At 37.1% G+C, this 72,089-nt stretch overlaps 1 protein-coding gene across 1 annotated transcript; it reads left to right on the top strand.

Annotated features, from left to right (window-relative positions):
* Positions 1-28,941: 28,941 nt before the first annotated feature.
* On the top strand, positions 28,942-55,805 carry LOC131811276 (glutamate decarboxylase 1-like; the record flags this gene model as incomplete). The annotated part of the gene is given in 14 exon segments (XM_059139634.1): positions 28,942-29,188; positions 31,710-31,800; positions 34,677-34,789; positions 35,306-35,421; positions 37,079-37,158; positions 39,733-39,787; positions 40,297-40,413; positions 41,292-41,356; positions 41,459-41,537; positions 46,319-46,468; positions 51,643-51,750; positions 53,363-53,452; positions 55,631-55,726; positions 55,728-55,805. Coding segments are annotated over 14 exon segments (1,485 nt in total), but the record flags the coding sequence as incomplete, so codon positions are not given.
* Positions 55,806-72,089: the final 16,284 nt, after the last annotated feature.

Raw genomic sequence — 72,089 nt, 5'->3', positions numbered from 1 at the left:
GCTCTTTCTCTCCCTCTCTCTGTCAAATAAATAAATAAAATCTTTTAAAAAATTATATTTATACTATACTGTAGTTTATATTTATGCCATAGTGTAGTCTATTAAGTCTGTAATAGTATTATATTAAAAAAAAACAATTAACACACCTTATTACAGAAAGCTTTATTGCTAAAAAATGCTGACCATCGTCTGTGCTTTCAGTGAGTCATAATGTTGGTGGATGGCTGCTGACTGATCACAGTGGTGGTTGTTGAAGACTGGGTTGGCTGTGGCAATGTCTTAAAATAAGGCAGCACTGAGGTTTGTTACATTGATCAACTCCTCCTTTCAAGAATGATTTCTCTGTCTCGTGTAATGTTGTTTGATAGCATTTTACCCACAGTAGAACTTCTTTCAAAATTGGAGTCAGTCCTCTCAAACCCTGCCATTGCCTTATCAACTAAGATGACCTCATATTCTAAATCCTTTGTGGTCATTTCAACAATCTTCATAGCATCTTCACCAAGAGGACATTCCACTTCAAGAAACCACTTTTTGGCCCCATCCATAAAGAGCAATTCCTCATCTGTCCAACATTTGTCATGAGATTCCAGCAATCCAGCCAGATCTTCAGGCTTCATTTCCAATTCTCGTTCTCTTGCTATTCCCACTACATTTGCGATACTTTCTTCATTTAAGTCTTGAATCTCCAATTTGTTAAAAAAAAAAAATGTGGTGTCTGTGCAGTGCAGTAAAGTGAAGTGCAATAAAATGAGATATGCCTATATTCTACTTTGAATAGTGGATCCAGACTATTTGAAAACACAAGTAGAATAGTCTAGAGTTCAAGGAGAATCACTCTTAAGGAGAAGAAAGGTATTGTATGATAAAAGAGAGATGTGTGGATTCGAAAATGGAGGAGTTTTTGAAGTTGGAAAAGCTTTTGAATTTTTTGGAGAAATTTTGAATTTCTGTAAGGTCCAGTGAAATCTGTATTAGTTTGGTAGGGCTGCCATAACAAATTACCATAGATTGAGCGGCTCTCAGGAATTTATTTTCTATCAGGTCTAGAAGATAGAAGTCTGATGTCAAGATATGAGTGAAATTGGTTTCTTCTGAGATCCCTCTCCTTGGCTTGTGTTAGGACTTTATTTCTCTGTTCTTACTTTGCTGTTTTCCTATATGTTCTTGTTTCCTGGTACTCTTCTTACAAAGACACCAGTCATACTGAATTGGGACCCATCCTAAGGATCCCTTTTAACTTAATCACCTCTTTAAATACCTTGTCTTATGGAAATAGGTCTTTAAAGAGGTGATTAAGCAAAACAAACAAACAAACAAACAAACAAAAACCCCACCTATTTCCAAATTCAGTTCTAACAGAGGTTAGGACCTCAACATGAGTTTTATGGGGACAGAATTCAACTCACAACACACTTTGTTGGAACTCTGTTTCCGGTACAAGGGAAGACATGGGAGTCATAAGAGAGGGGTTTCATGAGAGAATGAAGTCCCTGCAGGACATAGACTAGAACAGGATACAGAAAAGGATCAGCTGTAGAGGACAGACGTTGCTTTAGATAACAGAGGTTGGAAAGTGGATAGATACAGATGAATTTAAGCTTATGGAGAAATCAGAGTCTGATGGCTTTTCTCTCTGTAGGGAGAGGAAGTATGGTGATAGTTGACGTAGTAGAGTTTTAAGGAAGATTTGCTGAGAGGGAGAGGCCAGAAAACAGTAACTAGAGGTTGAGACTATTGGCAAGAAATAAAACCAGGAGCCGTAGGGCTGATGCTGGCTGGGGAGGGACGGAAGGTCAGAGACGCTAATAGGAAGGTATTGACAAGGGTGTTGAGGGCCTAGAGATCTCAGGACTTCGAATTAATTTGAAAAATAAGCTAAAGGATGATGTTATGTTTTTTCTAACTTTCATTATTAGCTAAATCTATCTGTGTTATCTTCTCCAAACATCATTAAACTTTCTTGTGTAAGAAAGTTGCCTGTTCTTTCGTAGAGGTTAATATGGTCACTAAGTACATCCTTTGATACCGAGTATAAATATAAATGAATATTAGGCATGTTTATCCTGATGTTTTGAAAGATGATGCCCTTGGGTAAAAGAATATAATAGTTATTTTGAAGGAACAGAACTGAGGGTTGAAGTGTTCATGACTAATAAAATGAGAATTGTTGCTGTAGATTGCAGAGGGCACCAACAAATGGAGGGCAGAAAAATAATTTTGAAAGAAATGTCTGGAAAAAAAAAAGAATGGTGTGTGTGGGGAGGGGGAGTCAATCTCACTTGCAAGGGCCCCAGATTAAATCAAATGAGAACTGATGAGTGATCACAATTATGTTTGAGTTATAAAGGGTCTATTTTAAGTTCACTACCTGTAGTTTAAAATGTTCAACCATTCCCTATATCATAAATTAGTACTGCACTGTTATTAAAGTCTGTTAAAATTAATATCCTTTAAAGCAAGAAAAGTAACAGGTGAATGTATTAAATATTTAAGTGTCAAAAGATGCATTCTGTTAAAAAAAAAAAGCCTTTATTTTCTAAAAGTAGGTAATGTGTCATGAGATACAAAAAAAATCACCCTGATTATTCATCACTCCTACCACCTTCCTGTATTGCTCACCACTGCCTTACACGTGATATAAATTCACAAAACTCTGTAGTGAAATATGAAACCTTTTTCAGTCTGTTGACTTCACAGCTCCACTTCTGCTTTAGCTGTTCTACAGCTAAAAAAAAGGAAATAAATTATTTTGATGATTTAAAAATGTAATAAATAAATCATACACATTCATGCTCATTCCAGAGTCTTTCTATCTCAAGGAATGTCACTTTTTTTTTTTTTAAATAGATGGTAAACTACACTATTGGCTTTTACACAGTGAAAACCAAGCAGCGTATAGCTCTGATCATTCTCAAAGAGTGTCACTCTTATGTTTTCCACCTTCTTTCAAATCTCTTTTTCCTTCTTTTCTTTGACACCCTTCTTCAGCCTTCCTTAGATGCGACAGTACCACAAATCTGCAGACATGGGCACAGGTGGAATTTGAGCCTCTGAGTTAAATAATTTGTTGGGGGGGCAATGTTTGTTTTAAAAAGTGGGTTTAGGTTTTAGGCCCAGATCAATCTGGACACAACCACATTTGCATTTCGGTGGCTGGTTTGGGCCGGGGCGAGGGTTGGGGGGGGGGCAGTTTGCCTTGGGAAAAATGGAGAAAGCCAGCCAAAACTCATCTCAGTAAAAGTAGAATGACAAAGGGATCTTCCTAACAGCTTCTTTAGAGGGAACAGATTCTTCATGTCAGAGATTCAGTTCTGAGGCCCAGATAATTTTTTATTCATTTTGAAAGAGTCTAAATGGCACACACATCATGTGCTAGGCATATGCTAGAGGCCAGAAATGCAGAAGAAAACAAGCACCATTCATAACCCTGAAAAGATCATATTCTAGTTGGAGCCATTATTAGGTTTGTACTTTACTGGTTACACAACTCAAACAGTTGTGCGATTGTTGTGGCTTAAAGGTCTCTTGGGAGACGTGGGTAAAGTGCAAGTAACTGTAGGAGAGGTTAGGGAGTTTTCACAAATATGATAAGATTATGATTTTGAAGTTTGTGCAGCTTGGTTTGATATAGAAAAGGGAAAAACTATTCCAGGCAGAGGGAATAATACAAATAAAAACATACAAGGAAACATTAAACTGCTTAAACACAATTTTACATCTGCTCTAAGTAGGTAAGATATTTTTTTTCCTATCATTTTCTCCAGAAAGGAACAACTAATCCTTATGTGGCTGTTTAGAGACATTTTAAAAATCTATAAGATGATTTGATTTTAAAGAATTAAATCTAGCAGGAAGGGAAAATTGATGGGGACACTATAGCAGACTGGTGGAAATTAATTTAGAATAAAATCAAGCTGAAGAGTCCTTTTCTAGAATAAATTGTGATTTTATCGTATAAATATATAAAATAATATCCATGTATGGAAATCTCTCCTAAATATAAGAAAAAAATAGTCATTAGTACATTTACAGCCCAATCACTTAAATCATATTTATTACAATTATTTTGTTTGTTTCGTAATTAAACTTGGCTGTCAATAAAAGCTACAATTAATCTAAAAGCAATATGGGTGGGGAAATCTAGATTCCATGATTGTGTGAGGGAGGCAATCAAAGAAAATCAGTGTAAATGTAAATTTCACTATTTCACTGATTAGAGTGTCTCTGGCTTATAGTAGCAGCAAGGAATTCTACGCATCTTATGTTATCTATTTCAAGATTTTGAAAAATCAAAGAGCAAATCACTGTTTTGCAAATCTAGAGCTTGTCAGGAGGAAAACAGCTGCTCCACTTTGCATAAACTCCAGGTTGATTTCCCATCTGAAATGCTCATTACTGCTTTCTGTGAAAGTGAGAATTTCCTCAGGAAATTTGTCACCAGGATAGTATCAGAAGAGGAGATCTTTCCAATGGCAGGATGTGGACAATGAAACAGAAGAATCATAGCAGGATGAAAAAAGTAAAACAAACAGAAATCCTGTATTGTTGGTGGCAAAGGGATAATCATAATAAGAATCATGGGAAGAGATTGGACGCAGTTTTACAGTCTGTGCTCTGAGATCCTAAGAACTCCAATATGGAATGAAACAGGAAGACAAGTTCACCTTAATTTTTTTTTTAAAGGATAATGATGCAATTCTTCAATAATTAAAGAAGAATCCACTGATTTGCATTGTAATAACAGACTATTTCCTTTAACTTGGTTTTGTTTTGTTTGAAGTTTGATTTATTATTTAAGAGGGGCAAAGGGAGAGGGAGAGAGAGAATCTCAAGCAGACTTCCCACTGAGCACAGAACCTGATGTAGGGCTCATCCCAGGACCCTGAGATTATGATCTGAGTCAAAATCAAGAGTCAGAGACTTAACCTACTGAGCCTCCTTGGACCTACTTTTGAGAGCAGAGTATTTTCCTTCTTAATTTCTCTTCATCTCGTTCTCTAATGCATCTGATAAATTGAAGATACGTTTCCATTTAATTATCGCATTGCAGCCTGCAGCTTGGTTTCATTGGGTGCCATTCACAGTAATTAGGAAAATGTTCCATCATAACTTTTAATATCATATGTATAAATTGAATCCCATCTCTCATGAATCACCTTAGTTAGGATAGAGTCTCCAGAACTCAGTAGAATAGAGAACAAGAATTATAGAATTGAATAGAGGACTGTTTGATCATTTTCCACCTCTCAGGAGTGTCCTCAGTTCATTTCCTTCTGACTCACATCCCTTAACAGTGGAGACAAGATTAGTCTCCCAAAAGCTTTAGTATTCTTGGTTTGGAGGGAAATTTGTAAGGATTACTGTTCCACTCCTAAACCAAACTGACTACGAGCCACTTTATGGTTAATAGTAATATGGAGAGTATTTTGAACTTGGTTACTTAGAGGTATTGAATTAAAACCTCCTAAAATTATTAATGCAATATGTCAATAGAAATACAGTATGAATTGTGTACGCATCACCAAAATCTAGTTTTAGAGCCTGTTTTTTCCCCCTAAAAGATCCCCTTCAGCTGTTGTGGGCAGTGCTGCAATGTACATTCACATACAAAGCTTGGGTGGACATAGCTTTCATTTCTTTAGGAAAATGCCAAGTGGTACAGTTGTTGGGTGTGATGGCTTGTGTTTCACTTTTTTGAGAAACTGCAAATTGTTTTATGAAATGACTGCACTGTGTTACATTCCCTTCAGCAACATAGGAGGGGGGTCTCATTTCTCCACATTCTCCAACATTTGTTAGGTCTGTCTTTTCAGATATAGCCATTCAAACGTTTGTGAAATAATATCTCGTTGTGGTTTTAACTGGAATTTCTCAGATGACTCATGATACTCAACATTTTTTCATGTATTTATTCACCATTCATATAGCTTTGGTGAAATGTCTATTCAAAATATTCCCCATTTAAAAAATTGGGTCATTGTCTTATCATTGAGTTGTTAGTGTTCTATGTTTTAAAATAAGTCCTTTGTAAATGATATGATTTGCAAATATTTCCTCAGAGTAGGTGGCTTTTTTTCCCATCTTAATGGTGCCTTTTGCAGACTATTGTACTTTTGATGTTATATATTCAAGAGCTCTTTGCCTAACCGAAGTTCACGCAGAAGGTCCCAGAAGGTCCTTTGTTTTCCAGTCCATCTCTTTGGCTGATGACTTTAGACCATCTGTTCTTGGCCTGTTCCTGTCAGGTTAGTGTTTACATCTGTCCTTTATCTTTTTTGTTCTTTAATGTCACCTTGTCAGCAGTGAGAGGATTCATGAGTTGGAAGGATGTTCATAATATTATAAGAGGACAATAATATAAAGGATAATACTATTATTCTCTTCCCTCTTGTTCTTTCCCAAGTGGGCAACGCTGGTTTTTCACAGGCCACATGACTGATACTGAAGGTAGAACAAGATGTGAGGGTCCATTTCTCTTCTCTTAAGTCATATTTAAAGATATTTGCAGAAATATGAAACAATGGTACCCTTAGTAGTTTTGGAAAATACATTTTTCATATCAGTGTTCATGTTAACATGGAAGAGACTTGTTTTGTTTTCCGCAGTGACTTATAACACTGCAGGGACTGAGGCCAGGGGATGGGAATTGCTACCCTGCCTCATATGAGATGCACAGTGGGCTTTACATGCTTCTTTGTTTGAGTCCTGCTCAAGACGACATCTTCTTTGGTGTGAGGGGCCAGAGCTTTCTTCCCTTTCTGGAACAACAACCATGATCTCTTCTGGCAGTGTCTTCCCCTTTGGCCTCATTTTAGTCTTCTGGCCTCTTTATTAGACATATTTAAACCCTCGCGTGCTGTCTTCTGTACCTCTTTATCTCCTCTATAGTTTTCACGTCTGGGTCTCTGTAATATATCTGGAGTGATTTCTTCATGTCTGTTTTGAAATTTGTTAACTTATCATTTGTTTTTTCATCATTTCATCATCTCTTTGTTGAGATGTAATTAAGTTAAAAAAACTTTTAAAGTGTATATTTAAGTCCTATGTGGGATGGCTTGATATACATATACCTTGTGGAAGAATTACCACAATGAAGCTAATCCATCCATCACCTCACAGTTCCCTTTTGTGTGTATGTGTGTGTGTGTGTGTGTGTGTGTGATGAGAACAATTCATCATGAGTGGGGCTGTATCAAATATGTTGTTTAATTGTTCCACTTGATTTTTAGTGACTGTGGATTCATTTGTAGGAATAATATTAGGTTCTTACAAATATCTGGTTGTTTTGGTAGTGGTCTCTTTTGCGTGTTAAAAAAAAACAAAATTTCAATGGAGTGATTTAAAAAAAAACCTTAAAAATTTAATTACTTAAATTCTCAAAATATAGTCTTTATATATGTTGTATCTATAGCTTGTCTTTTATGGTGGGCAGTTGGAAACTAGGGATCATCTTCTCTAGGACTTAATTTGGAAAGACTGCATAGCTGGAATGAGGCCTTAACTTGGGGTTACTGTGTGGCTCTGAGGGAGGCTAATTTCATCCTTAGGAGTTTTGCCTTTGCTTCTGCCCAGTCCTCTCCAGTCAAATCCTTATCCAGGGATTACTATTGTGTATATTTTTTGCATTGTTACTGCTGTCAAGTGACTTTAAAACCCAAACTCAAACATAGTCAGGACAGTGGTTCCGAATTCTCAAAGGAGACTTTCTTTCCCCCCACCCCCTTACCTCCCCCGCCAACAAGCAGCCCAGGATGCAAAGGACATTTTGTCTTCTGAACCTGATAGACAGAGAGTTTCTAGTTCATCTTTCACTGAGGGTGAAGGCTTCTAAGACTCTCAGGTGTTGACAATGGTCTTGGTTTTAACTTGCAGCCTTACAAAGACCCTATCCCTACCAGGATGTGGACATCTGAGCTCTTGGTTCCTGAGATGAGCACAGATGAGCACCACCTCCCCTAATAGACTTCCTTCTTAGTGGTAAGATGGTATCACATCATGTGCTTGTCACTATTCTTTCCAGACCTGCAAAGATTTCCCTAATTCTTTGAAAGGGCTCATGAGACTCCAAAAGGCATATATCTATGTAAGGCTTTTACTTAAAGGCAGAAGATGTGGTGTTATAAGAGAAAGATAATTCAGCAAACATCTGAAGTCCTAGACATCTCAAGGGCAAGATGTCCAAGGGTCCTATTCACTCCTACAGGGACTGTGCCGTGTCTCCAGGTTGTAGCCAGGATCAATATGAGTAATCATGGCTTTGTGAACATTCAAAAAGAAGCCTTTCAAGGAGGCTTAAGTCATGAGACCAAGCTTGTCAAAGCAGGTAGGCCATATGCAAAAGCTAGGTAAAGAAGCTGACTCTGAAAGCTACCAGGGAACCTAAACTTGGACATCCTAAATAGTATACCTTAAATTCCACTGCCCTGATCTTGGCTCAGAGTAAAAACCAGACAAGCACACTTCTCTTGAGATAAGTGCAGAGCTTTTCCATTCCAACTGAAAATCAACTTGATCTCCACAAGTTCTCTCTTTCCTGGAAGTCACTCTTACTTTCATATGAGCTCAGTTATACAATTAAAGGTATGACTGTTGTATTTTATACAGAATTTGTAGGTGATTTTTAATAGGGGACTTTCCAAGTTGTCTTAATGTTACTTAAATCAATAGTCCTCCATTATTTTTAACAATGAGAGTGACCACAGTTCATTGGATTTACTATAATCCCAGTGGGCTACAACCTTTTTCTGAACCTGCATGATTTTTTTAAAAGATTTTATTTTTAAGTAATCTCTACACCCAATATGGGGCTCGAACTCACAATCCTGAGATCAGGAGTTGCATGCTCTACTGACAGAGCCAGCCAGTCACCCCTGAATCTGCACTTTTTATTGTGTGTCTGATCTTCTCTCTAAGGTTCCTAGATCCTGTTTTCTTATCCTTTAGGCCACTGGCTGGATTGCATACAGAAATGTTTGCCATCTTATTTCATCCATTTTATTCAACTTCTGTTAGCAGAATTTGTCTCAATTATACCTGTTTCCTTTTTTTTTTTCCTGTTGGGGGAGAGGGTCCTTGTAACCGGAATAGCTCCTTTGGTGCCCCAGCAGTCTCTTGCCTTCATAGGCCACCACTGCTGATATTTGATTCATTGGGCACACTTAATAACAGGGAATTTAAAAATTAAAGTTTCACTGAAAGCAACAAGCATATTTTGATCTGTTCTTTTCCTGTATGAAACAAATGTTTTTCTTCAGTTGCTTATCTTGTTGGATTTAAAAATTCTACTAACAGAGAGATCCCTCCACATAAATATGGAAATAAAACTGATTTCTTGTTGAATAAGCATAATAGAGAACATGAATGTAGGTCGGCCATAAAGACTATAGAACCAGGATAAAATTCTACACAATTTATACGGCAAAGCAGGTAGAAAGTTCACTTGTGACTTGAGATAGCTATTTGTTTAGTTAGTCGACCTCCTCCAAAAGAATAATAAGACTTCTTTTATCTTCCCAAGAAACTGATTTTTATACCTGGCACTGTGAATTTAAAAATAAGAAGGTGGAATGAGTGGCAACATTTTTCCTAAACTTCCAGTCTTGCCTGAGACTCACAATCACCCAGTGGAGGAGGGAATCACCCCATTACACAGACCTCAGAGATCTCAAAAGATTGAAGTAACGTGTTTCAGAACCTTTGGTCAGTGGTGTAGTGTTCTAACTCCCCTTCCTCCCTTCCTCCCCGCTCCCGTCCATCTGTCTGTCCGTCTGTCCTTCCTTCCTTCCTTTCCTCTTCTCTTCCTCCTTCTCCTTTCTGCCTTCCTTCCTGCCTGCCTGCCTCCACCCCTCCCCCACCCTTTCTTTTTCTTTTCTCTTTAAATAGAAAGTTGAAGTTTATTTTTTCACATCAAAGTAGCACGCTGGGATGTAAGATTGGTAAAAGACTGCATTTGGCCACTCTTCCACTCTTTGGTTTTCTTTTATATCTTCTGTTCTCATGTATAGTCTATGCAGTTAAGTTCATTTTAATTTTCTATGCATGACTAAGCTTTAACATTACTGCAACATGCTCAAGGCTCTCTCTCCTTGGGGCAGTGGCATTTTCCCTGAGGGGAAGTTATAATTAACTTGATTACCTTTCATCCAGAAAAATAAAAGAAAATAATATTGAATTGTTTTCTAAGTCAGGTTTTTAAATAAAACTTTCCCACAATTGATTAATTTAAGTAAGATGTTAAGTGTGCTTTGAGCTCACTTTATACATACTCAAAATTATTTTTTTTATAATTTATCAGGAATTTTTTTCTGGTGCTCATTGATTCATTATCTCTTCTATGCATTGTATATTCATATATACATATAATCTGGAATATGTCCAGCAGAGATTTTGAGTGATAAGACTACAGCAACAAATAAAGGAAGGCTCAGATTTCAAAGAACTTCTACTTCTTTGAGGGGGAGAGATAATACACAATTAAAACATTTAACATTTTAGGTACAATACTCTGCAGCAGTAACAAAGAAGAGCAAGTTACAGCTCTGCAACATAATAGAAATTTAGATCAATTCTCAAGTTTTGCACAACATTACTGCAGGCGTAAGGACTTATCACTCTTAAGGGAAACTGCAATGGAATCTAGTAAGTACCCTCTCTAATAATAGCAATTATTAAGTGCTTATTACCATACACATTTGCAACTCTGAGAATTCTGAAACACAAATCTGATAACGGGACATTTCAACGATGCGCTCCCCAATGGCTTCTTGTATCCGAGAACACTCTTCTCAAGCTTTTCCACCAAAGTCCTTCAGTGAGTAAAGCATACAATGAAGGACATGATAGCCAAGGTTTGAAGGATCGTTGAAGACTGTGAACGTACTTAAATCTTCTATTTTGATATAAATATACCAACAAATTTACACTCTAGACATAATATGCATACTTTAAAATAATATTTTATTTATAATTATATAGTATAAGGAGAAAACTTAACCATCATCTCATTGATTCATGGGTACAATGTTGGCAAATCTTGCCCATTAGTTTTAGAAAATTGAATTGGAAGTTGACCCACTATTTTCATTTCAGTTTAACTTTGATTCTTAGATTTTATATTGCAATATTGTATTAATCTTTATGACCCAAGTTGAGTAACATTCATGATAAAGGAAGATATGTGTGACAAAATGCTCCTTTCAAATACCAAGATTTTATTTTATCCTCTTAGCTTTGCAGCCTTTTGAATAAAGACCTTCAAGATAATTTAAAATTCTTTATCCTAGTAGTGTTATTTGAACTAGCTTAGTAATAAAAATAAAAGGAAGGAGGGGGTATTAGAAGAATATTAAGAATATTGGAATAGTTCACAGAGGAAGCATTTTAGAAAATAGAGCCACTTTGTTGCTGGGCGAAGCAGGGAGACACTGGGGCCCTGGAGCCTGGACCCATCCAGACCCAAAGGAGTCACCAAAGGTTCTTGGTCTTGCCGTGAGAGGGAATAAAAGGACAGACATGCAGTATAGTGGATGAATAACAGAAGCGGAAATGTTTATTAAAGTGAAAATTGCACTTTTGAAATATGACAGCAGGTGAGCTCAAGAGAGCCAGGAAGCCACGTGACCTGGAAGCTGGGTTTCTATGTTTTATTGACAGCAGTTAGTAGGGAGTGGGATATTGATTACATGGAGTGGGGAAATAGTTTCTGGCTTTTTCTAACGAATTTGGTCAGGCGTTTCCTGTCATAAGGCCCACCATCCTGGGCTTTTCTGGTTTGATCTGGTTTCATGTGGAATGCTGCCAGGATAGCTTTCGGATTTTCCAGTAGCTGGCCGTGACTTCCTCATTTCTGACCTCAGAGTCTCCTGTTAGAACGTAATTGCTTCCTCTAACAACTCTAGAGTCCCTCAAGAAACTGAACCAGAAGCTGGTTAGATCCAGAATTTTCTTTTTCTGCCTCTGTTTTATTTATTTATTTTTTTAAAGATTTTATTTAGTTGTTTGACAGAGAGAGATCACAAGTAGGCAGAGAGACAGGGAGAGAGAGAGAGAAGGAAGCAGGCTCCCTGCCGAGCAGAGAGCCCGATGCGGGACTCGATCCCAGGACCCTGAGATCATGACCTGAGCCGAAGGCAGTGGCTTAACCCACTGAGCCACCCAGGCGCCCCTCTGCCTCTGTTTTTTATGTTCTCTGATAATCAGCTTCATTCACTCTGGCCGATTCATGTGGCAGAGAACACAGTTACCAGCAGTCTAGGGTCAGACACAAATATGTTAGTGAGGTAAAGAGGTCTTTAGCATCTGGTTCAATTAAAAAATTCTTGGGAAAGGGCTCCGATTGTTCTAGCTTGGGTTATATGCTCAACCCCAGATGAATGACAATGGTCATAGGTTGTGAGATTGATCAGGTTTTTGGGTGTATGATTGGCCCTTCAGGACCTATGTGTTCGACACAAAGTGGAACAAAATATCCTACCCCCAAATATGCCTCTTTGGTATACTGACGTTTTGAGGTTGATTATTTTTAAGAAAGAGCAGATCTAGGAGAAGCTCTGAAAACCAGGTAGAAGTTACTCTTTTGTAAGAGACACTTACACGTATAAAGGTTATCTCCATTTATAAAGTTGTATCCATCTCTGTGCCAGAAAAGGCAGGTGATTAAATCTTTAGAAACTCTTATCAATAAAGAAGGCAGTGATTTAATCTGCAGAACAGCCATACCTTTGTTTATTGAGCTTCACTGGCAACCCCCACACATTGTCTCTACTCCCTGTTCCCCCCAACATTGTCTTCTGATTTTAGCTAGAGATGGTATTTGAAGTAGGGGCTTGGCCATTTGGGGAAATTACTCAGACTCTCCTGGATATCTCCCACCGTATACAGGAGGTATGCATGTCATTAAACTTCTTTTCATTGTTTTCCTGTTACTCTGTCTTTTATTATAGGGGTCTCAGCCACAAACCTAGAAGGGTGGAGGGAAAATTATTATTTTTCCTCCCTGACCGACACATCAGTGCAGGTCCTTTGACGAAATCAGTGCAGGTCCTTTGACGAAATCACTGAAGGAATGTAAGTAACACTCACTTGGCTATAGTTTATAGGATTAGAAAAAAACAAGAGCATAGAGAAGAGATTCAGTTAGGAAGCTATGAGATATTGTTGGCCACTTAGAAGATGAATGAAACAAAGATGTGATTAAAAGTTGACTCCTCAAAGTGAACCTTGATGTGGCACATGCTGTAGGTGTCTCAACTCTAGGTCACATCTTTAACACTTCATCTCTCCATGTAACCTAGTATTTAATAGTTAGGACTTTGACATAATTTAGAGGCAAAAAGTAAAAGACTATATTTAGTATTTATCCCAAGATTTAAGAACATAGCTTATATGTTTTTTTTTTCTTTTGCAATAGGAAATAAGGTATTCTTTCAGTCTTATTTGGGATTAATACAAAAGATGGTACTCTTGGCACTTGACTTTCCCTGGGTCAAGTTTATTTTTTGGTCCTCACGGCAGGAGATTTGAGCTGAGCTGATAGAACTTGCTGAGGTTATTTAATTCACTTTACTTAACACAAAACAGCCATGTACTAAGTTCTTTGCAGTGCACCAGATCAAAATAGACAGAGCTGAATAAGACACAAAGATGAGTAAGACACAATGCTAATTTACTTCAAAGAACTGATAATGTAGTCAATGATGTAAAATGCATAGAAATAATTATAGCCCAAGATATTTGATAAGCACTTTAAAACAGAATAAAACTTAAAATACTCAATGTTAATACTGAGGAAACAAAATTGTTTCATCTTAAGGTATTAAGGACATCAAGGAGTTCTGTAGCAATAAATGGGACTCAAATAATAAAGGAAATTTGGGAAAGGCATATAAAACTGAGTTAGCAGTTTTAGGAGAGCTTAACCTTTAATACATGCAAGTAAACTTTTACCAGGCATGAATATATTTTGGACATATACACCAGACTCTATCATCTGGTATATATAGATCACACAGGAGGGTACGTGAATGAGTGTAAATGGGTAGAAGGAACTCTACTTCACCCCCAAAAAACCAGAGAGAGGAGAGATAAATGTACTATGCTCTGCTCTTTCCTAGTTAATCATCACCATCTCTATAAGTTTTCAAGTTTTGTAATATATAAAAGTAGACTCAAACTAATATTTCATTTTTAAATGGTGTTCAATTATGTAAATCTTTATCTTTTATCTTTGTTTTTATTAGCATAGCAGTGCCCAGTGATTATAATGAGAGAGCATTTTTTCAACTATTCAGATGTCATTTATTTAAGAAGCAAAAGTTTTGCATAATACACCTACAAAAGATCAGATAGATAAATAATTCAAAGAATATTTATGAATTTATTCATTTGTTTTGCAAGCTGTCTTTCTTGGTAGGTGAATTAATGTACAAATTAAATATTCATGAGCCAGTTTGTGTTATTGGTTTATTTTGTGATATCCAGATGTTGTTTTTTTTCCCTCTTTGTATTCAGTAATGATCACTTGAGATTCAAATGCAAACTCTAGGCATAGTTGTCAGACCTATATATCATTAAAAATGAATAATAAGACACCATAAGAAAAAGCATTTTACTTACTGCTTTCTTTTCAATAAGACAATACCATTGGGAATCTTATTTTCTACATCAGAATAGTTTTATATCTACAACATCAATGCTTATCAAGGCAGCATTTTATAAGATGGTGGTTTTAAAACTTCGGGTCTCAGAATCCCTTTATATGTTTAAGAATTATTGAAAATCCAAAGAATTTGTTTTATCTGGGAGATAACTAGTAACTTTGTATTAGAAATATTATAAATTAAAATTGGTAAACTTAAAAAAACTATCAATTTATTTTAAAATAGGTCATATATTAACAATCATATATATTAACATTAATAACATTGTTTTATAAAATTAATCTTATGTTCCAAAACCAAAATAAAAATTGTACCACCATCCACTTGTCCATCCACCAGACTGGCTTCCATTGTTAATATTTCACTTTGACTTGTTTTGGCAATGACAACCGATATTCTCTATACTTGCAAATCCAGCAAGTTTTCCTCACCCTTTCATTCTTCTATTACTGGCTTTCTCTGTTGCATCTGAGGAAAACAGTTGTGTGTGTGTGTGTGTGTGTGTGTATACCTCACATGGTTATCATTCCTCTGTATAGAGCCAAGTTTGTTTTTTTTCTTTAGAGCCAAGTTTTTTAAAAATCTTTTTATCATCTTTTTCTTTAGCCTGAAGAACATCCTTAATTTATCTTGTAGTACTGTCATCAAAGTCCCCTTTGTGATGGACAATGTGACACGAAATTCTAGTTAGTGACTGCTTGCTTTCTTTCAGTACTTTAAAAAAAGTCTTATTTTGAGTTTATCTTTGTGTATAGTGTTGAGAGAATGGTCAAGTTTCATTCTTCTACCCATAACTGTCCAATTTTCCCAGCACCATTTATTGAAGAGATTATCTTTTTCCACTGTGTATTTTTTCCTGCTATGTCGAAGATTATTTGACCATAAAGTTGAGGGTCCATATCTGGGCTCTCTACTCTGTTACACTGGTCTATGTGTCTGCTTTTGTGCCAGTACCATGCTGCCTTGGTGATCACAGCTTTGTAGTAAAGCTTGAAATCAGGCAACGTGATGCCCCCAGTTTTTTTTTTTTTTTTCAACATTTCCTTAGCAATGCAGGGTCTCTTCTGGTTCCATACAAATTTTAGGATTGTTTGTTCCAGCTCCTTGAAAAATGCCAGTGGAATTTTGATTGGGATGGCATTGAAAGTATAGATGGCTTTAGGCAGTATAAATATTTTAACAATGTTTATTCTTCCAATCCATGATCATGGAATGCTCTTCCATCTTTTTGTGTCTTTACTTTCTTTCATGAGTGTTCTGTAGTTCTTTGAGTACTGATAAAAGATCTCAATGTGAGGCAGGAATCTATCAAAATCCTAGAGGAGAACATAGGGAGTAACCTTTTTGACATCAGCCACAGCAACTTCTTTCAAGATATGTTGCCAAAGGCAAAGGAAACAAAAGTGAAAATGAACTTTTGGGACTTCATCAAGATAAAAATCTTCTGCACAGCAAAGGAAATAATCAACAAAACAAAGAGGCAACCCACGAAATGGGAGAAAATATTCCCAAATGACACTACAGACAAAGGTCTGATATCCAAGATCTATAAAGAACTCCTCAAACTCAACACACTTAAAACAAATAATCACGTCAAAAAATGGGCAGAAGACATGAACAGACACTTCTCCAAAGAAGACATACAAATGGCTAACAGACACATGAAAAAATGTTCATCATTATTAGCCATCAGGGAGATTCAAATCAAAACCACATTGAGATACCACCTTACACCAGTTAGAATGGCCAAAATTAACAAGGCAGTAAACAACAAGTGTTAGAGAGGATGTGGAGAAAGGGGAACCCTCATATACTGTCAGTGGGAATGCAAGTTTGTGCAGACACTTTGGAAAACAGTGTGGAGATTTCTTAAGAAATTAAAAATAGGGTTACCCTATGACCCTGCCATTGCACTACTGGGTATTTACCCCAAAGATACAGATGTAGTGAAAAGAAGGGTCATCTGTACCCCAATGTTCATAGCAGCAGTGGCCACAGTCGCCAAACTGTGGAAGGAACCAAGATGCCCTTCAATGGACAAATGGATAAAGAAGATATGGTCCATATATACAATGGAGTATTATGCCTCCATCAGAAAGGATGAATACCCAACTTTTGTATGTATCAACATGGGTGGGACTGGAAGAGATTATGCTCAGTGAAATAAGTCAAGTAGAGAGAGTCAATTATCATATGGTTTCACTTACTTGTGGACCATAAGGAATAACATGGAAGACACTGGGAGATGGAGAAGAGAAGTGAGTTGGGGGAGATCGGAGGGGGAGACAAACCATGAGAGACTGTGGGCTCTGAGAAATAAACTGAGGGTTTTGGAGGGTGGGATGGGGTAAGCCTGGTGGTGGGTATTATGGAGGGCACGTATTACATGGAACATTGGATATGGTGCACAAACAATGAATTTTGGAACACTGAACAAATATTAAATTTTTTAGAAAGTTTTTGAAACTTACTTACTTAATTAATTAATTTATAGCTTAAGTGAAGGGAGGGGCAGAGGGAGAGTGAGAAAATCTCAAGCAGACTCCTCTCTGAGTGCAGAGCCTAACACAGGGCTCGATCTCAAGAACCTGAGATCATGACCTAAGCTGAAACCAAGAGTACTGACTGAGCCACTCAGGCACCCCTTGCTTTCTGACTTACATTATTTCTGATGAGAAGTCTGGTCATTGTTAACATTAGTTCCCTGTACATAAGGAATCTTTATTTGGCTGTTGTAAATTTTTTTAATCAACTACTTTCAGCAATTTGATGTATGTATTCTGATATGATTTTTTTTTTCTGTTTATTCACCTTCGGATTTGTAGAGCATTCTGGGATCCGTGTGTTTATTATGTTGATCAAATTTGGAAAATTTTTTAGCCATTATTTCTTCAAATATTTTTCTGCATCTATTCTCTTTCTGGAACTTCAGTTAAGGATATGTTAGATTGATATGCTGCACGTATCACTAGATTCTTGTCATATTTTTTCAGCATTTTTTATGCCTGTGCTTCAGTTTGGATAGTTTTTATTGTCCTTTCCTGAAATTCATTAGTCTTATCTTTATTCTTCTGTTAGGCTGAGCTAGTGAATTTTTCATTTCAGTTCCTTTATTTCAGTCCTAGAAATTCTATTTTAGTTTTACTGTTTCCATTTATCTTTTCATTATATGCATGCCTTTGTTAAATCCTTGAATATATTTGTAGCAGATGTTCTTTAAAGTCCTTACCTGCTAATTTCATCATCTCTGTTGTTTCTGGTTCTGTTTCTATTAATGATATTTTTTCGTAGTTGCAAGTCACATTTTTTTTTCTCTACTTCTTTGTATATTTTGTAATTTTTATTGGATTCTGGACATTGTGAATTTTTTGTTCCAGTCTGGAAGGGACCGATTGATTCCAGGCTATATAACCTAGTAAATACTAATACCCTTAGTTCTTAAAAATACCAGAAAGTTTGTTGGTTTAGTTGCCATTTGTTCCATATACATTTCATTCAGTTAATGGATTTATTTGTCTCTGAATAACAACTATCCATAAGGAAGATGACACTGTGTAGCTGTTTTATGGTTACATAACTGGGATAAGTTGAGGTTTGCCTTGATTTTCTAAGGCTGCTGCGAGTCAACATAGATGTTATAGATCTGGCTCAGGCCAAGTTATACTAAAAACCTGTGAATTTCAACTTGGAATTATTTGTCCCTATTAGTCCATATGCTAAAATCATTCTCTGGGGCCTGTGGTTGGTTCAGTTGTCACTAAGTGTCTGAACCTGAACCTGGGTTTCAGCTCAGGTCACGATCTCAGCTTCATGGGGTTGAGCTCCATGTTGGGCTCTGCACTCAGCAAGGAGTCTGCTTCTCTCTCTCTCCCTTTGTCCCTCCCCTGCTCCCATGCTCTCTCTCTAAACTAAATAAGCAAATCTTAAAAAAAAAAAAAAAATCATTCTTCATATTGCAGGCTTTGAGAAAATGTGGGAACTTTTGAGAAGATATATAAATTACATGTGTCAACAAATAGAATGTGGAGATAAAATGGCAATTCAATTCCCTCAATGTAGAGAGCCATTTAGAAGGGCCTCAACGAACTCAGATAATTGAAAAAATTAATGTTGAAAGCAAAAAATCAGTATTGTTTTACATATTATGTTTTATTTTCAAGTAAAAATATGCATTACCTGAAAACAATTTCAAATTTTGGTAACATCACAGGGTCTATTTACTAAATCACTAGGTGGACAGGAATAGTTAGTATGTTATATTGTTTTAGCAAAACAAAGAGATTAAAGTTGGAAGATCTAGTTTTTGGTCTGGGGTCAAAACTCTGCCCTGACAACTGCTACTTGTTCTTTGTTGGGCAAACTGTCTTAGTTTTTGGTAGATTTCTCCATGGTAGGTATTTTGTTAGAATTATATATCTGTATAATGCAAATGATATACAAAAACAAAACAAAACTCTTTTTTTCAACTTTAAAGATCAAGCTAATAAAACAAAAATATCCTGTAATTATCCACAGTAACTACAAAGAACAATATATGGTTTCAAGTATATTATATAAGTGTGATCTTTTCTCCTTTCAATGGGTGTAAACAATAAATTTGCAAGTGCTCATGGGAAAATGAAGGTGAAAGGAAAGGTGAATGAGTCACATGAATGTAAAAGACCAGATAAAAGCTCGAGTGATTTGCTCTGTGCTTTGTATATTTAGAATATCATGCTTCATGATGAAAAGAAATTCTCCCAGAAGACATCAGTGACTTACAAAACCAGATGAAGTCAAACCTTACAAAGTAAACATGAATCAATATGTCTCTGGGTGTTTATCGAGTTATTATGTCTTTCCGTCCCACAGCTTTAGCTGTTTACTCTATCTTCAAATTTATCTTTCTCTTTGAACCCATATAATCAGAAGTTATGTGGAAAAAAAAGGCTAATGAATACGACCTAGGTGAAAGGAATGGTGTAACTCTCCTTTGGATATTACACTGTGACTACACATCATAGAAACGTTTAAAACATTACATGGTATTAAGCACTGTGAAAGTGTAGAAGGAATTGAATTATACTTTTTCTCATCTTCAAAGTTTATATAATCTGAAGTATCTGGAGTATCAACATAGGTAAGTTAAGAAATAAGAAAATTTTAGGTAACAATGGTTACAATCTTACATGTTAAACATGTTGAAATTCCAAACATTTTTTATATCATGGTCCAAATGTAACTTTTTCAACTTTAGTAGCTAATAATTGCACAAATGTGGGCAAGGCACATAATCTTTTTGTGCTTCCCTTTCCTTATCTGAAAGTTAGTGCCCCAGTGTCTGCACATGGCGTAGATTGTTAATGCCTACCAATATCCATCTCATCTTTGTATTAGTAACGGCAAATCTCTTTTCAGCTCACTTCTTTCCTCCCTTATATACAAAGTGTTAGCAGGGAAGATGTCCATCTAGCAGGAGACTAATTTGTATCCTAACCTCCTAGCAACTCTGTGTTGCTGTCAGCTCTCTGGTCATGTGACTAGGTTCTGGCCAATAAGACGTGCCTACGTTCTAGATCACACCTCAGGTGATGGTCTGATTTCTCCTACCTCCCGTTCCCCCATTCCTTGGTTTAGAATTCAGATACAGTGCTAACGAGCTAGTTTTGTGGTTGAAAAGTGTTTGAAAACAACAGATTTGATCTGCGCTGGCCAGTTCAGTGGTTTTCAGCCTCATGCAGCTGTTCAGCATTTAAAATGTGGTTAGTGTGACTGAAGAAATGCATTTTTTATTTTATTGGCTTTAATGAATTTTAAAAATTGATAACTCTAGTTATCAAAGAACTTTTTAAAAATTAATTATTTATTTATTTACTTGAAAGAGGGAGAGAGAACAAGCTGGGGGAGGAGCAAAAAGGAGAGGGACTCCCCACTGAGGAGGCAGCCCAACCTGGGGCTTGATTCCAGGACCCTGAGATCACAACCTGAGCCAAAAGCAGCTGCTTAAATGACTGAGCCATCCAGGGGCCCCTCGAAGAACTTTTTAAAGTATTTTGAAACACACATAAATTAATCTTTTTTAATCTATTTTTTTAAAGATTTTATTTATTTATTTGACAGACAGAGATCAAACATAGGCAGAGAGGCAGGCAGAGAGAGAGGGAAGCAGGCTCCCCACTAAGCAGAGAGCCCGATGTGGGGCTCAATCCCAGGACCTTGAGATCATGACCTGAGCCGAAGGCAGAGGCTTTAACCCACTGAGCCAACCAGGCACCCCTTAATCTATCTTTTTAACTGTAGCTTTTATGAACCCGAAATGTGGACCAAGTATTTCTCAATTAACATGTAATTAAACATGCACTTAACATCTAATTGAGATACAATGCATGTTTGAATTATAATATTTTGGATATAGTAGGTTAAGCTGAGTGAATTTTTAAAGTGAATTTTAGCTATTTCTTTTTATTTTTTTTAAATGTGAGTAATAAAAAATTAAAAATTACACATGTGCTTTACATATATTTTTCAGAGAGCACTGGTCTAGGGGGTAGGTTGAGGGAGAGTCACAAGACAGAAGGAACCTTGGTCTTTGGATGATCTCATGGACAGACTAATACAGCAGCCCTGGACCATTTACCAGTTTATACTTCTGTGTAATAGAGCAATAGATCTTGTAATTATCTTACATCACTATTTTCATTTCTGTTAAAGCAGCCATATACTGTTTCAACTAATAAACTACTTCATATAGAGTTTGGGAAGAACTAAATGAGTTAATGCGCATTAATGTTTAGAACAGATTGTGCCTCAGACTAAAGGCTCAATGCCTATAAATTATTATCATCATTATTATATCTCTCAGTTTCAATGAAATTTTCTACCCCCTTATAATTCTATATCATTTTATGTATTTGTATTATATAGTACCATCATCACTATCAATTTCATGCATTTTTTAAAAGATTTTATGTACTTATTTGAGAGAGAGTAAGCAAGAAAGAGGAGGAGCGGAGGGAGAGGCAGAAAGAGGGAGAAGCAGACTCCCACTGAGCAGGGAGCCCAATATGGGCTCGAACCCAGGACTCCAGGATCATAGCCTGAGCGGAAGGCAGACCTTAACCAACTAAGCCACCCAGGTGCCCCTCAATTTCATGTATTTAAATTAGAATTCACTTTGGAAAATTTCTCAGAAGTTCCTGTTCTATTATCTGTTTATTTCAAAGATGATAAACAGCTCTTGCTCAGAGTTTTACTAATATATTTATTATGTTCAGTTACCATCCACTCACCACTGTTTCTACAACCATAAGGAAACTACAGTCATGTCACTGCACTTCTCAAACTTCCTCTGGTTTTCTGTTGCTCTAAGGATAAGCACCAAACATATTCACATGTTTTTCCCAACTGCCCAGGATTAATTTTCCCTGTTGGTTTTCTGGGGTATCCCCTACTCTGATTTTCTCTTATTTCTTCAATTGACATATCAAACTCTTTTTTTTTTTTAAAGATTTTATTTATTTATTTGACAGAGGGAGAAATCACAAGTAGGCAGAGAGGTAGGCAGAGAATTAGGCAGAGAGAGAGGGAAAAGCAGGCTCCCCGCCGAGCAGAGAGCCTGATGTGGGGCTCGATCCCAGGACCCTGAGATCATGACCTGAGCCAAAGGCAGAGGTTTAAACCACTGAGCCACCCAGGTGCCCCCATGACATTTTAAATTCTTGTGCATTTGTTTGATTCTTCCTTGAATATGTTCTCGTCCCTCAACACATAGTTAGATGATGCTTAACCTTCATGTTTAAAGGCACATGTTGTCCTCTGAAGAGAGGTCTTCCATGTTCATCTCCTGCTAAATTTTCACAGAGCACCTTGATGGAACCTTCCTGTACCACTCTGTCCCATCTCTTCTAGAATCTATGATTATCATTATTATAAGTGTATTTGTAATATATTTTTAATAATACATTCCCATTAGTAAGATACAACACTTTCCTGTCCTTTACTCACTTTTCTGTTAAGTTGTAGCTTCCATAAGGGCAATATTTAAGGTACATCTTGTACTTCCCCTCCCACATCAAGACAGAACTTCTTTTGTTTTTCTTTAATGTAAGCTCTATACCCAACGTGGGGCTTGAACTCATAACCCTGAGTTTAAGAGTCTCATGCTCTACTGGCTGAGGCAGCTGGGTGCCCCGAGACACAACTTCTAATAAATGCATTAAACTGCCAAATAAACTATATAAAAATTGACCAATATTTGGTGTGATAATACAGAGAAAAATAAAGGTCACTTCAGCTCAGTGATGGAGATAAGAAAATATTTGTGGTGCTACTAAGATGTGAGTTGGACCTTCTAAGATAGAATTCAGGATAGGGTTAAGAGTGGATTCTAGAACCGGAATACCTGGTATTAGCAATGTGATTCTTAGCAAATAACATGAATTCTCAGTGCTTTAGTTTCTTCATCTGTAAAATGGAGAAAGTAAACAGCAGGGTTTCTTATAAGGTTTCAGGGAGAATTAAATGAGTTAATACAAATGTAGCTTAGAAGAATGGCATATAAGTAATGCTTGATAAATATGTGTTAAATGTGACCTTTGGATTAGAAGAAAGGAGGAAGGAAGGCATTTAAAACAGAAGAAACTTCACAAACTGTAATGAGGGGAAGTAAGAAAAAGAGTGAATGAACTTACTTTTGAGATGCAGAAACTTTCTGTAAATGAGTAGTAAGTGGTAGCAAAAGGAAAATGTCCGTAAAGGTCTCTACCATGTAATGGTTGGGAAGTCAGTACACACTTCTGGTCAGAGCAAGTGGCATTCTCAAAATTACTTTTTGTTTGTTTTTGTCTGTCAGGATTGCCAGAGAAAAGAGTGACATGAGGAGTTAATGTTAGAAGACCTTAAGAGGCATTATCTTTTGATACCACAAAGTCATGAGCGGATATTAGTATCATGCCCACTTTGATGACGCAACTGAGGTAAGGGGACATGTGAAACAGAACAAGATAATTATAATACCAAAATCATAGAACTCCTTTGAAGATTCAACATATGAAAAGTATTTAGCACTGTACAAAATACACCAGGGATCCAGTGAAAGAAATCTATAGGCATTAATATTGATATTACTGTCAATTCAGAAGGGGGAGTATTGTCTGTTCTCTTTTTCCCCCTCTGTAATCCTGTATAAGGTCATGTAATATAAGAAAGATTTCACTTGCTTTGTAGAGACAAATTGTGGGTTTTAATTTCATTTATCTATGTTTACAAATGTATAAAATTAGGGTAAAAGGAAACAAACAGCATTCCTTTCCCCTTGGGCTGGGGAAGGTTCTGTTTCAGCACGTCTACAGACAAGTCTATTTGTCAACAGTGAGGACAGGAAAAGGAAGAAATGAGTGGTAGCGAGAGAGTAATTTATGGCTCAAAACCCATTTCCTCAGAATTGGGATTGTTTGAGTCTTGATCATAGATTGCTGGTAGTTTTTATGTGTGAGAAAGGAAGGAGCAGGTGAGGAGCTTTGGGGATGAACTTGGGATGTGAGGGATAACTCATTTCACAGGAGTGGGCGATCGTGGGTGGCCTTCTTGCCAGAGAGGAGGGCAAGTCAAGGAGTGCTGAGAAGGGCTCATCTTTGTAGAATGAAGATAATGGGACAATCTTCCTTAATGGATGTCACCACACTATTAGAGCAAAGAAGCTCTGCAGATCATTGAAAGAAGTGGAAAGACAGCTATGAACTCCCTGGAGTTTATTTTTTCAATTTTCCCACATTGATGCCACTTCTGCCACCGTCAGTTCCACTGGAAAGCAATGAAAGGGGGGAAATGGTTTTCAAATCATCAAATATATATATATTTGTTTGTTACAAGCTCTAAATGCACTCCGTAATGAGGAAAAAGTTGCAGTAACTATCTCAAATTGCTTTGGAAGTTGTAAATGGCTTTTGACAAACCACAATGTTTTTTTTCCATTATTATTAGAATAAATTAAGAGTTACTTCATCATTTTATAAATTGCACCCAAATGCCTAGGATAGAGAATAATGTATTCCAGGTGATTTTCTTATGTGAATCATCAGTGTTTTCCTGCTCTCTTTCATTAACATGCTTAAACTTGTTTAATAAAGAAAAATAATGTTGACCAGCACGTTATTGGATAGTTTTAAATCCCAAAGGATAAGTGGACAGTTGATTAATTCTGGAGAAAATATATACTTGGAAATGAGGCTCAGAAGTGATGTCTATTATGCATTTTTGGATTATTTAAAATCTTAAGGTTGTCCGGCACCTGGGTGGCTCAGTTAAGGTTAAGCAGCTGCCTTCAGCTCAAGTCATGATCTCAGGGTCCTGGATCAAGTCCCACATTGGGCTCCCTGCTCAGCAAGGTGTCTGCTTCTCCCTCTTCCTCTGCCTCTCTCCTCTGCTTGTGCACTCTTTCTCTCTATCTCTCAAATAAACAAATAAAACATTTTTAAAATTTTAATTAATTAAATGAAATAAAAAAGTTTTTCAAACCAAAGGCAAAATGTAATACCCGTGTTACAAGGGTGTGAATTGTATCGTTAACATACCCATCCATTTTTTTCATTTCTACCCTAGAATGTTAGGTACCTAATGCTTCACTCTGCAGATAAAAGTAATTGTCAAAAGGGAAGTTGCTTTCTTTTTTTAAAATTTTTAAATTAACATATAATGTATTATTAGCCCCAGGTCTGTGAATCGCCAGGTTTACACACTTCACAGTACTCACTATAGCACATACCTTCCCCAATGTCCATAAGGGAAGTTGATTTCTGAAGGAATTTTCACCATGTTTTCCAAAGTGGATGCACCAACTTGCATTCCCACCAACAGTGTAAGAGGGTTCCCCTTTCTCCACATCCTCTCCAACACTTGGTATTTACTGTCTTGTTAATTTGGCCATTCTAACTAACCATTCTAAGGTGGCATCTCAATGTGTGTGTGTGTGTGTGTGTGTGTGTGTGTGTGTTTTAAGATTTTATTTATTTATTTGATAGACAGAGATCACAAGTAGCAGAGAGGCAGGCAGAGGGAGAAGAGGGGGGAACAGACTCTCCGCTGAGCAGAGATCCCTTGACCCTGGGATCATGACCTGAACCGAAGGCCGAGGCTTAACCCAGTGAGCCACCCAGGTGCCCACCTCAATGTGGTTTTGATTTGACTCTTCCTGATGACTAACGATGATGAACATTTTTTCACATGTCTTTAGGAGAAGTGATTTGGGGGAAATCAGAGGGGGAGATGAAATATGAGAGACTGTGGACTCTGAAGAACAAACTGAGGGTTTTGGAGGGGAGGTGGGTGGGGAGAAGGGTTAGCTTGGTTGTGGGTATTAAGGAGGGCACATATTTCATGGAGCACTGGGTGTGGTGCATAAACAATGAATCTTGGAACACTGGAAGAAAAAATAAAATTAAAAAAAAGGGAAGTTGAAACCCATTCCTTTTTTGACATGAAATCATAGTCTTAAAAAGTTATGCTTAAACACAAATACACTGCAATCATCTTTTGTTTAATTCACTAAACAAATAAAAGCATTGTATCCCTGAACTTTTTACAAATAATGAAATTGCTTCAGATTTCTGTGCCGTTAATAAAAAGGACTCTAAGAGAGTCTATGTTATAAATTAGAGCAGTCAACACACCTTTCATGGTCAGCTTCTTTCCTATCACATAAAAAGCACACTCTGGCTCCAGGGAGTCTTTGAAAGCAGGTACGATTTTCTCACAGAACATGGATGTCAAGAAGTGTGGATGTAGCCTGACAAGTAAGTTGAAATTTTGTGCAAAGTGGGAATTCAATGGCAATTATTAACCGAAAGAGTAGGATTTTGAGTGTTACTTGTCAAAAAGTGCAGACTGTCAAAAAAAGTCTTACTTATTTTATATGGTTATTAATCACAATCATCTATCACTTATTTTGACAAAAACTTATTAGCAATTTTTGTCTTACATATTTAAAATGGTCATTTTGTTATTAAATATAAATTTAACATAGTTTTAGGTTGTAGATTCAATGTGTAGTTGAACTAATAATGGAGGATAATTCTTAGGCAAATATATCAGATCTTTTGGTTTTTACATAATTTCCCTATAAACATTTGTAATATCATTCCATGTGTATATTTTTTAAATTTTTACTTTTTCTTGTAATTGTTGTTTCCACTAATCATTTAAAAGGAGGTATGCTTCTAAAACTTTAGTTACTTTAGAACTTATGTTATAATTATTATTCACTTGGTATGGCAGGGGAACTTTAAAAAGCATTTTTCCTCTAGAAAAAAATTTTACAAAGAATTAACCTAATATATTTCTGTCTACAGGGTCAACGTGTAATACGGAAATTTGTTTTTCAGTACGCTGTATGCTTTATAAATCGTCCCACGTTTCTGTAATTTGTCTGAAACAGTTTTTTCATGTATCAGGTTTTTGGTCTTTATGAGAAAAAGCTCTAAAAGAACATTTTTATCTGTCATACATAAACGCTTTAAAATGCTTAAGCATTAATCAAAACAATTTAAAAGTGATTTTGCTATAGTCTAAAAATGCGATCTGAAATATATAGGGAATGGCTTATTTTATTTTAAGAAAAATCCGTTAGAACTAGAAGCATTTAATACCACTAAGCTTATTATAAAGCCAAAACTACAAAATTTGGCTAGAAACTATTTTCTGATTACTTCATATTTTCTTTCTGCCTAGCTGTAGGCAAACACCTTGATGTTATGAATTCCAACCTCTCCCACAATGCCCAGAACATTAAAAGATACTTAAGAATGACTTACTTGTTGAATTGAATGTTTGGTTTAATATTTTTATTGAAGAGGACTACAGGACTTACTGTTTTTAAATACTGATTTTTAAAAGATGGTCTTTGGATTCAAACATCTGTCAATAAATCCTAACTGTATCGTTAAGCTATTTTTATTAATAATAGCATCTATATCATAATCCTGTGTTATGAGGATTAAGTAGTACAATACATGTGAGATTTTAGAATTATTTAGAATTATTTAGATTTAGGATTATTACTATAACTTAACTTCTTTAAATTTGTTTCTTTATCTGCATACTGGGAAAAATGGGATTATGTTGTAGGATTATTATGAGGATTAAAATGTGTGCAAAGCACTTAGAGCTCTTAATATATGGTAGACATTATCACATATAGTTAAATGTTAACAGCAGGATCTTATCATGAAGAAGTCATTTTTATGTATAATTAAACATGATAGGTCTTAATTACTAAATTTCTAATCTTGTACACAAGACTGATATGAAACTAACAACCACAAATTGTATCATCTGTTCTCTATATGGTTATAAAAGAGACTTACATAATTTTGGTAGTATTAATGCTTCTCTCCAGTTTATACCTACCCACCAGAGATCACATGTGGATATAAATAAAAATTCAGTGATTATAAGTTTCTTGAAAGCATCTATTTACAGATAAAAGCACTAAATACATATTATGAGCATGCTTTAATAATCACAAAACACTTCCTTCTCTAACTTAGATAAGGAACAGATGAGAAAAAAGTCTGGTCCTACTTTTCAATCAACTGAGAAAAATGTGACAGAAGATGCTCAGACTGAGAATGTAATGACTAATTTATCAAATGCTTATGCTTCAGGTATGGGTGTCCATAACAAATGCTATTTGTTTCATTCTTTTTTGTCATCTACATATTTATTGAAGCAACTGTAATATCCTTAAGTTTTGATGCTATAACTTTTTTTTTTTTTTTTTTTTTTTTGAGAGAGAGAGAGAGAGAAAGAGCAGGTGCAGAGAGGGACAGATGGAGGGAGAGAAAGAGAGAGAAATCTCAAGCAGGCTCCACAGCCAGCACAGAGCCCGTCACCAGGCTCGATCTCACAACCCTGAGATCATGACAAGAGCTGAAATCAAGAATCGGCTGCTTAACCCACTGAGCCACCCAGGCGCCCCTCTATGCTTTAATTTACTTCTAAACGTACAATGAGCAGCTCATTTTTTGACAACACAATATAATAAGGTTCCACCTGGGGGATCTAGAAGGTTCAGTTACTCTAATGGCATTAATCTAAAATGGCTGTGTGTGTGTGTGTGTCTGTGTGTGAAAATTGTTATCCAGTGGGACTTTGAATGAAGATTATAAGTAAGATTTGGACAAATGTTACTTGTTATTTGACATGGACTTTTAGTATCTTTAATTGCCAATTATCAAAACTCTATTCCCATGGTGATTTTCTTTGGTACTCTAGTCACTGACCTGGCTGTTTCTCTCTTTTTTTCTCTCTAGATTTGTTGCCATCCAAGGACGGTAAAGATTTAACAAAATGTTTTTTGCTACAAGTGGTAAACATTCTTCTGCATTACATCAAAAAAAGTTTTGATGTTAAGAGTAGAATACTGGACTTCCATCATCCTCATCAACTTCTTGAAGGTTTGGATGGGTTTAACTTGGAACTGTCTGACCACCCTGAATCTTTGGAGCAGTTACTTGTTGACTGTACAGATACCTTAAAGTACAGTGTTAAAACAGGTGATTTTCAGATAGATGAGCTTGAGCTGGAGAAGGGTTGAATAGTCTTAAGTTATGTGTATGTTAACGATGGTCCAGTTTTGTTTGTTTTTATTTAAAACCTTTTTATAGTTTACTTTCAAATTGGTGTTATCCCATTGAATTGTTTATTAATTAAGAAAGAAAAGTAGAAATAGTTTTGGTTTGGGGAGTTTCATCGCAAGGGCAACTAAATGTACCATCTTAACTTCTTTTCATTTATCTATTTCATTTGGTCAAATTCATTATTGATGCTCAATTGGTTATCCTTTTACATCAATAAAATATAGAGAGATAATATTATGTATGTATAATTATGTATATATACATCCTATATTTTAGAAATTGTTTTCTGATTAACTTTATTGTAACTTTATTCTTAGCCAATTAAAGCAATGGTACTTCCAGGAGCTAACACTATTCGAATAGGCTGTATGGCCCTCTTTTTCTAAAAGTCTTAACTGTATACTAAATAATGTATTGGAAACAACATAGTCTTTGGAAAGAGACACACACAAAAAGGGTCCAAATACAACCTATATCCCTGGGTTTATTATCCATTTCTTATTATGTGATCTGTAAAATATTTCATGGATATTTTAATAACTGGAAATCATTTGTGTATGATGACTGGCTTTGTATTTGATAGACATAAAATAGACACTTAAAATAATGTATTTTTGACATCCCAGAAACTTTACCCATCACAAATATTTAATCTTCAGAGCAAACTGATCAACCATGCCACCAAGAGAAAATGACTTCTATTAAAAATGCTCATTTCTACATTAATTTCAATAACAAAACCCCAAAAAAGTATACTCATTTTGACATTTATTTTATATAAACTGGATATCCTTTGAGAGGATACTATACAATGTTACCATTTGAAGTCCTAGGAAAGTCATGGGGAATTTCTCACAGAATTTTAATTATTATAAGAAAAATACCACAAAGTAATATGCTCAATATGATTTCAATCATGTTTATATTGTAAACTCTTTGAAAGTGTATATATGTATATATACACACATAAAACTACCTATTTATGAAAACACATTTTTAAGTTGTACCTTCCAAATGTATTTATTATAAATATTTGGATCTTTATAATATCCAAATTATAATATCCAAAACTATGTAGATAATTTCTCTACATTTATGCATAAAAATTACTATTCTGTATGTATTATTTTCTATTCTATGCATTTCTATAACATGTAGTGTATTTACAACTAAAAAAAAAATGACTGAATAAGGCGAAAAGAAAGCCTCATAGGATTCTTAAGACTAAGTTCAACCATATAAAGAAAATGTGAAGTGGAAATAAGTTTTCATTAGAAATAAAAATAGCAAAAGAAGTTCTGAAAAGCAGCAGGGCAATGGGAAAGCACTCTGACAGATGTAAATCAAGTTGTATTCCCTTCCCTCCTTCGGCATTGCAAATGCGGAAGAGTCTCTAGGGGCCCATTCCCTGCCTTTGCATTGCCCTGTATCAAGCACTGAGGGAAAAGTCAAAGATGCTGAGAAAGCGAAGAGTAAATAAGAGAAAGAAACAGTTGGTAACTAAGCCAGACATTCCATTCCTTGCACTGTAATGAACATGTGCTGAGCACCTACAGGTTACAAACGATGCAGGTGCTTTGGAGGGGGGCGCTGCAGGTGAGGGGAAGCGAGGGAAAAGAGGTTTGCGGAGAGCCGGGATGGACTTCATCCTCCGGGGAGATCATCAAAGAAGTGCAAAGACGCTAAGGAGGAAATTAATTTAAACGGAGTTGACTATGGAATATTCAGTGTGGCAACAAGGCTTGGTGATTCTTTATTAATATAAATCCTCAAAATATCATTCTAATATCTGTCCAAAAAATGTGGAAGCAGCTTTTGAGAGAAAAAAAAAATTATTTAATTTGATTTAGGTGATTCCTTCCCTACCTTCCCCATGTGCGGTTTCACACACCCCAGCCTGGGTCTTTCTATTTTAGATCCAGGATGGCTTCCTCCTTCTCAGGCTTAGGAGATCTTCCTCAACCCAATGACTTCTCGAAGCTGCTTCTCCTACCCATGATGCATCTCCTCCACTCTCTGTCTGGAAGCTAACTTTAGCTCTTACCAGAAAGGTCACTTCCTCCATGAAGCCCTCTCTAACGATTGTCTCTCCTTGCTCCCCTGACCGCCTTAAGCCCCTGAGGCATGGTCTTATGGTCTTACAACAACCCAATCTTTTCCTTTGTGGTACTTTTCACAATTGCAGTGAAACACATGGGTGTTTTCTTCCACTGGTCAGTAGGATCTGCGCCTCTGTCCACCTGTTTGCTACCGTGTTCCCTGTGCTGAGCGCTGTCGCTGCCTATGATGGCTCTCCATAGTGTTTATTGAATGAAATAATTCGTTTATGTGTGTTTGATCCCTGAATACCTGTTCACTGAGAAACTGCTAGAAATTGAAATGCTTTTTAGTCCTGTGTTTTTGTTGTGGCTCATTTGTAGTTTTGTCTGTTGTCTAGGACATCCTCGCTATTTTAACCAGCTCTTCAGTGGGCTACATGCGGTTGGACTTGCCGGGGAATGGCTGACTGCCACTGCCAATACCAACATGTGAGTATCCTTCTGGGCTCAGAACACGCATAAATAAGAGCAAAGATGTAGATTGTATATTTTTGCTGGACATGATGCTTGCCATGTCAGAACCAAATAGTCCATACCCTGAGAGAAATGCAAAACAGCTGCTCCATGTTCCCTGGGTAAACTGTTCAAGGTTTATCCAGTCCTCAGGACAGGCTCTAGAAACTTCCAAGATCTTAATACCTTTGTAAGGAGTAAAGGTTACTTGATGAGTCTGGGTTAGTGGTGTGCCAACTCTGAATCTGGTTCTAGGGTTGGAATCATTTAAGCACTCTCCGCAAAGAACCCACAGTGTACAATAGTCTAAAAGACACACACACGTGTATGGAAAGTCACCTGAATATAAATTAGAACCTGAATCTGATCGAAGGTGAAGAAAGTAAACTTCTAAAGGAAATCAAAATCCAACTCCAGTGTGATTCTTTAAAAATTTGACCTTTGCCACCACAACAAACCTGTTGGTCCTATAAAAATTAGATCTACTGCCGTAGTGTTTTGAAGCAAAGTTGATTTTAGGGCAATATTTTTCAAGGTTATAAGGACAGGGAAATGATTGGGTATGAAATTGAAAGGAACAGACTGTGTCAAATGTTAATATAATTTAACCAGCAATAAAAAGAGAGAGCTGGTAGGAATTTAAACTTTAAAATCAGGAACTAAATGTTTATGAGGAGAGACTGCTTTGTGATGTGGAAAAAGTAAGGTTTATTTTAACTGTTTGTTATTATTGGGGTTTTAATGATGCATGGCTCACGGTAGTAATCAGCATTTTGTAGGTATGAAATGCAAACCTAAATGGCTTACACAAGCTACTGCTATTTTTAATTTTCATTGCTTGATTATGGCCTTTGAAACATGCACAGAGTTCTATGTTACCTAAAATAACTTTATCTTCAGAGAGAATATGTTTCTTTGCTCTATAAATGATTCCATAAAACTCAATTTATAAATCTTACTCCATTGTTAGGAGACTTAATCATTCTCTACTGAGGAAAATAGAGAGGAAGAGCTCCTTTTTAATGAATGGAGATCTCTTAGGATACTCTGAGACAGTGGGAACAGGGAAGAACCAAATTCCAGTCTTACCAGCCTCTCCAGTGCTGGGAAGTTTAGTGAGTCTCTGAAAATAATGGCATGGCAATAGGAGCAGAAGGGTGGTGTGTGTAGATGCTGAAGCTGGCTTGGCATGTGCTGGCAGAAAACGAGCCGGTTGAAATACCAGTATATAAAGCTTGCTTCTTACATGGTGGCTCATGGAACAAGAGTCTTAATTCTCGGGGGCAGTGGGTTTCCCTGCTGGGTCTCTGTGCAGGGCCCCTGGGCAAAAGTGTTTGCCCAACTACTTTATCAGGCCACGCCATCCTGAAGAACAGGGTTGAGGAAAGACGAAGGGAGTCGGGACGGGGCAGAAGAGCTCCTTGAGGGCAATGATAGACCTGCTTATACCATTAGTATAAGCAGTAGCGAATGTTCCATTGTCTGGGATACGTGCCCTCCTGTCAGCAGCTGCTTCAAAGAGCAGCCCATCTGTAGGGAACAAGGGGAAGGAACTGACTTTCAGCCAGGTCTCTTATGGCCAAAGGACTTCACTGTGGGATGTTAACTCCCCCATGGTTGGACATTCCTGGGACTCCCAGAAGATTCCATGACTTGCCATGCCTGGATACGAATGGCAATCCCTGGGCTGGAGGTCAGTGCCTGTCTTATAGGTGGGAGGCAAGTCTCTGTTGGGTTCGAGTGTGTCTCAGTGGAAGTGGTCACAGCAGTGGCTGGGCCTGAATAATGTTGGGAAGCTTTAGAAACAGAGCGAGCTGAGAGCAACTCAAGTCGCACGTAAATGGTGTCCAATACTGGTATCTCTATACAAGAACAGTTACAGTGGTCTTTAAAAGGGTTTTGAGGACAAACAGAAGAATTCCTTGAAAATAACTGAACCAACTCTTTGATTTCTGAATGCATGGTAAGTACTTCATTGCTGACTGTATATGGTGTGTAAAGACAAAAGCTTATAGCTTTCTTTTTTATCTTAGCTCCTTCTTTTTGTGGAAGGGACTCTAATCTCATGGTGTGACTCCAAGGAGAGTCCCCGTTGCCATGTTTTCTGAATTCTTGTTCATGAATCGCATACTGTTCTTGCCTTGTACCCTCTGCTTGCTTCGAGCTATTACTGAAAACATAATAGCATTTCACCCTTTTTTGGTGTGCTCATCCAAAGTACAATCTTTAGGTAGAAAATCATTATCAATCAATTTTGAGAAAAGGCTTTTCCACCTATTTCATTTTCTGCACAGTATTGTCTGTAGCTCTAGATCTCTTTCTTAACTGGCCACATACATATAAAACTGGGCATTTTCTGGATGTAACAGTATTGTGTATGTAGGGGTTACTATCAAAATTCCCAGTGACTGCACAAAACAATGGAGTCCACGAGACTGTCTTTGTAGAACTTTGTAGAACTAATATACTCTTAATCTGGAAGGGGCGTTGAGAGCATATAAGTTTTAACTATTTCTTTTACAGTCTTCTGTAGAATACCAAAAAAACTGTTTATGACCTTATCTAGCACATGATTTTTACCTATCCTTTTCCCTTTTATATGATTCACAGTAGAAATCTATGTATGTAATATAGGTTTACCTATGGGGCGCCTGGGTGGCTCAGTGGGTTAAGCCGCTGCCTTCGGCTCAGGTCATGATCTCAGGGTCCTGGGATCGAGTCCCGCATCGGGCTCTCTGCTCAGCGGGGAGCCTGCTTCTCTCTCTCTCTCTGCCTGCCTCTCTATCTACTTGTGATTTCTCTCTGTCAAATAAATAAATAAAATCTTTAAAAAAAAATAAAAAAAAATATAGGTTTACCTATGAAATAGCTCCAGTATTTACTGTCATGGAAATGATGCTTCTTAAGAAAATGTACGAAATTATTGGCTGGCAAGAAACAGAAGCAGACGGAGTATTTGCACCTGGTAAGAAAAAGCAAGAAATCATTTCTCTAAACTAAATAAAATATCCACTAGGAGACACTCACAATATATTTCAACAAATACTATTATTTTTGAGAGATAAATGTTCATGCATCATTGTGTTAGTTAAGATTATGAACAAAAGTAATGAATTGTGGTATTTGACATTTTTCTCTACACTTCCAAGGAAAGACATTTTTAAAATAATGTTGGTGCAGGATGCCTAGGTGGCTTCGTCTGTTAAGGGTCCGCCTTCTCCTCAGGTCATGATCCCATGGTTCTGGGATCGAGCAAGGGCTCCTTGCTCAGTGTGGAGTCTGCTTCTCCTTTTGTCTGCCATTCCCCCTACTTGTGCATGCTCTCTCTCCAGTAAATAAATAAAGTCTTTAAATAAAAAATAAGATACAATAATGTTGGTGATTTGGCACCATTTTCGTTTCAGAAAGCTCTCAAATTATGATTTCAATAAACATTTCTGATATTGGAAATTAGGTTAACATTACTATTTCTCTTGCCTAGGTGGAAGTATAGCCAACCTCTACGGTATATTACTAGCCCATTATAAGCAATATCCAGAGATCAAAAGACAAGGCATGACCGCACTCCCATGTATCGTGTTATTGGTTTCTGAACAAGTAAGTATCAAGTCTAGGTTTTTCCAACTTTTAAGAGTCTTCTGGGATGAACTGTAAAGTAATTGGAAGTCAGAGAATATTAGCTTCACTCTAACAATACAAAGATTCAGTAATCTCTGTGTCTGGGTCTGCATATTGATATTAGGAAAAAAAACACTCTCCATTCAACATGGACTCTAGAGATTAGCAATACAGATAATTCAGGATTAAAATTTAATTTCAAAATATGAGAAACTGACAAAAATGGGATTATAAATATAAAGCATTGTTCTCTTTACAAAAAAATCAAGCTACAAAAAGTTTAAAGACTTAATGATTCTCTTTATCATTGAATGTAGAGAAAAATGTGATTGATGTTTTATTTTTCCAGTGAGGATCAAAGGAATCAGTTAAAGAGAAAGGCTTATATTTATAGGCTAGGTCCTCAGCCAAATGTTTCTGATATTGACAATGTATCCACTGATGTCTCCTTGTGTTTGTGTTCCAATCTTGTGCACAGCATCAACGCTTCTTTTTTAAAAAATCAATTCATCCCTTTAATAAATCTGGTCACATTTTCTTTTCCACCTCAGCAACATTTGTGACATTAAAATGTAATAGTTGTCCCAGTTTGAGAATTCCACGTAAAAGTGCCTGGAAACACACGGTTTTCTTTGAAATGTCTCTGTGTTTGCAATATGCGTCTATGACCAAACTCAACCTGGCATATATATCAAGTTGGAGACCACTGCTGCATGATTAGTGTCATTTACTGTAAAACATACGATGCTGGCTTACAAATGTCATTTTCGTCATTTGACATGTTTTGGGGTTTTTTTTATGGGTTTTTGTTTTGTTTTGTTTTTGCATAGAAGGAGTAAATATGCTGAATTCCCATAATGTAGATTTTAAAAAGTCGTTTTCCTATTTAATTGGTGCATTCTCCATGGAAATGAAGCATAGTTAGGGTTTTAAATTTCTTTATTTTTTTTCTTTCATATATCTGGTCTTTTCCTGGCAACTAAAAATAACCGGGTCCAAGTTTAGATCTTGAGCTGCTAATACCTCCATCTTACTGATATTATTTACACCAGGCAGAATGATACAAAGAAATTGTTATTTAGAAGGCAAGAAGTCAAAGTTGGTGTCAAAGTCAAGATTAAGAATTACAGGTATCAGAGGAATCAATGGATTTCTCCAAGCCTAATGCATATTTTATATACTACACACACACACACACACACACACATATACCATATGTATATATATATATATATATATATATATGGGATAGTATATATATATGGTATATATGTTTGTAATGCAAGAGTTTCACTGTCTGGAAAATGTGAGGATTTTATCTCTAGAGAATATTATTACTAGATTTATGAGTGACACGACATTCTATGTGTATGGAGAACTAGAATACTGAAACTCCCACTGCTTGTGAAGAGTTGTGTGATGGTGCCTTCTAAAAGGGGCGTCGCAACCTCCTTCATCTGAACAAATGTCATGATGAGGTCTGGAAATATGCCTTGAGACCCAATACGTGTGTATATAGAAGTGTGCGTGCGCAAACCCATTCAAAGCTACATGTTCACGCTCCCAAATGCACTCATGTGAATCATCATGGAATGCAGAGAAATGAATGCCTTTTCTATTTTCATTTTTGCCCAAGGGTCATTATTCAGTTAAAAAAGCTGCAGCAATCCTTGGTATTGGAACTGACAATGTAATTGAAGTAAAATGCGATGAAAGGTATGTTTCTAACACAGTCTCAAAAATCGTTATCGTTATGCTTTGTAAATTAAAATCCTATTTCCTATTCCAGTTTTTAGCAAGAATACTCTCCCAGTTTCAATAAATTTTAACTGCCATTAGTGTGAAAGAAGCATCAAAGTCATCCTATCCTATTCTTAACATTTCTTTACTAAATATAGTCTTATATAAGTGGAACTGTCTTCCCATTTTAAGTGTATTGAATTATATGTAATATAAATACACATAAAAATATAATATTTGTAGATAAAAATTCAACTGCTTCAGCAATCTACAAAGTAAAAGTGTATTTCTGTTTTCCTTGAATGCCATGTTTCAGAAATAAATAATATGACAACTATAATATATATTCTGAGGATCATTTTTATGCATATCAGACATACTCATACATCAATTCTGTGTGTATTCTATAACTTGCTTTCGTAGATTTTTTTTTGGTTTTAGGATATGTGTTATAAATCTTACCCCATTAATTCATGCAGACCTTATTCTTTTTTAATTACTTCAGAGTTTTGCACTTTATAAATGCTACAGAATTCAGAAATCTTATTCTAAAAGACACTTCAGTGTTTCCCCCTAGATGTTAGTGTTTAAGAACAATGATTAAATGAATATCATTATATAAAATTATTTGAGAGTCTGTGTTTGAATGTCTCACATGAATTCCTAGAAACTGAATTATTGATTCAAAGGATGTCTGGATTTAAAATTTCATAAAGATTTTTTTTAACCCTTCAAACATTTTTAAGTTAATTGATGCTCTTATCTACAGTGCCAACCCTGAATATTAACAATACTTTTATTATTGAAAATTCTGACCAGAAATTGTGTATAACCGTGATTTGTCTATTCATGTGCTTTGCCCATTTTTCATTGGTTGTTTATTATTTGTTATTGGCTTATAAGGAGACTTTATGTATTTAGAAAATCTGAAACATAAAATAAATGAATATAAAGTTTCTTGCAGATGTGTTTTATAAGTTTATTATTCAGTACTTTGTCATAAGTTGTTTGATTTTCTTTATGTATTCTAGGTACATTTCCTGAGACTCACCCCTGCCCAAGATACTTTACATTTTTTTTATTATTATGAATGGGATATTCTATTATTTATTCACAACAATTTGTTTATATAAATAGGAATATGATTTACTCCTGTAAGCACCCAGTTGCTCAACATTCTTATTATTTTCATAGGCTTCTTAATACATAATTTTAGATATTCCTGGTATACTGCCATATGTACTCCCATTAGGGGTTTTTTTCCTCTTTCCTTTTTTCTTCTCTTTTCTTTGTTCTTCTCTTCTCCTTCCTTCCTTCCTTTCTTTCTTTTTCTTTCTATCATACATTTAAATAATAGATAATTTCTTCAGAGAAAAATGCTATAATACTGATGGTAGTGAGCGTCCTGACGTTAGTGGGAATGCTTCTAGTGAATCACCAGTAGGCATGCTGGGTTTCAGTCTGATACCCGGATCGAGTAGATGAGTCTTGACTTGTTTCCCTCAGGTTTTTGCTGTGAAGAAGCGTGAAGGCCATCTGAAATTTGCCACCCTTTTTCCTCCCTTCCCAATTGGATACCTGATTTTTATACCTTGATGTCAAGAGGCTTTTACTTTATTTTTTTTTAAGTTTTTATTTAAATTCCAGTTACTTAACATACAGTGTAGTATTAGGTACTGGTGTACAATATAGTGATTCAACACTACCGTGCAACACCAGCACTCTTCACAACTAGAGCTTTCCTTCATCCCCATCACCTATTTCACCCATCCCCCACACACCTCCTGTCTGGTGACCATCAGTTTGTTCTCTGGAGCTGAAAGTCTGTTTCATTGTTTGCCTCTCTCCCCATTTGCTCATTTGTTTTTTTTTCCTAAATTCTGCATATGAGTGAAATCGTATGGTATTTGTCTTTCTCTGACTGACTTACTTTGCTTAGCATAATACCCTCTAGCTCCATCGACGTCGTTGCAAATGGCAGAATTTCTTTCTTTTTTATGGCTGCGTAATAGTCCATTGTGTATATATACCATATCTTTTTATTCCCCCCCCTCAGATCTTGGGTTAGGTTAGGATTACAGCCAGGGTAAGGGTGAGGGTATGTGCCAGAGAAGAGGTTTTTACTTTAAACTGCTCAGTAGGGAGCCTGCTTCTCTCTCTCCCTCTTCCCCTCCCCCTGCTTATATGTTTTCTCTCTCTCTCTCTGAAAAATAAATAAATAAATAAGTCTTTAGACATAAAATATAATAAGTTGAAATTTAATCACTTGAAAGATTATCATTCTACATCATTCTTAGAAAGCTTAAGTAATGTAAATTTTAAGATGACTGAATAGCACACTAAACATTCTTTAATTCAACAGGATATTTACTATTAGTTTTTGGGAACTGAACATTTACCCAGTATCTGTTTATGGACATATAAATGCCTTAGGGAGACACTAAAAACTAATAGTTTTTAGTCTTGTGTATCATTTATTCTTCTCATTGGTAGAACTGCTATGCGTATTCAAATACTCATAATAAATCAGTGTGTATTTGTATTTTTAAGGGGAAAGATGATTCCAGCTGAGTTAGAGAAAAATATATTACAAGCTAAAACAAAGGTATGTTCTATACCTCCATACTTAACATGTAAATTCATTTTTATTTTCTTTACCTATCTTCATTGGTGGAAAACAACTGGTAAGGTAATTACCAGGAGAAATAAGATAATCCCTAAATGTAGGAAATTCCTTATAAAATTAAAATGAAATAATTAAGATTGCGCTATTTCTCTCCATAATTTTCTGTCAGATATCCGATGAAAAGTTATCAGGACATGGACTACATAAAGGAATTTGGACATCTCCATTTTCATGGTATTACTTTGCAAAAATAAATTTGGAGAGAAATATAATAACTAAAACTTAGAGGCAGTGATATGAGTTCCTTTTATGGTTACACTACTTCGTCTAATCCTGGAGATACCTCAGAATATTTGAAATTGTTAGGTACTTAGGGTTTGTGTCCAAGTCTTCCAGCTTCCTGATGCCAGGAGTGTAGTGGTAAAGTGACAGGACTATTCCTGTGCCTCCCGAGGCCATGCCTACAACTTAGTTTGTGTCATCACCAGGGCCAGACTCCTTTCTGTGTCACAGCCACAGCCGGCACCACAGTGTTTGGGGCCTTCGACCCTCTCCACGACATCGCCGATATTTGTGAGGTGCACGGACTCTGGATGCACGTGGATGTGAGTCCCCTCCTTTAGTCTGACTCAAAACTACTGCTTTAAAAAATGTGTCCTATGAGCAGTCCTTAGAATCACTTCATTGGCATTGCAGGCCCAATGAAGTTTTCTCTGGAAACTCATTTTTATAATGAACAAAATAGACTTAATGTATTAGCCCAGAAAGAGCTACAAATGTATCAATGTTTTTAAAGAGCCCAAACCTCTCCTCAATGTGTGCGAGTAGGGGAAGGAGCAGAGGGAGTGGAAGAGAATTTCAAGCTGACTCCACACTGAGCGTAGAACCCAATGTGGGGCTCAACCTCAGGACCCTGAGATCATGACCTGAGCCAAAATCAAGAGTCAGGTGCTTAACCAACTGAGCCACCCTGCTGCCCTTTAAACCTGACTTTAATAAATCAAAAGAAAATTTAGTCCATTACTCTAATAAACATTTCAAAATTAATACCTATTAAAGAAATAAAAATTTTTGATGCTATTAATTTAGTACAATGACTTTGGGCAAAACTCTTCAGCTTTGGTAAGAGTTAGACAAATTTAAAGTTATACAATCTGGTAGAGATGTTAATTTTTCTGTGGTATTGCCAAATTTAGTGCCAACCTTTATATATGTCTCTGGAAATTATACAGAAGGTGTTTGAATTAATTAGAAACCTTTATAAAGCTTTATCATGACACGAATAGGCAATGAGAATTCATAGGAGGAAATTTTAAAATGCATTGTTCTTATAAGGAGTATAACGATAGCCAAGTTTATAATTATCTAGCATAGCAATTAAAGCTTCATCAACTTTTGAAATCAGTTTAACATGGGAAAAAGTCACCAATGCTATTTAAAAAGAAAGAATTAATAGAACAAGGAATATCTTCGGTACCTGTAGGCAGCCTGGGGAGGTGGACTGTTGCTGTCCAGAAACCACGCCCATAAACTCAGTGGCATTGAAAGGTAAGACCTGCGCCATTACTTGTGAAAACAAAATAACCTGTTTAGACTTCTATTCTCTTTCATTAGACCTTGAGCGCTGATTGAAGCTATTTTATCACCTAGGGCCAACTCTGTGAGCTGGAATCCACATAAACTCATGGGTGTCCCCCTTCAGTGCTCTGCTATCCTGATCCAGGAAAAAGTAAAGGATTTCTTTCTTTCTTTTTTTTATATATTTTATTTATTTATTTGACAGAGAGAGAGAGAGAGAGAGAGATCACAAGTAGGCAGAGAGGCAGGCAGAGAAAGGGGGAAGCAGGCTCCCCGCCAAGCAGAGAGCCCGATGCGGGGCTCGATCCCATGATCCCATGACCCCGGGATCATGACCCGAACCGAAGGCAGAGGCCCTAACTCACTGAACCATCCAGGCACCCCACTTATTTTTTTTTTTTTTTTTTTTTGAGAGAGAGAGACAGTGAAAGAGGGAATACAAGCAGGGGGAGTAAGAGAGGGAGAAGCAGGCTTCCCACAGAGCAGGGAGCCTGATGTGGGGCTCAATCCCAGGATCCTGGGATCATGACCGAAGGCAAACGCTTAACAACTAAGCCACCCAAGCACCCAGTGATTTCTATTTTTAATTAGTGCGGTGATGGATGTCTTGTCTAGCTTCATTGTGAATGTTTAAAACCAAAATAATTATGGCCTCAGTGAATTAGCACAGTGCAGCACAATTTGCCCTCCTAAACTGATCCTTCCCCCTTGATCTTTAAGTAGCAGTCACTGGGCCATTTAGGTGCCACAAGACCAAATGAGTGTAAGGACAGGTGTTAACTCCATGTGTGGATAAGATCTGGGATCACACAATGGGTGGTGATAGGGTCTACAGAAAACCTGATCGCTCATGCCCCACTTATTAAAAACACCACAAACAAACGAAATTCTCTTAGAGATCACGTTTGGCCCACTGGAGCCACTTATTATTTCACAGTGTAGGGCCAAAAATGTCGCTCATTTTAAATGCAGATAAGTAGGAGTAACTGCAATATATTTAGCATAGCACAAATTTATGGGTTGTATGAAATTATTATCTCCTTATACGTTTTTGTGTTTTATCTCCATCAGTACTAAACCCAATGTTACACAAAGAGATAAGCCCATGATCTCCTCCAAGGAGGGATGCAGTGATAAAATGCAGCTTAGGAATTCTTATCTCCATGTCATTGTCAGAAATGTAAATTCGTCTTGTGTAGTATCATTTATAGCTTTGTTTTCTTTCCTACTCACCAGCAATCCAAAGACTTTGGATGTAAAAATAAAGTGTCTGTGTTCTTTTAAAGGAAACTGCATTAACTTTAAGGCAGTCCTCAGTCTGTTTTTAAAAAATTATTTTAATTTATTTTTAAAAAGTATTTAAATTCCAGTTAGTTAACATACAGTGTACAATATAGGGCTTCAATATGTTTATGCAACACCCGGTGCTCATCCCAAGTGCCCTCCTTAATCCCCATCACCTGTGTTGCCCATCTGTCCCCTCTGAGGACCATCAGTTTGTCCTCTGTAGTTGAGTGTGTCCCTTGATTTACCTCTCTCTCTCAGCCTTAAAAAAGAATGAAATTTTGCCTTTTGCAACAACATGAATGGAGCTAGATGGCATCTTGTTTCAGCAAAGTAAGGCAGTGAGAGAAAGATAAATACCATATGATCTCACTTCTGTGTGGAATTTAAGAAACTCACTCTTGAGTACTCAGTGCCCACTTTGTCTCTTCTTTTTTTTTTTTTCTTAAGATTTTATTTATTTCTCAGAGAGAGAGCACAAGCTGGGGGAGCAGCAGGCAGAGTGGACAGAGGGAGAAGCAGGCTCCCTGATAAATAAGGAGCCCCATGCGGGACTTGATCGCAGGACCCTGAGATCATGACCTGAGCAGAGGGCAAAAGCTTAACCACCTGAGTCACCCAGGCGCCCCAACCACTTTGCCTCTTCTTTTGCCTCTTTGTTCTTTCTCAGAAGTGCAGGCTGGCACTTTGAGTTCTGCTTCAGACTGTGAAGTTGGCCACATGGCAGCCATAGTCTTTCCATATCCCATCAATAAAAGGGCGGCTGCCTTGTGTTTGAAGCCTGCAGGTTAATAAGCTACTCCTTCCTGTCTGTTCCTGTGTGTCCCATACCCAGAAATGACAGTTTGACTACATTTGTTTTCTTGAAGAAGCTTCGGAGTTTGCTCCCTCTTCCTGTTGCTGACAGGTCTGTCCTCAACGTTCAGATTTCTGATACCTTTATGTTTAGGACTCAAAAACAAATGTTGGGCCATCTTCCCTGATTTCTTCACCCATAATGAGTATATTGAAATAGTACATTTTATTCTCATACCACATATCATGTGTTCCTCAAATAAGTTCAGTTTCTGTTTTCTTGTTTTATACTCCTTCTTATTTTTTCCTAAAGACAGATAGATTGTCAGTGGAGGGAGAACAGGATCCCCAAACTATTAAAGCTTTCACTATTTTTAAGGTCATCTCTGGAAAATAAGCCTATTGTGGTGTATCCTTAAATTAAGAGAAGCATTTGATTCTTATCTATTAAACGATCTGAGTGCCTAAGGTTTCACATTAGACCATTTTGACTCATGCCTTAATGAGCCACTTAAACCACGTATATTCAATATTAATGTATTTTCTGATGCTCAAAAGGCACTGTAAGTATATATATTTTGCTGTAACTCTACATAAAATACAATTAAAACTAATTTTCAATTTCTTTTATGTAATCGTGTAAGGGAAAGGAAGTGCCATGTGTTTTTGAAACGAAGTGCTAATCACGTCAATCTCTTTCATCCAGAAGGGCCTTTTCATAATGCAAAACTGAAACCCATTCCGTGGCTCCTCATTGCTTTTAGGATGGGGATTGAAATCCCCGACGCGGCCTCCAAGGCCTGGGAGGTACAGCCCCGTGCCCTTCTCCACTCTCCCATTCATCTCGTGCTTCCTTTTGCTTTCTGCCCTTGATAACCCTTGACCTGCTCTCACTTCCACGAGGGAGCCATGCAGCTCGGCCCCTGTGACCTTGGCAGGAGTTTCTCCTCCTACCTATCCAGGGGTGATGGCAGGCCCCTGAGATCATGACCTGATCATGACCTGCACTTTGTCGCCCACACCTTCCCCCAGCATCTTCCTCGTTTAGCTCCTACTGAACTCGAAAATGACTTTTCGCTGGAAGCCTTCCTAGACCTTCAGACGAATTGAAATCCTTGACCCTTAGAGCAGAATATCCCAATACTGTGAAATTCCTTCCTAACATTTATCCTGGGTACAATTTCACATCCACGTATGCCATATTTGGTTCATATGCCATATTTGTAAGGTCAGTGGGGCAGGGCATGGCCACCCTTGCTCGCCGCAACCCCATGGCCCTGCACAGTGCGAGACAGTTGGGGGCAACTATGACTAACTGTAGCTTACTCATCACGTCAGGAGAGTAGATAAAACCTATACTGATTATATGTTTTAAAGTATTTTAAATAGTCTCCAGCTCTTGCTAACATAACATTAAAAAAGGAGTTTGAAATAGGCTAAAGAGAAAATATTTTCACGTGTTAGGAGGATTCCCAACATGTAGACACTAAGGTACTCTTTGCAAGGTATCATTTCTGTTCCTTTTCCCCTAACTACTTCAGTTCTTGCCACTACATTGTGCCCCTTTGCCTAGATCCACAAGCCCATCCTAAACAAAGGAGTGTGAGATTTTTCCTTTGAAGTTAGCCTTCCACAAACTCCAAGAAAGATCCCAGATCGATCACTGTTAGGTTATGTGACCTTGAAAATTGCTTGTTGATTGTATCCATTTCCTCAGTCTGCAAAAATGATACACAATAGTACCTCAGCTGTGAGTTTGCTGTGAGGCTCAAATGATGTACTAGTTGTGAAGAGGTCAGTTATAATAAACACATAATAAATATATTGTTATTTGCTTCTTGTACGAAAGTAGAGCTTCATGTCTACTTAAACACTACCCCATCTGCGCATGTGCGTTTGCCTGGGTCGTGTTCTCTCTGAACACAGCCTTTGAGAAAAGCCTCTCTTTAACTGGGGGACGGGAAGCATACCTTTTCTCTAGTGATTACTTCTTCTTTTTTTTTTTTTTTTTTAAAGATTTTATTTATTCCTTTGACAGAGATCACAAGTAGGCAGAGAGGCAGGCAGAGAGAGAGTGGGGAGCAGGCTCCCCACTGAACAGAGCCCGATGCGGGGCTCGATCCCAGGACTCTGAGATCATGACCTGAGCCGAAAGCAGAGACTTAACCCACTGAGTCACCCAGGCGCCCCTCTAGTGATTACTTCTTAACCATCCAAAGCAAATGTTTCTCCATTCTTTCAACTTCTTTTACGAGAGAAGCACAAAATTAAATGAATGGATTACTTTATTCTCCACCGACTGTGACTCTCAGAGCACTTTGCTGACAGGAACCCAAACTGCTGATTCATGGGATAGTTTAGTGCAAGTGAACGAGGCCCTCAGTTCTCATTAACTTCAATACACAGTAGCAAGTAGTTTCAAAAAAGCAGCAAAACCTCAAGAACTCTGAGAAAAGTTAGAGAGAAATAGAGAAATCGTGTTACTCCAATTCCACAATCTGTTGTTCCAGATAAACCCAAAGAACAACTAGATGCACTAAAATCCTAGAAAAGTAGCATTTTTTTAATATAAAATAAACAAAATTCTCTTTAAAAGTGCATGTACTGAGTAACATACAGAATTGTCCAATCACTACATTGCACACCTGAAACAAATATAACACCGTATGTTAACTTTACTGGAATTAAAATACAAAAGTTCCTAAATTTTTAAAAAATAAAATAAATGAAGGTAACCCCCCCCCAAAAAAAAAGTGCAGGTAGAGTAGAATGCTAGGTTAATTGAAATAAATAGTGGTGGTTTCTTGTTGAAATGTATATAACCTGCATATAGATATATTATTCCTTCTTTAGGATCTTCTGGAAGCATGCAACCAGATGCGAGCTGGCTATCTTTTCCAGCCAGATAAACTCTACAATGTGGACTTCGATGCTGGAGATAAAACCATTCAGTGAGGCCGACATGTTGATGTCTTTAAGCTGTGGTTAATATGGAAAGCAAAGGTAGGAGTTTGTCGTCCCTTTTGTTAGGTCCTCTTCATTTGGGTAAAGAGTTTAGACTATTCCATTATTTTTAGAGTTCTGTTTGGGCGTCTTTTCCAAAGCTTTAGCCTCCTTATTTTCCTAAACATCTCTCAAGGAAACCTCTGTATTTCTAATTACAGATGACAAGTTGGCTTCTCAGGTCTAATTTCTAACTGAGGTGGAAAAAAAATTGGCATGTTCCACTGTCACTATATACTCTACCGAACTGGAGGAATAAAAATCTGTTAAGAATATAAACTTGTCTGCAACTTTTTAAAAAAAAAGATTTTTCCCTCCTACTCGTTGGAATTGTTAATAGTCAGGTAGACTTGAAGTCAACATAGATTCTCAGACGTGAACCCTTACTTATTACATAGGTGTGCAGTCTGCCTTGGAGTCAAGGTCAGCAGATGGTCTCTCCGAAGATTATGACCATAGCAGGACATGTTCTGTACCCTTCGCCTGCGCCTTATTTGTAAGTTTTCACTGAAACAGTTGGCATGCTTTGAGAAGCTCTTTCTATCACTCCATTCCCAGTCCTCCATAGAAAGATGGACACTGGGTTCTGTGCAGAAAGTTCTGAAATGAGCTAACGCCATATATAATGTATTACCAATGCTGCTGTTTAAGTTGAAGTCTTTTTTGTAGTTGTTGTTGTTGTTGTTGTTGTTAGAAATCTATTAGCACAAAACCAGAGGCACCTCTTTTCACAGAAGTCGCCCAGCAGTGACCTAATGTATAGTTTGCACTCTCATACAAGATCATTAGTTACTCGGGAAGACAATCAGGCGTTAGTTCGTCTTGGAGGTTCACTGATAATTTTCAATATTTGAAGATAGGCATTCTCTAAGTTCTTTTTCTGAAGATTTTTAGATATCCACTTCGGAAATTTTGTTAGAACTTCCTTTATTCTAAGTTCAAATTTTTGAAAACATGAAGCCCAAAATTTTGTGTAGCTCGCTCAGACACTGGAAAATCCAAATACTCCTCAGTCTGATGCTGTATAGATTTTATTTATGTAAATATTCTCCTGGGCCTCCTGAATTCTATAAGATGTTGCTGGTTCTGCCAAAGCTTAGCTGTCAGTCACAGCATATACCTTGACTTACCTTAAACGAGTATATACCCCTAGATACTGGCCAACAGGTTTATCTTTGAACTAGCAACTGCTCAATATGTACCAAAATATTTAAAAAGGAAATTATGTATATAAGGGATTATGAAAAGGATCATATAGTTCATCTGTACCTTTATACAACAAAGGAGTGGCATTTAACCTTGTTAATGCAATCCACAGTAAGAAATACATTTTATGTTGTGGCCCAATAATTGTATACACACACATAATTAAAACAGAAGTTTCAAGAAAATACCTTATAATGTGAAATTCTCTAATATTTTTTATCCTACTCTTTCTCTTTGAAAGAAAAGCTGGTATGACCCACTTAACTGGTTCTATTACCTGCTAATGGCCTGTCACCTGTGGTTCAAAAGGTACAGATGAGCACGGTTGGCCTGGATTAAGCCAGACCATCAGAGAATTGTGTACTTGGGCCACCTTGTCTGGCCTTCTACAAAGCAGATATGACCAATGAATACTTAGTTTCTATATTTATGTACTTCATCATTCCTGTAAACACAGTTTTCTGAATCAGAGGAAGATCAACTATTTACTTAGAGAATATCTCAGTGTCAATTTCCCACACCCCGGTGCCCCTCTGGACAACACGGCAAGGCCGTGGCACATCTAAGTGTGCAAAGGAGATTTCTACCATAGGCAGAGACCTGCAATTAGGAAACTGGAATCTTGTACATGAGCTGGCACACCCATGCTGAGAGAGAGGGAGGGAAGGAGAGAGAGCTCCTGTTAACGTCCTGAATGCTCAGGAATCTTCTTTTGGTGGAGAAAAGGAAGTCTCTATCCCATTCTACCCCAGCATGAAAAGTATTTGACTCCTGGGGAGATAAAGATTTTATTACCCTTTCAGTGGGCGCAGATGATTACATAAAAACTCAGTATACACTGGAATGGAAATGCTTTTCCCATGAAAAAACCACTTCTCACTCTGGAAATCAACTTCAGGAAATATCCACGGCAGGTTGGAAAGAGAGTTGACTTGCAAGTTTGAAAAATTCTGTTTTGTCCTTCTTTGCTCTAATTATGCAATGAATTCTTCATTGGTGGCAGAAAGAGGAGCCATTGTTAATGAAATTCATATTTCCTATAACATACTCTGATAGGTTATAAAAATAAGGAGAAAATCATATAATAATATAAGATGCTACAAACATTAACTATATATGCAAAAGCAAATATAACACAAAAGCTTCCTTTTACATCAATTTCTCTCCATGAGTTGGACTGGTTTTGGATTCATAAAATGAATCTGTTTTGGCCATGAGAATGCTATAGGGAGTTTAATTGTCCAAAAGCCCCATCTGCTTCTCTTAAATTCATAATTATGTTTGCCCAGGAGCTGTTTCCTGGAGTTTTCTCCCAGCCAGTGACTGAGCTTGTCAGGGATGCTAAGGCATTCCCCTTCCCGAGGGGCATAAGTCTCTGCTGACGGCTGACTTGCTGTGAGGCCTCCCCAGTGGCCTTTCTGAATTTTCCTCAGACTTCATGGTAGTCTAGCGAGCTCCCCCCACTTAGCATCCCTTTCCCCTTCACTTAGGGCCCGACTTCTGCACAGTCTAACCAGCTCCTCCTACTCTTCCTCTCAGGTACTGCCACCAATAAAATCCTGGTACCTTTAATCTCGTCACGATGTCTGCTTTTTGGAGAACATGGGCTAAGAGGGACCAATAAAACTTAAATTACAAGTGCTATTGCCTTTAATATTCAGCTTTTATGGATTTCTTTTCACAGAGCTTAAAGATGCATTCATAATATGGACACACACCTTGATTATTTTTCAGTGGCATGAATGCCACCGAAAGCTCTATATGCACAAGTCCTGGAGAGAAGTCAACCATACAGTGATCACTTCGGTGATCCTCGGCCTCATTTACTCAGAATCAAAAGTGGGAACATTCTTCATCAATAAATTTCTGTTAACTTTTCTCCTTCCCTTCTTAACTGTTTATAGCTTCCCCAGAAAACCAGACTGTCCTCAAGAATTTCTGGCATATCAGATGAAACGTGGTTATCACAAGAAATGAGTCCATTGATAGTGAGTCATTCCTATTCTTAAGCATTTCAGATCTAACAATGCCTTTTCCAAATGTTTCTGCAAAATTTTGAGAGTTGGTTCTAACTACATATTCATATAATTACATTTTTTACATATATTATATGTTGTATAAGTAAAACATACCTATTATACATATTACACAAACTATACATGTATATTTCCTGTGGAGAAAGACACTGAAGGCATTGAAAAGGATAAGGAGTGAAGGGAACAAAGTCTATTGGAAACAAGGTCTGGTTTGAGCATGAAGTGTGGTTTCTTTCCTTTCTTTCTTTCTTTCTTTTTTTTTTTTTTTAGATTTTATTTATTTATTTGACAGAGAGAACACAAGTAGGCAGAGAGGCAGGCAGAGGGAGAGGGAGAAACAGGCTCACCACTGAGCAGAGAGCCCCACGTGGGGCTTGATCCCAAGACCATGGGACCATGACCCGAGACGAAGACAGCTAGCTGCCCCACTGACTGAGCCACCCAGGCGCCCCTGAAGTGTGGTCTCTTAGGGCTCTTAGCATCCCTGATGGCTCAGTTGTGTTCACCTGTACTTTCACTGAGAGTCACGGAGCTCCATACAGCACTGGGCTGGTAGAATTATCTTTCATTGAACATGGCAAAAGCTGTGTGCGACTAGGGTGTCAGGTCATGGAAATTGCGTGTATCTCCTCAGCTCACATGCATGGTCCATGGTCTCATTAAGGACATTTTCCTTACTCTACCTACAAACACAAGCCCAAGACAAAATTTTAAAGAATTTCAGAACAGCAATGGCAGAGAAATAAATTAAGCACAAAACCCTTCTGAGTATAGGGCCTGTGTGACTGTGCAGGTTGTATACCCATGAAGCCAGCTCTGATGATCAAGGCTTATGTGTTCTACCATTTCATATGATTGTAAAGCCAGAATAACCATGAATGCATATCCTCAGCTTGGGCTGTAGGTGTGTGCACAGACGCAAAGAAATCAGTTGGGAAGCAATCTCAATAATGGGGGAGAGACCGACTGGGCCGGCAGCGGCAGGTTAAGGTATATTAGATTCTAATTACATTTTGAAGGTAAACCTGATGAAATTTACCAAAATGTTATATGTGGACTAGGAGAAAAAGCAGATCAAGGATACAAGAGCTTTAAAGTTTTGGGCTTTAGCAACTAGAGGATCAACTTAATACATTATTGACATTGGAAAGACTGTGGGAGAAACAAGTTTGTGTAGAAAGATCAGGAGTTGATTCTCGGACATGTCATTCTGAGGTGTTTATTAGTCATTTCAGTGGAGATTTGAATAAGCAGTTGAATATTAAAGTCTGAGATTCAGAGAGAAGTTCTCAGAGGAAAACATAAGTGGGAACGTCACCCTTTTGTGGTGCTTAGTACCATGAGACAAGCAGAAATCAAAAGGAAGAAGGTGGATGGAGACACACTGGACAATTCTGTGCCTCAGCTGTGCACCTCCTAGGGTTCTTCTAAAAGTAAATTTAACCAAGTGTATCAAGCGCTGAACTACATGCCTGTGAGGTAGCAGAAGCTCAACAGTCATTAATTTTGAAATACATTCTGCTGGCAAGTATGCAAAGGGCTTTCTTTGTAGGATTTCCTCCACTGTTGTAACAGAATATGTAATTTTTAAAAATTTCCTCTACATACTAGACAGATGAAAACTACATGTCAAAATATTTAGCAAACATGTAGATCTAGACACTGGGGCATGGAAGGCTAAGTAACTGGCCTGAAGTTCCCAGACAGTAGGGATCAAAGTGGGATGAGGAGCTGGCGATAAAAATGAAGTGATCATGGAGAACACCTACCAGGAGTAGGGTAATAATCACATTATGAATCAAGTACATTTATTTATTTATTTACTTATTGAAATGTACATTTAAATAGCTGTAATCAATTTCAGGAACTTTTTCAATGTAATTTAAAGGGACTTGATTTTGAATGGACACTTTGATTTTGTTTTCCTTATAGGGACCCCGTGGCTTCGAGGCACAGATCAACAGATACATGGAACTTGCAAAATACTTCTATAAGGTTTTGAAGAAAAAAGATAACTTTAAGCTTGTGTTTGATGCAGAGGTAAGGTTGTCTTTTTTCTTTAATAATTTACTGGATTTATATTTTGTTCTCTAAGTATTTTTACCTGATTCTTACATGAGATAATTTTAAAAGTATACTTAGCAATTATCGTAAATATTTTATCTTATCCAAATGCATACCATTTAGGTTTTAAAACCTGTTTCATTTAAGTTTTATGTCTTATAAGTCAAGGGTCCAAAAGACTTTTATTTGATAATTATTCTCAATATTTTCATTTTTAAGACAATTTAAACCGTTTGGTTGTATTTGCTTTTCTGATTTCTCTGGCACAGAATAAGAGTAATTTAATTGTTTCTGGCTTTTTTCTCATGTGTTATAATATGCAGCTGGGTTTCTGGACAGTAGGTCATAGGAGAAGGTGGACTTCAAATTATGATAATCTTTGGTAGATCATTATTAAGCCATTAAGTAGATATTAAGGAAAAAATTGAGATTTTTTGCCAGAATTATGTCCATTTTCCTCTCCAAGGCCCACTCAACCATCCAATGGCATGAAACCATTTTAATAAGAACAACTGTTAGGGAAAAAAAAGGACTTTGTCTGTCTTTGAAATTGTCTTCCTCTGACTATATTATTGTCTTAATTTTTGTGACTCTCTTGCAGTCTTAAGTGGAAACTAGAAGTAAAGGAGTCTGGGTTTTTTTAATTTAATTTAATTTTTAAATTTTTCTAGAGAGAGAGAGAGAGAGGAAGGAAAAAAAGAGAGAAAGAATCTTAATCAGGCTCCAGTAGGACCCCACATGGGGCTGGATCTCACAACCCTGAGATCAAGACCTGAGTTGAAGTCAAGGATCAGATGCTCAACCATTTGAGCCACTCAGGTTCCCAAAACGCTGTTGTTTGTTTTGTTTTGTTTTGTTTAATACTATACATCCTCTACTAGTTTGTTTTCCTCTCTGGAATGAGCTCAAATTTAGGTAAAGTTCTCTTACATTTTTTATCTATGTGAAAGACACCCAGTCACTGAAACCAGAAAATTTGAATTCATCTTGAAAAGCTAACAGAGAGAGCTTAATTATTTCTGTCGAAGATTTTGAAAATGTAAACCCTCCTATCTCTACCCACAGCCACTGCTTTAGTGAAGTCTTCTCCATTCCTTCCTGACTTACAATCAGAGCCTAATATCCTAATATCTAATATTCTTCCCTCTTTGCTTGTTCTCTTCTCTAATCCATTATCCATATTTCAATCCAAAAAAACCTTTCTCAAATGTGAAACTGGAACTAGCATTATTGTGTAAAATATTTTGAGGAATGGTCATGGAGTGGGTGGTTGATGATCTCGGAGAGAACTGGCAGACCAGAGCACACCGAGGATGACCTGGCTGGAGAGGAAAATCAATTGTGGTAGGAGAGGTTTTTGAGAAAGACAGAAAGAGCCTGTGACAAACTGAGCACTCTATGAGGACAGTGACCATTTTTGTTGTCTCTGTGTCTAGAGTCCGACATATATTAGGTCCTTAAAAACTATTTTTAAATATATTAATAATGAAATTCATTAAAATACCTCTGAAATACTTAAGGAATTAAGTGGTTAAAACCATCCTTAATGGTTTTAACGATATTTATATAATTTTTATGTTTGATTTAGCCTGAGCTCACCAATGTCTGCTTTTGGTATTTTCCACCAAGACTTAAACATATCCCAAAAGATTCTGAAAGAGATCAAGAACTCCAAAAGGTAAATGTATGTGTGTGTGTGTGTGTTATTTTTAATTTTAATATTGCCTTTTAAATAACGTGTCTATATGTTAGTTTGATTGGCTAGTATGTGGTATTCATGTGGTCCCAAGCCATTAATTTAATACTTGTATAGAGATGCGCTCGATCTCAACATGTCATTAATTTTGCAAATTAATCCAGTCATAACTTATATAATTGAAAAATATTTACTGAGTGCTTGATATTCAATATGCTGTGTTTCCTACTCTTTGCTTAATCTATTCATCAGTTAATATATATCAGATGTTCCAGTAGGAGTTAGAGGTATGAAATGAATTAGACAGAATCCCAGTTGGCCAGAACAACCCAGAATCCTCGGTTGGCCAAGAAAGCTTAGTAGGAGAGAAGACAAGAATATAAATAATCATAATACTGAACAGCAACAGAAGAGGTAGTTGGAGAAGTGTTACAAAATTTGAAATACTCATCAAAAGACCATCTGAGCAAGAATGTGAGATTTTATTAGAGAATAATGAATAACAATGGGGGATATTTCATTTTTACCTTAATTATATATGTTAAAATAAAGAGGATCACCACCGGTGTATGTAATTATCGCATATATTTATTGTAAGTTCTTAACCAACCTTAAGCATGCACCATGGATAGACATTTTACTTTGAGTTATGCCAAAGTCATGACCACTTATGTTGGGTCATATGTTGGCCCCCATACACCGAACACAAACTATTGATTTGGGTGTTTAAGACCTTCTGCTTCTTCTGTCATCAAAATTGTACTGGGCTTGGAAGTTCTAAGTGAAAATAAAGATTGTTTTTTTGGCTGTTTGCTTCTCCTGATACCACTTGTTTAATTATTTTATGCTTTGAGGAAAGTTTTTAGTGAAACCCTTCACAGTTTTCTAAATCTGTACGCGTGATCTTCCGTGAGGGCAGTGACCACTGGCTGAGAGCCTGTGTATGCAGACTGGCAAGCTGGCCCCCGAGGTGCGCACCGCTCACTTGCCAGAGAGCTGTCTCTCTTCGGGGCATGTTCCTGGATGGAAGGCAAAGGGAAGACCGTGACACAATTCCATACAATATTGCAAGCTATACTGATATCTATTATTTTATGATCATCTTGGTTAACTATAATATTCCGTAGGGAAGGACACTACATTTGTCTTGACTACATTATTTGGTCCTGACTACATAAATGTCCAACTATAACGGTGATAAGTAGATATATTTGCTTCTACACAGCCATTACGTCAGACTTATGGGAAGTTAAGTCATGAATAGCATCTGCGGCATTTTAAAAGTGAACTGTGTGCAGAAGCTGAAGTTTTGAGAAGAGGGGCAAATTGGAGAGTTCTAGAATACCCTCCTCTGGCTTTCCCAAGCCCTAGTGCCACTTTGCCCTCTAATAATAACCCAAGATCACTAATGCGATCGGGTCTCACACGTGTGCTGTTGTTGGAAGAGCCGTGTAGGACAGTTACGCAGACGGAATTTGTTCCTGTGAAATTTACAAAGTAACTATGTTTTTGCTGCAAAATAGTGACCTTGTAGAAAAATTCAACATGTAATACAATAACTCAAATAATGAAAGTGACAATACCAAAATACACTATTTTTTCCCATTTCCTGTTTCTTCTCACATCTTTCTCAGATCCTTCTATTTGAATTGCCATATAAATGCAAGCAAAATGTCATAAAACCTTCTTTAATGCATTCTAGCACATTTATATTATTTTAAGTGTTTGGTCATTGTGAATCATGAAGTAATGAGAGCAGCAGTATGAATATAGAACATGCTGGGTGTATTTTTTTTTTCCCTATACTAAGCCTCTTCTTAAAAATTATTCCTGATTGGGGCACCTGGGTGGCTCAGTGGGTTAAAGCCTCTGCCTTCGGCTCAGGTTACGATCCCAGGGTCCTGGGATCAAGCCCTGCATCGGGCTCTCTGCTCAGCTGAGAGCCTGCTTCCCTTACTCTCTCTCTGCCTGCCTCTCTGCCTACTTGTGATCTCTGTCTGTCAAATAAATAAATAAAATCTTTAAAAAAAAATTATCCCTGATAGTTTTAAATTGCCTGCTATTTACTCTGAACTAATTATAGTTATGTAAGCCATCTAGAATGTGGGAGAGCATGTACTTGTAAAATTACCTTCTAATAATATTTACATTTACACACAGATTGCTCTGAAGATTAAAGCACAGATGGTAGAGGCCGGCACAACTATGATAAACTACCAGCCATGTGGGGACAAGGTAAATTTTTTTCGAATGGTTTTTTTCTAACCCTGCCACGAGACGAGCAGATGTTGACTATCTTATTGATGAAATTGAAAGACTTGGAAAGGATTTATGAGACTTCAATATGAGCTTGGATACAAGTGTGAACAGCAACTTTAAAAAAATCTGCTGCTAAAGATAACAAGAGAGGAATCCTGTAAGTGGTATATCCTCTTTTAGAACTCAAGATTCTCATTTATCCTTTGCTATCTAAGATGATGAAAGGGAAGCCGGTTCACTGAAAATAAATAAGCTCAAGTTCATTCATGTATTCGTTATTTTCATTAATGTGATTGGAAGTATTGAAAATCTGTTCAATGTAGTTACTTTTCTTGGTGTGTTCAGAGTACACCAGTGGGTGAGAAAGACAAAAATCCCTCCATTAGAGGATTTTTGTAAAGGAAGTTCCATTGTGGGCATTCAGTAACTTGGCATGTATTTACATGTTGGAATTAACTGAATAAAGATTTCTTGAATTGAAATCATTTTCAATATCACTTGGTAGTATTCTGTCTCCGTAAAAAAATAAAACCATACACAGCACGTTTCTCTTTTTCAAACAGATCAGATGAATAAGGTATTCTGTATTTTGGAGTCTAGAGTCAGGAATGACAGCAGCTGGCCAGACCCTGCTTAGCTTCCGAGATCAGATGAGATCGGGCTCATTCAGGGTGGTATGGCCGTAGAAGGGACTGTGATTCTACCATGTTTCTATGCAATAATTTAATTCATTTTCTGTCTGCAACACCATTTTTAATGTCTCTAACGATCAATGGCAGTAACATCTTTTACAGTTCTCCAAATCATATCAGCCATGTTTTCTACAATGGAATCAGGGAGCTCCATATTGATGATATCATTAGCGTTTTCCAACTCCACTTTGGAGATAATAATAGCTACCATTAGTTGAGAGCTTACTGTATATCAGATGGTATCCTAAGCATTTCAGCTTGCACAGTCTCATTCAGTTCTCTTTAATGCTGTGATTTAAGTGATTTATTATCTCCATTTCATGAATGAGAAGATGAAGATTTAAAGAGTTTAAATAATGTGTTTAACACCATGCTGCTGGTAAGTAATGAAACCAAAATTTGAAGCAAGGTAGGTTTCTTCTCAAGTGTGCATGATGAAGAATCTGTCAAGTACCTTGCGGCAATTAACATTCATTACCCAGCAGTTGAGCCGTTTGTCAAATCACCTGACTAAAGCAGATCTCTGCTCATCTCTGAGATAGGAATAATAATGATGCCCAAGCTACAGGTTTTTGTTAGAATAAAGTAGTTATGTTAAATATTTTTTTAAAAACTGTGTCAGTTTTTTTTCTTTTACAATGCATATGTATATCAAGACATCATGATGTACACTTTAAATATCTTACAGTTTTGTCAATTATATCACAATCGAGCTGGAAAAATAAAAAAGATATAGAAAAACATCAAATGATTCTGTAACTTCAAAGGAAGCTGAAAACTTAAAACAATATCATGTACTGGGAAAAGTGGATGGAAATATAGGGTTAAATCTAGAGAAAATATAAAGAGGGAAAAAATTTAACATAGTGTATATGTAACTTTTTCTTTGTTGCTTGTTGACAATTTACTTTTCCCCAATAGACAAAGGAGCTGGAAGAGACCTACAGTGTTGGCTGTGTATGGGCTCGATGCATAATAAATGTTAGTATTGCATATTTCATTTTTTAGTATGTCAAATAGAACCAGAGACTTAAAAATATATACTAAGTAAAAAAAATTACCATAAAAATAAAGTTCCACAACATTAATTTTATCTTTATTAATCCTTCAGGTTTATAATCAAATACTGTCATGTTTCTTCACTACAGAGGACGTTGCACCCTTCTGTTTTCCAAGCTGTGTTGCCTTCATTCAAGTTAAATGTGTAAGAACTTCTATATTTTAGAAAGAAAAACACATGAATTGGGATAGAGATTTTTTTTCCAATTGTTTTTCTACCAAATAAATAAGACATTTCAGATCCAAAGTTTTCCTCAGAGGAAACATAAAATTGATTATGCTACAGACTTTGATAGGCGGTGTCTTTGTGAGATATAGGGAATGGCAGTTTAATTATCTAAGTGCAATGTAGCCCTTGATAAGAATTACTGCTCTAGACAGGAGGGTTTGTTCCAAATGCGATCGGGTTTGTCAGGCTTAGAAACATAAATCTGTTTCTTCCCTATGCATTATGCATGATTACCTATCATTACATAAAGGTTATCAAAGAGAGATTAAACATTTCCTTTTCAAAAGTGTACCTCAAGTTTCTTTGTCCCTATATTCACAATTGTAGATACTGGTATTATTTCTTAATAAACATTTGGAAATAAGAACATAGTAAATAATGAATTACTTCAATGGAATGTGCAGATCGTGTGGGTTATATAAACAACTTGAATTAAGTAAATATTTTTGTAGCATTTCTAAAAATCTACAATCTGAGTTTTTCAGTAGTTCCCTACTGAACTACTAGTAGTTAATAACAACGAACCTAATAAGAATTGTTCTGTTATTTTGAGGTACGCAACATTTTCAATTATCTGAATACCTCTTTTATACGGTGTTGAAAATTTGTAACATTTAAATTAAAGAATAATATTAATTAACATATGTCACCCCTTACCTTGACCTTGGATTATTGTTTATTTACGGGTCAATCAAAATTATCTTAGCCAGAGAACACTTAAGCACTTTCCCATGGCAATGTTCTCTCAAACAAGTATCTGGCATTAGCCTTGGATTACATGAAATTACCTTCCATAACTTACAGAAATGCTATAGAAAGGCCCCTTTCTTGCTGCTAAGAGATTTAGTTTGACATGAAATTCTTAGAAGAGTATTACCGAGTTTATTTTTTTGAGCTTTTACTAAACATAATATAATATGTTTTTAAACAATGAATGTCATTCATTTAATCAACAGAGATGACTACCAGAGAGACTGTATCTTTGGAATTTAGGGTACAGTGTTGTAGACTGAATAAAGTAGTTAATGTATTTCTTAAAATTACATTCGATTCAAAGTGCCGCTATAGGATCATGTACAACATATAGGCATTTATTCTGATGGCAGTTTCAAGGATGCATTAGAGGAGGTACAAGCCTTGAGCTCCGTACCCTAGTTTTAGAGGCTATTGCAATAAGCCAAGGAAGGATGAGAGTCTAGCAGTGCCAGCCGATAGGGAATTGAGAGCCATTTAGGAAGTAAAATTACCAAAATGCGTCGGGAAGAGAAAAATTCAAAGAGCCTGCAGTTTAGTTCCCAGGTTGAAAGCTTAGATCTTAGTAGCACAGAAATCCAAAAAGGAGAGCCTTATCAGCACAACATCATCGATCTGTTTGGCTTGCATACAGAAAATAAACTGGAATTTATAAATTTAGAGGGTTTAGCTCTCTAGAAAATACCACATAAACTTTGTAACTCTGAGTATAAAATGAATATGTTTCAAGATTGAGTAAGCTCCCTTCTGTGTAATTAATGTAGAATCATACATTACTTCAAGTCTTTATATGTTAATGCAGGTCACAGAACATCCTGAACCAGCACAAAAGAATCTGGGAAACCACTGGATAATTCCGTACCTCTTCCTACTTTGTGCTTCATAATTACCTCTGTCCTAGAGCGTCTTAGTAAGGTTTCATATGGACAAGATCTCTGGTTCGTTGGAGTCTGATTTGACAGTTGGATCCCTTGTATTATCTGAGTGATTATCTGACCCAGGAGAATGAGGAGGAATATTTAAAGATCGTGGTCTAGTTAACTCTTAAGCATTTCCAGTGTAGCCACGAAGGGTTGGGCCTGGACAGGAGAAAAGCCACTGAGGTCCTAGAATCTCTCTCTTGCTGAATCATGTTACTCTATATCTTTGCATTCTTCAGTTTTCTGTCTGGCTTTTGTTTCAGCTCAGTCTTTTAACTCCCTTGGACTGAAGGGTCAGGTTTGGGGTTTTTTTCCCCTTCCCCTTCAAATGTCTGACTTTGACATTAATCCTTCGTCTAGGTCAACCACTCAGAATGGGCTGTTTCTCTTCATGAGCTGTTTATCAGACCCTTAACTCCCACCCACACAAAGGCTCAGGAATACCAACCCCGACCAGTGTCTGTGCCTCACTTGGCACCGTCCTCGTCCACTTTCATTGAAAAGGGACCTAGTTCTTTCCATCAAAATTGTACCTCTCCTGCAAGGTTCAGCCGAAGGTATCTCCTCCTGAGTCTTTTTCCTGGTCCAGACCCTCCAAGATGGAATGTGAGTAAAAATTCAACAAGTATTTTACAAGAATATTGGAATCTATTCCTCCAGGCTCGCGTGAGATGTGTTAGCTCTAGGTCACCATTATGGTTTTCCTTTTTCACAAATACATTAGTTGGTGGACATTAAATCTTTCTGTTCTTCACTCCCACATGGAATGTCCTCTTACCTAGGAAAAAAATTTGCAAAAAGCTTTCTTGATACAGCAATGATAGCAGATGTGCCAATGTTATTCAAACTCTATATAGAAATAATAGATACCCCATTAAGCCATATCTATATACTCTCAAATTAATGAGCCATTTATAAGGAACATAGATATGCCTTCAATTCTACACTGCACTGCATATCTCAGTCTTATCATCTCCCAACTTCCACCCAGCATTCTGAAATTTCCTGTTAAAAATAACTTTTAATTTCCTTGAAAAAGTAATTTTGGTACATCTAGTTGCAAATCTTACCATGTTTTTAATTATAAAATAATTAAATTAGCTTTTGTCAATATATTCTAACAGAACTGTAGGCTATGGTTCTTTGGAAGGCATGATTATTTTGCTATTCTTACTTCAGTAAAAACAAATAATCTAACCAGGTTCTGTAACTGCCTAATTCAAATCACTCGTAAATTGTGTTATGAAAGTCCAATAGGACTATATCAAAATAAATAAGCTTTTGTACAACAAAAAGAACCATCAGTGAAACAAAAAGCCTACTAAATGGGAGAATATGTCTGCAAATGATATATCTGATAAGGAGGTACTATTCATAACATACTAAGAACTTACACAACTCAACACCAAAAAACCAAACAGTCCAATGAACAAAATGGACAGAGGACCTGAATGGACATTTTCCCAAAGAAGACGTACAGATGGCCAGCAAATAAAAAAGATGCTCAACATCATGCATTGTCAGAGAAATGTACATCAAAACCATAACGAAATATCACCTTCATAGCTTAAATACAAAAGATAAGCAACAAGCGTTGGCAAGGATGTGGAAGAAAAGGACCCTCCTTGTTCACTGTGGGTGGGGATGTAAATTGGTACAGCCATTATGGCAAGTGGCATGGAGGTTACCTTAAAAAGGTAAAAATAGAAATATCATACGATCCAGTAATTCCATTACTGGGTATTTACTCAAAGAAACTCAAAGAAAACACGAATTTTGAAAAGATATATGCACCCCTATATTTACTGCAGCATATTTACAATAGCCAATATGGAAGCAATGTAAGGGTCCACCAGTGGGTGAATGGATAAGGAAGAGGTGTTCTGTAATCACAGTGGAATAGTATGTAGCCATAAAAAAGATGAAATTGTGCCATTTGAGACAACATGGATGGACCCAGAGGGTACTATGCTAAGTGAAATAAGTCAAATTCAGAAAGGTGAATACCATGTGATTTCATTAATATGTGGAATCTAAACAGAACAAAACATTAAATAGATAAAACAAAAAGCAGAATCAGACCTGTAAATACAGAGGATAAACTGGTAGTTGTCAGAGAGAATGGGGCTAAGGGTTGGGCAAAATTCATGAAGGGGAGTCAGAGATACAGGCTTCCAGTTAGGGAATGAGTAAGTCATGGGAATAAAAAGCACAGCATAAGGAATACAGTCAGTGATATTTTAATAGCAAGATAGGACATATGGGGACAGATGGTAGCTACACTTGTGAACAGAGCATAACATGAACGTACGGAATCACTAAGCTGTACATCTGACACTAATGTATCATTGTGATTCAACTCTATACAAATAAAAAGCAACAAATGTGAACATTTGTTGAAAATGTGATAATAGGTGATAAAATAATACCTAATCTTTGATAGCCATTTTCCAGTTTAAAATCACATTGGCATTACATATTTTATTTTAGCTGAGTGTGTTTTCTGAGGAAGGCATGGTCACAAACTCTGTGAAAATAAAGAGTATAACAAAGAGACTAAGAGCATGGATGCTGGAACCAGGCTTCCAGGGATCAAATCCTAGCTCTGTCCCTTAGGAGCAAGGCAAATCAGGCTAGTTCCCTGCTCTGTCTGTATTCACTTTCCCCATCTCTCTGCTAAGTATAGTAGTACTTCCTCACAGGTTGTATAAAAATTACATGAGTTACTTTCCATATGTTATATACTTTAAACAGCCTGGCATATAATTAGCCTTCAATACATGTTAATATTAATATGAGAAACACAAGCTTTATGAGTGTTCTTGTTTGTTTGTTTTTTCTTTCAGGTAGGTTTCAAATTCACTATTCTCTTTCAAAACTCAAATTCTTTCTAGTTTGCTGTGCTGCCATTCCATGTGCAAAATCTTGTGTGAAAGGCATGATACAGAACAGTCTGTACTTGGGCCTGGAAGCCTCAGTAGGAATGTGGCAAATCACAGTGTCAAGAAAGGTATGATCTGAAAGAAGTTAGATGGAAAGACATAAAGATTAGGAATCTGTTTGTTAAGTGAGAGGTATCTCGAATAATTCAACAATATCCCCAAAACGGAAACACTTTTCAACTGTACTCTGATTCTACGATTTTATTTCCGAGGTGCCAAGAATACCACCTTTCTGATAAAATGACCAGGCTTTATCATAAAATGTTAACTTCCTCCAGAAGGAATAAGTATGAGGGCTAAAATTCTGGTAAAATTTCTTTCCCCGAGATATTCTTGATCCATGGTGGGTTTCCCGATTACTTTCGGTTGCTCTGTGAGCTTAGTGTCCACCTGTCTGAGACAACAGCAAGAATAAAGGCTATTTTTGAGACTCCTACTCCCCAGGTTACCAATATAAAGAGATATATGAGATATTTATGAGAGACTCAGGGATTTTTTTTTTTCTTACTTACCAACTTAAAACATTTTATTTCTTTTTAAAAACTTCTATTTAAATTCTAATTAGTTAACATACAGTGCAATATTGCTTTCAGGAGTAGAACTCAAGGGTTCATCACTTACATACAACACCCAATGCTCATCACAGCAGATGCCCTCCTTAATCCCAGTCACCCATCTAGCCCATCCCCCATTATCCCCCTCCATTAACCCTCAGCTGTTCTCTATCATTGAGAGTCCCTTATGGTTTGCTTCCCTTTCCCTCTTTTCTTTTTCCCCTTCCCATATGTTCATCTGTTTTGTTTCTTAAATATAACTCATCTTCTTTATCCATTTATCAGTCAAATGATATGTGGGCTCTTTCCATAGTTTGACTATTGTGGACATTGCTGCTATAAACATCGGCATGCGCATACACTTTCAAATATGAATTTTTGAATTCTTTGGGTAAATATCTAGGGTGTAATTGCTGGATCATAAGGTTGTTTTATTTTTAACTTTCTGAGAAAATGCCATACTGTTTTCCAGAGTGGCTGCACCAGTTTGCATTCCCACCAACAGTGTGCAAGTGTTCCCCTTTCTCTGAATCCTCGCCAACACCTGTTGTTTGTTGTGTTGTTAATTTTAGCCATTCTGACAGGTGTGAGGTGGTATCTCATCATAGTTTTGATTTGTATTTCCCTAATGATGAGTGATGTTGAGCATCTTTTCATGTGAGCCCCAGGGATTTTTGAGACAGCAAGAAACACACTAGGATCAAAACAATCAATGTTACATTTGTGGAGGTTGGTCTTGTATTCCCAGGCAGACCATATAATCTTGGTTACAGAGACCTCAAAGGTATTTGGAGCTTGTACTTGGAACTGACCCATGATTTCAGATTTTCTCTTGGCAACCCTGACGTCCAGTCTGGGATCATTTAACCTCTGCAGTCCCTTGGGAATATTTCGTGCCACGGCTAATTTTTCACAGATAGTAAACACAGTATTTTCAAGTCTCAGCACCCTTATTCCCATTCGTCAAATCATTTAAAAGTAAATAGAAATGGGAATGAAGCCATACCCAAATTATCCTTGGCTTAGTCAAGAGCTAGAGGTATGACACGATTCATAGTTTATGTTAATTCCCTTTTCCCAGACCACATATCTCAGGAAATAATTGGCATAATTAAAAGTGCAACAACCACATTCACCACGTTAACTTTAGAATGTGCACTCTATTTCAGTGATTTATGGTTAATTTTGAACATCAACATTACTCAGCCCTCGCAAATCCTATGGATTGATTTTTGTATAATTATAGCAAAAGCATTCAGTAGCTGTGTGATAAATTAAAATTTCCTTAGAACAGATGACTTATTATGATAATTCAACAGTTCCAGATTTTTTCTACAATAACTGTATTGAAAAGTTAAATGCCCCTGGGAAGTAGAATGACAAAAATGTGAAAATGCCAACTATATAGAGTTATTTTGTAGCTTCATCAAATTTGGTCTCTACTTCTTCCTTGATTTCCAAAGTGAAGAACATTTCTATGTTTTTGTTTTTCTCTTAGGTGAGAAGTATAATTTTTTATCATTCTTCTTTTCATTTTATGCTTACCGTTCGCCTCCTAACTCCAAGACCATGAAAGATGGAGACTTCCTGGTTGAGTATTGTGAGACCGGGCTCAGGCTAGGACAAATTTTCCTTCTGCTTTAATTTGTTCTGGGGGTGGTCTTAGTTAGGGGTAGAAATACTGTATTATGCTGCTCTGGGGAATGATTGATATGCTGTACTCTACTGCTCATTCCATCCCATCTAGCTTCCTCTGTCTTGCATTGGCAAGTAAGGTTAATGCCCTCACCATGACATGACTTCAGCTATTGGTAGCTCCAGAATTCTGTACTCTTGTATCCATTCAGCACACACAGACCTTTTGGGACTTGGAAAAATCCACTGCTTTTCCCACACCACATTAGGGATGTTGGACTCTCTAGGAGAATTGAAACATAACAAGATATGTCTGCTCTCTGCATTGCCATCCTACTTGTGCAAGACAAGAATGTAGACAGACTATAACTCTCAGAGTTTTTTCTGGGAATGCAAAATAGAGCAGTCATGTTGGAAAACATGGACTTTTTTTGTATAAGGTGAAACACAGACTCAGCAAAAGACCCAGCAAATTCCACTTCTAAGTATTTATCTTACTGGCATAAAAACTTACATTCTTGATAATGTTCCAAAAGTTCATTTTTGTTTCTGTTTCCTTTTCCTTTAGAGATGTGTCTTGAAAGAAGTCATTGTGGCCAACGTCAAAGAGGTTACTGTCCATGTTCTCCCCTAGGGTTTTGATAGATTCCTGCCTCATGTTGAAGACTTTCATCCATTTCAAGTTTATTTTTGTGTATGGTATGAGCGAATGGTTAAGTTTCATTCTTCTATATGTAGCTGTTCAATTTTCCCAACACCATTTATAAAAGCTTCTGTACAGCAAAGGAAACAGTCAATAAAACAGAGGAAACCCACGGAATGGGAGAAGATATTCGCAAATGACACTATAGTCAAAGGTCTGATATCCAAGATCTAGAAAGAACTCCTCAAACTCAACACCTAAAAAACAGGCAATCTGTCAAAAAATGGGCAGAAGACATGACATGAACAGACACTTATACAAAGAAGACCTACAAGTGGCTAACAGACACATGAAAAAGTGTTCATCATCACTAGCCATCAGAGAGATTCAAATCAAAACCACATTGAGATACCACCTTACACCAGTCAGAATGTCCAAAATCAAAAGGATGGGAAACAACAAGTGTTGGAGAGGATGTGGAGAAAGGGGAACTCTCTTACACTGTTGGTGGGAATGCAAGTTGGTGCAGCCACTTTGGAAAACTGTGTGGAGATTCCTTAAGAAATGAAAAATAGAGCTACCCTATGACCCTGCAATTGTACTCCTGGGTATTTATCCCAAAGATACAGACGTAGTGAGAAGAAGGGCGACCTGTACCTCAATGTTCATAGTGGCAATATCCACAGTCACCAAACTGTGGAAAGAGCCGAGATGCCCTTCAACAGACAAATGGATAAAGAAGATGTGGTCCATATATACAATGGAACATTATGCAGCCATCAGAAAGGATGAATACCCAACTTTTGTATCAACATGAGTGGGACTGGAGGAGATTATGCTGAGTGAAATAAGTCAAGAAGAGAAGGTCAATTAAAGGGTTTCACTTACTTGTGAAGCATAAAGAATAACATAGAGGACATTAGGAGAAGGGAAGGAAGAGTGAATTGGGGAAAATTGGAGGGGGAGATGAGAGACTGTGGACTCTGAGAAACAAACAGGGTTTTGGAGGGGAGTAGGGTGAGGATAAGGGTGAGCCTGGTGGTGGGTATTAAGGAGGGCATGTATTGCAGGGAGCACTGAGTGTAGTGCATAAACAATGAATCTTGGAACACTGGAAAAAAATAAAATTAAGATTAAAAAAAACCAAACTTACATTCTTATAAATCCTACAAATGTTTATTTATAACAGCTTTATTTCTTCATTTCACCAAAAAAGCTAGAAACCACCCAAATTCCCTTCAACCAGTAGATGGACAAACTGTGGAACATAGCCCATTTGTACTCTCTCAGCAAGAAAGAGGAACAAACTCTTGATTCTGTTAACAACACAGATGACTCTCAAATCCATTTTGCCAAGTGAAAGAAGATATATATGAGTTGTTAAAAAAAAAAAAAAAGGCAGAATTATGGAGATGAGAAATCAGATGAGTGGTTCCCAGAAGCTGAAAGCTGTGGGAGGGGTTGTCTCTAAAGGGGCAGCATGGGGGAATTTGGTGACGAAACTCTTCTGTGTCATGATGATGGCGGCGGACACATTACTCCATGCCTTTATCACAACCCAAAGAACTGTGTACCACAAAAAGTAGACTTTGAAAAAGCCTATATTTCACAACTAGAGCCTCATGACAAATTCCTACTTTGGCGGAAGATCTGAACATCTACTTTGACAGATGATCTGAAGTATGAAAATAACCATGAGTCACAAGAATTTGGGAGAGATCGGAGCTGAACAGGATCCTGAATACTGGGCTTCTGAGTGATTCTGCTTGGCCAAAGGAAAACAGAGACGTTTGCTCAAGTTTCTCTCCTTAAGTTCAAATGACTGATCCCTGAACCCTCAGTGGGTCTTTTACATTTGTTGCCATGACAATGAGCTATGGTAAAAGAGCCACTAACTATGGCTCTTCAGAAACTACATTCTTGATCAGATGATGTAACTCATAAAAAATGATAGCTCAACATACCACTCCGTAGGCTCAGTCTGGTTCTCTTCTGGTGCAAGCTATCTTCCTAACCACCCCATCAATTTTTATGATCACAAAGCCTGGTGAATTTACCCTTGACCCAATGATCCCAATAGGCTGTGGTGCCATCAGACCACATCGATTCCCACAGTCTCCTCAGCTGAAGAAGGTACTCTTGTGCCCAGTGCACAATGTTTACTAGCTTGATAATTTTCCTGAAGCTCGCTCATTGGCAGCAGAAGAGAAAGTCATTGCTCAACTGACCTGTGGAGACAATCTACAGAGTTATGTATGACTTCTAACTCCAGCTTTACAGTTATCTCCCCACTGCAGGTGTTGGTGACTCACAGGAAATTTTCCCCCAATAATATCTCATTTAATAATAGATTCGTCTTCTATTCAGTTAGATGATTAGCTCTACAAGGACAGGGACTATCTCTTGAATCCCATTTTGTAACCAGTGCTAATGACATAAATGGAAGAACACAATTAATATATAGTAACTGACTACTAACACTGAATATGTTACATTGAAATGATATGCTTGGCAAACCGGCTCTCTCACTGGACAGCAACATCTTCTAGGTCAGGGATGATGTCCTATTCTAGTCCTGGGAAATAATGGGAATACACTGATGCCTAGTGTATCAATGGGTGTCATGCATTCATATGGACATAGAAAATGTTTCAGGATTTTGATAATACCAGAGGATGGTGGAATTTGGAATTATTGTCTATATTTTTTTCTACAACATGTATCATTTCTCGTTCCCTGTTCACAGTAGAGAAATGATAGAGGTGTGTAGAATAATTTAATGTATAGGGCATATATGACATCAACTATGGATATATAAAACTACATAAAATCAGGAGTTAATTCTTTCAATACCTGGAGGTGGCACTAAATAAGTCATGTAATATCTTGAATTCCAAGGCTTCCAGTGTGTGTATCACAGGGAAGCAGAATCAGAACTTGTAAATATAATGATTTTATCTGATTATTTGGCACACATTATCATGCCATGATTGTTATGGCATTCTCCCAATCCTTAAGCAGATTTCTACAGTGCACTATTAGAGAAGGATTACTTGGCTGGAATTCAGTGTTTTGGGTGTTTGAACATTGTATTGTTTTTATAGTTCTTTTACTCCACGTCATGAACCCTGCATGTTGGTCTAATCCATGTGATTAAAAAGGGGAGCTTTTTAAAATAATAAAAATGCATGGAATTACCCCAGATAAATAAATCAGAATTTCTGAAGTTGTGATCAGAATAGTGGTGGTGGTTGCTGCTGCTGTTTTAAAGCATTCCTAGTGATTCTAAAATGCAGTTAAAGTTGAATCACTGGTTTATAAGCTAATAAAGTTCAATAGAAAAGTGTGACCTCAGTGGATTCTTTCCCCAGAATAGCCACCAAGAAATTGACTAGTTGTTTAAGAGAACGAATTTACACATTTTTCGTACCCAGTATTTTGCTCTACTACAACATTTGATGAAAGATCAAATATTTACTTTGAGCCTAAATAAAGTATCCAATTAACCAAATGAGCTTATTCATCTAAGCATTTAATATGTTAATACTATGATCTATGGCATTTGGATATAGGTTCTAACTAGAAAAATATCTGATTGGTCAAGGAAGTCTTATGATACTGAGAGAAGCAGTAATTTATTCTGGAATGGAAGTAGCTGAATCTATTTCGATCATGTCTCTCCCTAAGTCAAAAAGAAGCTTGTCTTTTGTAAAACTATAGAATTAAAGCAAGACTTATTTTAAGGATACTTAACGGTCTCATGTTAATGACTTCTAGGTCTGTAAGAGGGATTACAAAGAATCTATTTTGTTTCTTTCATAACCTCCTCATGTGTATCAGCTACACAGAGAAGACTTAAAGCCAGTTACTTACAAGGAATAAAAAGAGATTGATTTATTTAAGTGCAGGAACAGAATGAGAAAGTGACAACACTCCTGGTCCTCTCTGTGACTCTGCTCACTGAGTAAGGTTGCCTCAGGGTTGTTTTCTCTCTCCCTTCCGAGGAGAGCAAGCCACAGAGGAGGAGCTAATGACTCCCACTAGTCTACAGCACAGCTACAAAGGGGATGAACTGTCTAGGCTGGGGAGAGCTGAAGAAATGGTGTGGGGTCTCTTGGGAGGATCCAGCTGAAAATACGGCATCATTGCTCATAGCACCTGGTGCTGGCTGCAACTGAAAACATTTAAAAAATGGTTTAAAAACCATTCATTGCTCCTCTTAGAAACAACAGCAGCCGCTTGTTACCCATGAACTCATCTTATCCATTAGAGGGCGCTGGTTACCTGTGGCCTGGTGGGAGTGAATGCTGGGTGGGGGGGCTGTGGGGGCAGTGCCTGGATTACTTTTGGATCAAGAGCTTCATTGCATTTAGAAAAATAACAGTGTAACTTAAAAAAACACAATTTTTGTGGGTTTTTCATTCTGTCCATATAAATTAATGTGTCTAAGTGAATAAAAATATACTTAATATCTTAATGTAAATATTTCTAACTTACTCATTTCAAAGTACTTGCCTTTACCCTTAATATGGAAGTTTCCTTCATGGAGGCTAAAGAGCTGTCCTTCCATTTTATCTTCCATGGCAGGAGGCTTCGCAGTGTCCCCATAAATATGTTAATAAGCAAGTAATTTAATTTCTGTAAACTCAAATTTTGGATGTGTATTAAAGAATATGTAACATGGTTATTATTAATATTCACATGGTTATTAAGAATGTCAGTGTGTCCCTCTCTTAACTTTCTTCTCAGAAAGTGCTGATCCTTGGAGTTTAATATCTTCAATTCTTAGAGCTCTATATCTTGCCAAATTCTCCGTTACATTCATCGGGATAGGTAGCAACAACCTTAAAACCTTAGTGGCTTTTAAAAACAAACCTTTATTTCTTGTTCCTGCTCCACGTCCATTGCAGATTATCAGGGTGCCTGATTTCCAGTGTCTTATTCTCGGCCCTAGGCTGACAGAACAATTGTCTCTAACGTCATTGGTAGCAGAAAAGAGCTACATCACGCTTGGGTTCTTAAAGCTCCCTGGAGGAGTCCTACATCACTTCTGATCATATGTGTGGGCCATAACAAGTTATGAGGCTGTGCCACATCTCAAAAAAGACAGCTAAATACAAAACTAACATGTGTCCTGAAAGCAAAGACATGGAAGTATTTGATCAATGGCATTGATTATTACCACAACTGACCACTCAGCCCATTGGACTCTATCTCATTTCTTTGAACAAGATATGCTCAGCCTATCTCCAAGAAGTTAACTCAAACAACCACCACCACTACAAAATCCAGTTTCATTCCAAGATCAAGATCAAAGTTCAGGATTGTTGGGTAAAGTGTGGTAATATTTCCTCGAAGGAGAGGTAAGCCATGGTCTGTAACCAAGAACCACATCTGGCATGTCTTAATTCAAAGACCAATAAAATTGAAAGACCGGACAAGTGTCCTGTACAAACCCAATGCACAATGACGGACTAGACAGAATTACCACTGGGATCTTCTCTTTCAGAAAGAGGACAAGGAGACACTGAGCTGTTGTTAGTACATAGCAATTCTAAAATATCACTGTGAGAATGTCAGGAGCACCTTCTACCACGAGGACAGGGAATAGCCTTGGAGTAGCCCCCATTCGATTCATCACTCTGACCCCCAACCCACTCTTCTCAAGAATCCCCGGCTCTGCCATCTGGAGGCTTTTATTTTTTTCATTTTTTTGCCTTGCCACAGCTGAACTGCAAATTGCAGAATCTGACCTCCTTGCAGATGAGTAGTTTCTCAGCCCACCTCCTGCGTATAGATGCTGGAGGATCCAAGGCTAATTTAATTGCCAGGTAGTCATACTTCGTCTACACTCCAAGTTGGCTCTTCCTTTGTTAGGATCTCTCTCTCAGAAACTTAGTCGGCTCCTTATATATTTGATTCCAACAGTCCACTATGTGAATAGCTTCATTCACAGATCTTCTCCAGACTTGTAGCTTAGAATTGATATATTTCTCCAAGTTCTCACCTCAGTACCTCCTCTTTCCCCATCCCCTCCGATAGGGGTCTCTGTCTCTCTTTTGGCTTAGTTGTGGGTCCCTGAGAGCTGTTCAGGGTTCCATGTGGTTCCATGGGACAGCTGTCCCTTTAATCTCTTTCTCATGAGCCATTTTGACCAGTTGAAAGAATTGACGAGAAACTACTCTAATCCACTCTTTGATTTCAACTAAATACAGTTGCAGGAACCTGTTAGAAAAACATCCTTCTATTTTCAAAGCATAAAAAAATGAGTCTAAATTGAAGAAACCTGAAATGTGTGTCATCTGTCTCTATCAAAAGGTCAAAACTCTAGTATCAGAATTTGATAGAAGAAATATTTATGTGACAGTTTTGACCTCTAAAACTATTCAACTTCTATGTTGCTGACACATTTAATACTTATTTTAAAAAATGAAATTCTCTTGTCAAAGGTATCCTCCAGACAAAAATAAGTAAAACAAATCTCTAGCCAAATATTCAATATAAACATTGAAGAACAAGTTAACACTGGGCATAAAACAGAGCCTCAAATATAGACTCCTCAGAGATTTAAAAAAATAATAATAAAATTCAAAGAAAAAAAACCTATGCTAGCAATTTTGAAAGATACATTACCATACTTTTCTCAAGAAGAAATAGAATAGGAGAAATGAAAATATTAAGGATTTGATTTAATAATTGTGCTGCACTATGAACAGAGATACATCAGGCCCTGCTGGTTTTATGAATGGGTTATACACCTTCAAGGAACAGAGAATTCTGACTTTATAAGACTACTTTATCATAGAATAAGAAAGAGGGCGATCTCGATCTAATCTACACGTATATTTTAATTATTATAATAAAACCAGAAAGAAGCAGTATAATAAAATAACATTTTATACCAAATTTCTTTGTGAACACTGACGTGGGTAT

Source organism: Mustela lutreola, chromosome 11 (assembly GCF_030435805.1).
Source record: "Mustela lutreola isolate mMusLut2 chromosome 11, mMusLut2.pri, whole genome shotgun sequence".
NCBI classification, from domain to species: Eukaryota; Metazoa; Chordata; class Mammalia; order Carnivora; family Mustelidae; genus Mustela; species Mustela lutreola.
The sequence above is the reverse complement of the archived record's forward strand: the minus strand, read 5'-3'. Positions and strand labels throughout refer to the sequence as shown.